Genomic DNA, 54,227 nt, shown 5'->3' with positions numbered 1-54,227 from the left:
ATTGCCCAATTATCTAGTCAGTCTAACGCCAGTTAATCTTAATTGACCATTACGTTTTGGAGCACACTTGTACATGGCCGATTGTTCCCTACCTAAATAACGATAGACCATTGGTCAGGTTTCAAGTGTGCCCTGGTAAATGTTTGGTTAAGATGAGGTAATTTTACAGATAATTATGTAATTATTACCAAGTTTATACTACATATTCGGTCAAATAACAAATTCAACACGAAAATAGTTTGAAAAACGATATTTTATGATGTAACAATGTCCAAGCATTCCTCATTCAATACCAAAAAGTTAACCATATCAGTCCTTAAAAAAAAAAGTTGGCATCATAAATAAAAAAAAAGATCAAACCAATATTTCACTAACTTAAAAGTAGACTAAAATTTTAAGCACGTTTGGTTCTCCACAAAAAAACGTGATAAAGGTACTCATTGATTACCGGAACTTAAACATGCAAAAACACTGACATAAATAAATAAACAAAATCATCACACAATGTTACTGGTCTTTACAATTTTATTTCAGTTCTATACCACAACAAGACATCTAAATACAGACGTTCTATAATATCAGATATGAACCCATATTTTTATATTAGTTTCTAACTAAAAGATCACACGTACCAGACCCTGTTGTGAAAATTTACTTTGAGAAATAACTAGAGACTACATGTGTAGCGCTTGATAGTATTTTATAGATATCTGTACATAATATATATTGTAATCGATTGTGATTGGTTCCCTTGAAATGATGCATTTGAATTGTGCAATCAAATATACTTCCTGGAATGATTAATCAATTTTGATACATTTCAGCACATTTCCTTAATTGATTATGTGATAATATCAGTATTACATATCAGGGAGTTGATTTTATGTGATAGGTAACTGAAATAAACAATTGTTTTCTCATGAAAAACAAGTATATAACTTTATTCATACCATATTTTTTTTAATATATTTTCATTGTTCCGAGTTTTAACGAATGAATTATCCTGAAGACTGCGAGAATCTTCCCACATTCTTTTTACTAGTTCCTGCAGTCTTGATGATGCTTTTATCTAGGTCAGAATTTCTTCAATCTTAATACATAGTAGCCACATGTACGAATAAAACAAAACGATATAGTCATTGTAATCACATAGATAAACACCGGAAGTTCAATTCCTAATCCATCCAGTACATCACGTGATGTTATCGTCAAGTTTCCGTTATCAATGCATTGTGGGTAAATACCGACGCTGGTCTCGTAACACCTATGGAAAGGGTGACAATTCAAATTTTAATTATGTAACGAATGTGTGGGAAAAGAGATCATGTAGATGGATTTCTAAATACAAAAAAAAAAACAAACAACATTTTGACCAACAGATGGAGTCGATAACATACATCTGTCGTTCGGAAGTGAGAAAAATACCAGGATTTCAAAATACTCATCTCATCTAAATGCACGTCTCTTTGTACTCATTACAAATAGTTTGTTGGAATAACGACTATTTCATAATAACAAACCAGTAAGTTTTCATCAGCTGATTCAAAGAATTAGATTTAATTATTTCGCATGTTTAAAGAATGTGAAAAATCTATTGCTTTCTTTTTTTAGATAACTCTAATGTATTACCTCATAGGGTCTATGTCCACCAACAGGTACGTCATTGTAGCTGCGGAGGGGTAGTGAAAGAAAGCCAAATATTTACCCCAAACTAGCCATTCTGGAGGATTGACTGTATAAACCCCTCCTACATAAAAGAAATATCGAGTCAATAAGTGTGTGACCTCCACGGCTGGAAATTGATAAGTCAAAAAACAACAAGGAAATACTAACATGTCCAGATAAGTATAATGAAAACTCAAATTCAATAAAACTAGGACAAGATATTGACAAAAGAAAGATTTACAAGGGGGCTGCTGAAGACCAGGTGTTCCGAACGAAGATGTCAACTAAAAACTATCCTCCGTATATTTCCTCTTTGATTTGGACGTATTATTCATGAAATATATCCTTCTTGGAAAAGAAAGTTTCCATAATAAGAGATTGAAAGCATTCTTTCAGTTTAGAATAGGGCATGGTATTGTACGGTGTTGAAAAGTCAAATGTTTTTATAGAAGAATTTATTTAGAATAATGCCCAGGAAAATCATCATAATCCACGATAGTCGCATGGTCGCAGACAGTGGTATTGAGTTTTAGGTTAACCTCTGCAAAAGATTTTGTCAAAGACACAGAAAAAAATACTGCCCAGTTTCATCAAAGTTAGAAGCCAAGAGGATGATTTAGGAAAATCAAATGTGATCAAAAAACTGTCAAAAGATTAATGGGGCGGTCCACTGGCTCCAAGTTTCCTTATATCCGAAGAACGCAAGGTACATGTGTTTATTCTGAACCGTGTCACTGTTAGAATACATTATGTTCAGTAGAGATAAAACATTAATTTGTGAACATCATTCAGCTGTCTGGGTTCCGTAGATGAAGCTGAAAGTCTATATTTTGAAGCCTACAATGCTAGTTAATGATTGCACAAAGGTCCATGAACCATGGAGAACAAAACATTCCTTGATGAAATTTCAACCAAGATATGACATCTATGACACTAAACGACTGTCAATGTGAAAATAACTATCAGTATTATTTTCCTTAATCTTCATTCTGATTCGTACCTAGGTTTAGAGACACATTCAAGCACATGAATACGACGACCGTATTGAAGCGCAGGTCAGAACTACAAAATCCGATCACAAGGGCCACACTCTGGAATAAAACATAAAGAATTGTTAGGGTTCATGCATTAACATGGACGTCTGAAAATAAACAATAATCCCCTATCAGTGTGATACTTATCATTATATCAAATGATGTTTTTCACATTTTCTAATTGTTATTTATAACTACGTTCTACTGTGTGGTATTACCTTTAGATGACGTTCGGATGTTGATATATATGAGATTTGAAGGGAATTGACTACCTGCATCATTAGAGTGTAAAGTATTCCGATACTCAGGAACACAAAATAACCATCCACCTCTCCCAGTCCGACGACCCAGTAGATCATTGTTATCATTAACACAGGACTTATCAGCACAAGTGGTAGTTCACTGGTCATCTTAGACAGGTAGTAGGCGGACAATCGGTAAACTCCTGCTGACCGTTCCTTTCTCACCACACCTCTCTCAGTATCAACTACAACAACACTTGTAATAAGATATATTTATTGCAAAAACATGTGTCAAATCCCATCTTATTCCCCCAAAAAGCCATTGTATACATGGCAATGATTACATTTACAAACACATATAATTCTTTCGCACCAAGCATTCAATGAGCTTGATATTTTTTGTAATCTATTACATTTGTCACTGAGACAGTAGTGTCATATGCCCCAATTTATTGTTAAGTCACTTCAACTATTGCTTCTTAATTCCGTAATCCACTAAGTCGAAAATAAGATGGTGTTTCTACTTTCAATTCTTTTGTATTATCTGTAACATCTTCTAAACTTCCTGTAGTCCATTTTCCAGCTGGGAAACAAAATAATCAAGAGTTTTAATTGTTATAATTTCACAGCAGCAACATTAAGCTTTTTTAGAACGACAATAATTCCTCGTGATATCACGTCTTTATACTTACAATGTCTAACTGTAGTTAAACACGTACTATATCCCAGGAAAACGAAGGTGAAGAACACCTGTTAAGATAAAAAAAGAGTTTTTTTATGAGTTTGCTCAGTTATGATTATGTTTCAACTAATTTTATGCCAAGAAATGCTAACACTGTTGTCATCAACTATGACCATATTATGTCCGTGGAATGTACTTAAAATTTTCACAGAATGTAAGCCAAACTGCAAACGAGAAAAGATGAAACAAGCCAGACAAATCTTGTAAAATTTGTTTCACCACAATAGGTGTGTGTTCCGAAGGCCTAAATTTAGCATTTCAACTGTTGCATATCAGAGATATATCTACGATATGTGCTATTACATTTAATTATGTTTTTACTGGCTGACAAGATGAACTTTGATCGAAATGGCACTTCACGCTTTCACGGAGATTAAAACGCACAAATTCCTTTGAAAATAATAAACCAGTTACATTATAGTTATGAGTACATGGTTTCCATATTTTCTAAAATTGACAGTTATGCATTGTTAGGATACTCCTAAATATTTTGTCACAATGTTTACAATTGTGTTACTATAAGTTTATTGTGGAGGTTACTTAACCGTAACATTTTACTCACATACCTGTTATGCATGTGCTTCAGGTAACTAGGAACTTGTCAGGCCAGTGTGGGCCAGCGTAGGCACCAGGAAGTTCTCAGGTAAGTTGGGAACTTGTGCTTAACATGCACTTACAAAGTATTTTGTGGGAAACCCTAGGTCGGACTGGGCAGTACCAGACAGAACTTAGAAAGTGGAGGTTGTGGAGCTCGTCACCATGAATATTGGGAGTTCTGTCGAGAGGGCCTAATTCCAGGAATTAATATGTTGGGAGTCTAGAACTGGTACCTGTCGATATGACATTTTATTACCTGGGTACTAATGGTGACTGTGTGTCATTCTTCCCATTAGGAAATATTCTATTTGCTTATGCAGTATGAAGTTGGGCATGTTTAATGCTCGAACTTATGTTGTTCTTTGTTCTTATTTGGGAATGTTGCCATATTCTATGATAGTTACTCATTCTGGAACGTAACATTACTGATGGGGATTGACTACGATTAACATGGCCTGTGTAGTGATGAAGCAAAAAACGTTTGCCCTTTTGAAACATCTGGTCTTATTATCCATGTACTTTTGCTATTTGGGAGTATCCGTGTAAATTCCGTTTCTACATATTTTGCCCCAGTTTAATTGAGTTTCAATTAAGATTCTGCTGACATGTGGCATCCTGACATTAATTTACTTTGTTGATTTATATTTACTGTTAAAAGTTACCAATTACTAGTATCAGTATGTTATGTTTCTTGTGAAACACGTGGGTGTGCCATCAGATCTAATATCTAGGTAAACATTTTCTACCTCATCTGACCTCTATCCAGTATCATTACTCAACGCCATGGATATGTTTATAACTACATTAAATTTGTAAATGAAAAATGAATTGTGCCTTGTTTCTCAAAACCACTACGAATCATTAACACTTGAACCCCAAGAACATTAATTAGTAGTTCTAATCTGATGTCACATGATACCCAATTTAAAATAATTTCAAACCAGAGTGATGAAAGCGAATAACTTAGTTGTACTACTTTTTCAAGTCCAGAATTGATATTTCAAATTTATCAAAATACAAACCAAACCGAATTTGTCTCTTGCTGTCGTTTCTTCATTCCCTATTTGGAAGAAAATGAGTGATGCTGTAACAGCCAGTACACCAGGAACGAGGACATCCAGTACAGAAAGGTTTCCTTTTACTTGTTTGAATGATCTCCAGTTTAGTATTGCAAACTGAGTCCAGAACGAAGAAGGCCATCGATGTGTTTCTCCATCATCAACAATATCAAGAACAGTACAGCCAGATGTTTCTATCAATGGAAACAGCAATGTACATTATAAAGATCTATTTATAGGAAAAACGTCAGACTTATATTACTGAAGCACAGTTGCAATCAGACATAGTTAAAATCAGTTCTTTGTCTTTTTTAAATATCATCTTTAAAAAGCCAGAAAGCGTACCTTCATTCCCCCGAGGTTCCACGCCGTTTGTGTGATAGCTATAAAGAGTCTTTCCATCTGGTACAGTGTTGTTATATCTGTAACTTAATTAAATGCTATCAAATAACATTACAAATGCCTATATGACGAAGTCTGAGTAATGAAAGAGAACAAATGAAATGAAGTCACTATTAAGGTGTTATACTACCTTTTCTGTATAGCCCCTTCATTGATTGTACAAACGGTGTCGCAGTCTGACGTAATTACATCCACTATATCAAAAAATATTAAATAAGATATATTAGGCAGGTATCATACACGGGACACAGTAGATACCAATTCTATTTTTGATACAAATAATAAACAAATTAATTACAATTTTTTTAAATAAAAATTTAGAATAAGAATAAATTTCTCTGCCAACTGATAAAGCACAGTGCACCAAATAGCTGTTGCATTATAGGAGACGACTTAAGGAAATGAAATTTGACAATGTTAAAAAGCAGATATTGGATGCATTAAGCGGATAATAAATATGATTGTTAATTTTCAATATTGGGTGTTTTGAATATGTCAGTCCGTGTGAAATGGTACCATTATTCATGTATATTAAAAACATGACAAGAATAAAAAAAATATCTCGGCCTCTTTAAATTGTCAGTCTCAAATTGTTGTTAAACATGTCTGTTTTGTCTAGGTAGGTATCAATAAAACATCGTATTCCTGTTACTATGAAATATGGTAACAGAATAGGTTTAGATTTTAATTGTTGTTAAAAATTCCGTCCTTTACTTACACAAAATATCGGCAGGATTATATTCGTCTAGAAATGATATTCCGAGACTAGTCAGATAGTTTAGTGCAGAGTCCGCAGGGCCAAAGTATACTACCTGGATTGAAACGGATTATGATGACACAACACCACCGTATTATCTTTTAATAGGGGTTACATGCTCCGTAGATCAAATTAGAGTAAACGTGAGTTTAATTTTGCTAACATGAAGTTTATATCTTTTGAAAGACTAAGATGAATTGAAATTGTACAAGTATCATAATGAAAGTTATAACTATGATTGATATCAATAAAACAACACAGAAAAAACTTTTATCGTGAAAGTGCAGATTATATGGACATATTAATCCATATCAAAATAGAAGTTTTTAATCCAATCCTTGTACACAATGATACCTAACACCTTGTGTAAAGGGGAAGACGTGGATGTGTGCTTTACAGACAAATTATCCGACACTCATACATATGTGTATATTCTTTACTTTAATAGATGATGTAGCAAAATACAAACATATAACGTAGTAGGACCGTTAGAACTTTGTATCTTATCACATAGCTATTACAATATAGGAGACGACTTGAGGAAATTTGGCCGAAGTCAATGATACATTATAGATGGGGAGATGTATTAAGCGGATAATTTAATACGTTTAATAATTTTCAATATTGGGTGATTTGAAATATGAAGCTGTGAAACATTTGTATCTTACACGAGTGGTTGTTAAAAAGAAATTTACCTGTCCCTCAAGTAAAAGCAGTAGGTTGGAGAACATGTGGAAGGCTTGACTAGAAGGCTGGTGAATGGTTGTTACTAATGTCTTGTTGTAATTCGTAGCATAGTCTCTCAGCTGTACCATCAAGTCATGTGCAATGCTCGAGTCTAACCCAGAGGTAGGTTCCTGATTAACACAAGGAAAATTCCGTAGCAATAAACAGAACTATTATGTTGTAAGTGTTTTCCATAATATGAAATTTCTCTGTATTGGGATATCAAGGGAAATGGGATTATACGTGATTTGAAATAGCGATTTTCGTCATATTCGGGCTAAAATTGAATAAGATATAAGGTAATATTGCACTTTTAAACAGATCAAACAACTAAATGCGCAATAATTTCTAAAAAAAATCAGATATCCGCCTTAAAAATCAACATGTTCAATTTAAAAATGATTCAACTTCCTGCCACCGTTCATTATGGAAAGATAGATTTTGTATTTTACAAAGGAAAAATTGTATAAGAAGAGAGCAAAACCATATCAGAATATTTTTGACGTTCGTGCAGAGTTACCTCCCCGCACGGAGCTTTCCTACTTGATTTTATTTTTATGTAAGCATGGCGGGTATTACGCGCACCTCACGGAAAGAAATTGCTTACAGGGGAACTGTGGTGAGTTCTTATGCGTAAGTAATAGTTCTTTTTGTATTATATTAATATTATTTAATTGATGAAATGGTGCTTGAGCTGTAGTTTTTAGAGATCGCGTAGTATCGTTGTAGAATTTTATGGAAGCGCACTGCAACCGGTGCAAGGGAAATTTTAACCCATTTAAACATGCCAAGAGAATCATTTAGCAAAAGTAATTTTAAATGTTAATTATTAACAGGGATAATATCAATTTTATTTTTATTTATTTATATTTATTTGTTTATTTTTTATTTATCGAAAAACACATGAGGAATAAATAGATTCATATATACTATCAGTCTATAACTCCCATCGTCACACACTTACAGAGTATAGTCATGCATCATTTTCACCACTAAACACACAGCATTTTGAGTTGCACACTATATCTTAACTATCATAGACACTATGTAACACAATCACTCTAAACATATATTTATAACTTGCAGCCATACTAGCACTCCAGCATTGTTTCATATACAAACAACATCAGCATCTGACATCAACGTCATCATATACAATCATCATCCTCGTCACACATTAGTATCATCACATACCATCAGCATCATTATGGTCACCTATCAACATTAGCATCATCACACTTCAGCAGCATTACACATCCGCATTATCACATACCAAATCAGCATCGTCACACCTCAACATCATCATATATACCAACATCAGCAGCATCACACAGCAGCATCACACATCCTCATTATCAGCTTCTTCACACACTTTAACTTCCATGCATAAGGATGCTGCAGATTCTTAGACACAGTCAACATCATTATCTTCATCATCAAGCACACATAGACATGCTAATTTCAGTAATTTCTCCATAAACTAGTATGGACTCATAATAAGTGAGCAACTGACAGCTGTCACTATATCACTATAAGATAAATGTTCCTAGATATAATGAAATAGACAAATAAAAAACAAAACATGTGATGATTTTTTTTATAATTCTTTAAACAGCAGACAACTATTAGCTGTTAATAATAAATGTAAATCAATATCAGAAATACTGTCAGTTCTTACCATTGCTTGTGAAGTGATTGATTCTAAGGTGACCGATAAGGCCCATAGGCCTCTTGTTTCTAATCTTAAATTAATTTTTCAATGTATTTTTATGCACAATATGCGTACCTCAAGTGATTTTGCTTATTATTTTAGATTTATGATCTTTACATTTATTTACTTCTTTTTTTTGTTTGATATTTATGTATTTTATACATCCGTCAAATGACAGGACATATTATGGTATTCTCGTCTTCCATCCGTCCATCTTCCGTCCGTATGTCCCTCTGTTCGTAAACATTTATGTCCCAGCGATTTTGGAATTTATTAAGCCTTAACAGATTTCTTTTAACTTTCATTGCAAGCTTAAGTACAATCAAAGCTAGATTGAGTTTGATTTCCATGATTTTTGATCCACAACTTTTAGAGTTACGGCCCATTAATGTCTGTAACCTTTTCAATGTCGGTGCAATAACTTTGCAAAGTATTACGCAATTACCATTGAAACAAATGCAATATATTATATACAGCATAAATAGTGTAGGTAATAGTCAGACAAAATCACAGGCGTATTTCGTGACCTGAAACAGGCTCTTGTTTTTTTTTTTTTTTTTTCGTGTGACAAATTAAAATGATTGTTCAATATATGAATATTGTCAGCATTCCATTATACCTTCATAGATCCCTATTAGGATAAACTGACGGGACAGAGCTTGTTTGTTACACTATCAGAATAATGTAAATCACTCATACTGGTGGAGGAATTACAGTGATTCTAGCATTAAGTTGTATGGTTGCCAATTTATTTGCAGATAAGTCAATACCATTATTACTATTGCAGCCATGGTCTTTTGATGGCGTCGTTAACTTCACCTTGTCAGAATATCCTAATGGGGCAATATTTTGTACATCATGTGAGAAAAAAAAGCATATTTACAAAATTAATAACCAGAAGTAGCAAAATCACAGGGACTTTTCGAAATTATTTTTATTATCTTAATTATCTAGACAAGCCATTGTGGCTACATATAAATATGCAAGTGTTTCTGACTTCGTTTTGAACAAAAAAATAGTTGTGGAGTGATGGCTTTTGATAATGGATGTATGTATATCTAGTTTTGATATATGCTTTATTTGACAAGGAATGTCAATTTATTGTTGTTAATAAAGTTACTGTTTCAATTTTGTTGTCATTGGTCCGTTTTTCCTTGGGCCGGAACTATTTCGGAAGGCGTCTATTTGCATCAACACTGCATCGTCATGCCGGTAATTACGGGCTTAAAATAGATTTTCTGTTGACCAATTTCATTTGACAGATGGGATTAAATCCCTAATGCGTCATATCGAGCGTAATAGCTTATTGGATAAATATTTATAGCAACCTATATTGAACTTGGGGAAACCCGTTCGTCCGCCATGGTGTTTCACGTTGTAATAGCAGCAAGCTGCAAGATGAACTCGAGTAATTTTACGGATGTTTCCTTTGATTGCTTTTCATTATAACTACTGGAGCATGCATAAAACATCCTTGTGTCGTTGTCACGAAATGTAATAGATGTAGCAACAACCATTTGTACCTTAACTTTAATAAAAACATGCCAAATGTCGTATCTTTCTAATGGGAAGCCTGTTACGACGGAGATGTGAAGGGGACGTAACTCTTGGCGAACGACTACTATGTTCTGATATGATCTAACCGTTGTTTTCTCATGCGTGCCTGATGTTCTCTTGTATGACGTAAGCAAACAAAACAGACGTAACGCGACACGGTTTTATCTTGTAATCTCCCTTAGAAAGAATTATCAGAGAAAACACGAAAGCGAAACTCTGGCTGTGAAAAACTGCTAATTCTTTTCAGTATACTGAATGGAAACACTAATGGTTGAATTTATAACTATACACTACTAAATCAAAAAGGCAAACAGAAAGAAAATGCATATGTGCGCCAACCATTCTGTAAATTAAAAAAAGTAATGAGAATATAATTGATGTGTGGGTCTGGGTATTGTTATATCGGTGTTAACTCACATCTATCAGAAGTAGGTCAGTGTCTCGGTATTGTTATATCGGTGTTAACTCACATCTATCAGAAGTAGGTCAGTGTCTCGATATTGTTATATCGGTGTTAACTCACATCTATCAGAAGTAGGTCAGTGTCTCGGTATTGTTATATCGGTGTTAACTCACGTCTATCAGAAGTAGGTCTGGGTCTCGGTATAGTTATATCGGTGTTAACTCACGTCTATCAGAAGTAGGTCAGTGTCTCGATATTGTTATAACGGTGTTAACTCACGTCTATCAGAAGTAGGTCTGGGTCTCGGAGAAGTTCACATGCAATGCTTGTCCTTTTCCTTTCTCCACCAGATAAACCACTATTAAAGATGTCACCAACAACTGAAAAATCACCAATATGAAAAATGCAATCAGTAGAATGCATAACTTGTCACTTCTTTTGTTACATTTCTTTGAGTGCAAATTTTTCATTATTAACTACACAGAAGTTATGCATTTTGAATCGGTGTCTCCAAACTAGTTGGTGACTACCCAACTGAACAAAATACGAGAGGCTATACAGATACATATGTATGCGTATCATACAGAGCAATTAGTGTGTAGTTCTTCCCAAGGACACAACAGTGACAACAAAGAAATTGACGTTTCTTAGCTTTATGAGACGAATTCATGAGTCAAGGTCCCGGATCTCAGAATTTTAGATTCGAAAAATAGATTGGAATAAAGTGCTGATAAGGAAGGAGTTAATCCTCAGTGCAGGTAAGTATGTACATCTTTGATTTTAAAAGGTTGGGTTGTACATGACAAAATGAATTAAACAATCATGTAAATGTTCTGCGATCGGGATAAAGATTCGGTTCGATGTGTCTTTAAACTGTTTGAATTTGACAGCAAACCTAATCCCACAAGGATTCAAAGAAATCCCTTTCAATACATTGGAAGTAGAAATGTATAGACTTAACCTGCTCTCTTTTACGAAACGCAGTCACTAGGACTGTTTTGGTATGAGCCTTGACTCCAGAAATTAACCTTAATGATTGGTCAATGCAATTGTTTTCGTGAGTCAGTAACAAAGAACAGGTCAGTAACAATGAAATACACCCAGGAAAAAATGTAACAATCGAATGTTATCCCGGAACGTACAATAACACCGGAATACATCCCAGACAAACCAGTAACAATGGAACATTATCCCGGAAAAACCAGTTACAATGGAACATTATCACAGACAAACCAGTTACAATGGAAATTATCACAGACAAACCAGTTACAATGGAACACTGTCACAGACAAACCAGTTACAATGGAACGTTATCACAGACAAACCAGTTACAATGGAACATTGTCCCGGAAAAACCAGTTACAATGGAACATTATCACAGACAAACCAGTTACAATGGAACATTATCACAGACAAACCAGTTACAATGGAACACTATCACAGACAAACCAGTTACAATGGAACGTTATCACAGACAAACCAGTTACAATGGAACACTATCACAGACAAACCAGTTACAATGGAACGTTATCCCAGACAAACCAGTAACAATGGAACAGTATCACAGACAAACCAGTTACAATGGAACAGTATCACGGACAAACCAGTAACAATGGAACATTATCACAGACAAACCAGTAACAATGGAACACTATCCCGGACAAACCAGTAACAATGGAACATTATCACAGACAAACCAGTAACAATGGAACATTATCACGGACAAACCAGTTACAATGGAACATTATCACAGACAAACCAGTAGCAATGGAGCATTATCACAGACAAACCAGTAACAATGGAACATTATCACAGACAAACCAGTTACAATGGAACAGTATCACAGACAAACCAGTAACAATGGAACATTATCACAGTCAAACCAGTTACAATGGAACAGTATCACAGACAAACCAGTTACAATGGAACATTATCACAGACAAACCAGTTACAATGGAACAGTATCACAGATAAACCAGTAACAATGGAACATTATCACAGACAAACCAGTTACAATGGAACATTATCCCGGACAAACCAGTAACAATGGAACATTATTTCGTACTACCTAGTTACAATGGGACAACCAGTAACAACATACATTACCTGTTCCAATCTTTTTTATCAAGAAGTAGCTTCGAGGTTTCCTTGAAAACGGTTTGAAGAAGCTTTATAATATTACGGACATTAAATTGTCATGAAAAACACGATTAAAAAAAAATCATTTCTTGTGTTGTGATGAAAGACATTCCACGATTTGATTTTGTATGACTTTTGACGATAGAAACAATACTAGGCCCTGATGTGTTTGTGCATTTGTCTTTATTTTCGTTTTTCCACCAAACAATACCTACCTGTATGAAGACACTTTTCAAGTCCTAGGGATTTCACGATGCTGTCTATTTGTTGCAATTTCTGTTCTTGTGAAGTTGTTTCTGGCATACTTAGAATCGCTGTAAACTTAATAATAAACTGAGTAGTTAGATCACCGATCTACAGGACGGACCGAACAATGATATTGAATTGTTAATTTCATCATGGGTATAACAATTATATACATCAATATCTGAGTATTCTAAGGTATGTAATACATCATCAAAGTCCATCTCGAAATCTTACATATAATGTCTCCCATAACGTCAGGTTGGACAGGAAGACTTCATCCTGGAGAACGTAACCAAGACGACGTCGCTGTTGTTTGCCAAATGAAGATCCATCAAGAGTTATCTTCCCGGAGGTGACGTGAACACTTCCTGCTAAAGCATTCAGCAAAGTTGTTTTTCCAGAACCTTTAATAAATTTTTTATGATATAGCGATACTTTCGGTAATATTACTTTATCAGCAACCTTAAAGGATATGTCGTTGATAATTGTATAACGCAAGACTTTACTAAACCTTAGGGCTTCGTCAGATACGAAAGTTGCAGTCGCCGCAGTATCTCAATAAGTAAAAAAGCGAAATGGAACGGGTAAGTTCTTATTATAGTATAGTATACTTGCGAACTTCGTTCATAATATCAACTCGTTTCCCTTAATGAGATGGTGATATTACACAGATAAAACAATATTTTACATGGCAGATGTCGATTTCATAATGGTAAATGGACTTCACTGAACAAAACCTCATTTCCGTTGCAACCACATTTGTAAGCATCATACATTCCATCTTTCCAGGCCCGCTCATTTTGTACTTATTATGCTGAAATGGTCTTGAGGTCATACATGCAGGCAGCCTGGACAGATTGGGCCTATCATGCATATTTTCACATAGATTCTTAAGATTGGTAAAACGTATATATATTTAAGATAAATAGATACATGAACATGTATTCATGCAGTGCATTTTAATATTATGGGTAACGTTTCGGTGACTACACGCTGCCTTATTCATAAACAACAGATGACATGTTCAGTATCCGTGAATTTTTAAATCTTAATTTATCCGTGGTTTGTACCTTATATTTTGCGTTTACATCTCTCATTAAACCTTTTCAACTTTAAAATGCTCAATAAAGTTGTTTTTACTTATCAAACTTGTTTATCAAACTTATTAACTTTAAATTGCTCAACAAAACTGTTAACATTAAAATGCTTAAACACCCGTTAGAGTTTTCTGCCCTTGGACTATGCCAATATGTGCTATATATCGATTAATACTTTTTCTGATGGAAAATGTCTCTTGCACCACTCTCGCGTGGAATTCGTAAAAGTGCGCTAAATGTTTAATGAACCTAAAATGTATTTTATTTGATATCAGGAAGTAGCTCTTTCATCTACAAAACTGTGAAAAAGGAAAAGATGAAAAATCGCCAACTACAGACAATGATAAGCTTAACATGAAAACAGAACATATATCCTTTTCTTGGGAATTCTCACTTTGTGAGTAATGTGAACATATTTGTATACATTAACACGTTTTTTATTGGTGCACATTTTATCAGCTTGCACACTAGACACGGAATAATTTGGATTTAACTTGTTCCTTGATCATGATTCCGTTTTGACCATGTCAAGTTGTAGTTAAACCTGTTTTTCTGATACAGTGCTGTCTACTAAATTGTTCTTTTTGTATCTAGATTAGGACAATAGAGAGCCTAAACAATCCCTTATCTTTAGATTTTTATAAGTAACTTTGCAATAGGTGAGCCACTTTTAAGACAGCCACATGTAACATACAAGGTAATTCCAGGCAGCATGCTCCATAGTGGTACAAAAAGAACAATGAACGACATCACAACTTGTATTTTCAGTACCCCCTGATACCATCGTATTAAGTGGGCGACAATATCTAGACAGTGCAAATATAAGACCTTACAAAAATGACGAAATAAGAACATGCCAGCGAATAATAAAGTGCTCCATCGTGACTTGAATAGAAGTAAATTTTATCGAAATTTATTTGAAGAGACTCATACCTGAATTGTACTCACGTACTACTTTTTAGAACATTTTTTTACCTGTAATAAATTCTTACCTGTAATGAAAATTATTCATTCGATTTGTCCATTAACATATACACTACAGGTTTTTTTTCTTCATACTGGCCATCAAAATTACCATAAAATGGATTTAAATGAAAGGAGGCACGTATATGTGAGACCGTATGTAAATGAACCTCAGGTGGGGACTTCATTTGGTAAGACATATGCTATTGAAAGACTTTACTGAACTAAAACAGTTTTATGTGAATTAATCTGACAATGACATGAATCATATCAACCCACGTCCCTGAACGATTTAGGAAGATTTCAGTAGGTCTTCTCAGCCATACCATTTCATCAGCTTTCAGTACGCAGATTAGGCTTCAACATCCTATTTTATATAACAGTTCACTAAAGCCTATCGTGTCGATGATTTAGACGGGTTGGTGTTTCAGGGATCGAGGTAAAATTTTGCTATGGATATTTGAGAAAATCAACAACCAATTCCGTAACTTCGTCAAGTTCTCTCATGAATCCATTTCTTAGTGAATTGTGATCACATTTCGCACAGAATACTGTCAATGTGTAACAATGGAGAGGAAATATCTCATCTGAATTTGACAATTATTCTTATGTTCATGGTAGTGCGTGCGTTCTTGTGTTAAAGGCATTTTCTAGTTGTATGTCTATGAAAGTGTTTTAAACTTCTGTTATATCAGAAGAAAACGCAAATGTCTGACAAATACCACATCTATTAATGTATTTAGGACTGGATGTACCATTACCAGAAGTCTATTCAGGAGATTCTGTGTGAACTGTATACACCATGCATTACTTACCACTAGGACCCATAACAGCCAAAATGTTTCCCATTGTCGCTACTCCAGAAACATGTTTCAGTATTTCTTTGGGGTGATTAACACATAAATCAGTGAAAACCAGACCAGTTCGTTTATACTCCATCTTTGTTAAAGCAGGTGTAGATGTGTGGTAATGATGCCTCTTTGTATTTCCCTCAAAATATCACGATACTGCTAGACTCAGTCATTGAGTCAATAACACAACTTCTCATTCCTTACAGTGTTAATCAAAGTACTGAAAGTCCTACTTCACGATATCAAAGACGATTTGATTCAGAAGCATGCACCTGTAAAGGTTTGCTTTAACAATAAATTTCACATACTAGTTGTACAGTCATTGAGTTATATATCACAAAATTACAAAGGTGTGTCCCTCTCTTGATGGTGAGGGCGAAATACTTCGGTATAGAGTCGACAACCACATTAAAATTCCGACGAGTTACATTGTCAGCAGTACAAATGTGAAATTTCCTTTCACTCAAATGAAAGTCGCCGATTAAAAGGTCACGAGATTTCGTTGTTTACGACTATGAATCCTACAAAATAAGGTTAAAAAGTTAGCTAGTGGGATCACACAATGTTACACGATGTCTGCGCGATGTGTGCACGATGTCTGCGCGATGTGCGATTTTGTCGCATATGTGTATGATTGTACCGTGATGATATGAAGTGTATAATTTCAGCGCCATTAAAAAATATTAAATAAAACATGAAAGCTATCTATGGCAAATCTAAAATATAAGGCCAGTTTCTAAATGAGAACGAAGTGAAGACCAATCGAACCATCAGGCATACAACAAAATACAAAATACGTCGAACGGGAAAAGTAACGTTACAAAAGATTATACGTGTGCATGTAATTTTATTTCAGGAATATTGATCTGATAGTTGAAATACTCTTAAAAAGAATTGAATTTTACACTTTTAATTTAATTAGATTAAATTCAATTTTATTCCAAGGGACTTGCGGTCTATTGGCACACACACACACACACACACACACACACACACACACACACACACACACACACACACACACACACACACACACACACACACACACACACACACACACACACACACACACACACACACACACACACACACACACACACACACACACACACATGCTTATTCACATATTTATCAGTTTTGATTATAGCTTTAACACACCTAATTACAGCTTCAGCGTGACCTTAGCACATTTTCCTCAGATTAAAACACAGCTTTATCAGATTTAAAACACAACTTCATCACGCTTTACCATAGCTTCATCAAAGCTTTATCAAAATCAGCTTATTCAGATTTAATCCAGACTTCATCAGACTTATACATAGTTTCATCAGACTTAAGTACAACTTCATCAGACTTAGGTACGCTTCATCAGACTTATGTACAACTTCATCAAACTAACGCACAGCTTCATCACACGTAAATACAGCTTCCTGAAACTTTATCACAGCTCAACAGAGTTAAAATCTTCAACAATAAAACACAGTTTATCCCGTCTAAACACAGCTTCATCAGCCTTATCATAACTTCATCAATACCTAATACTTCGACTTAGAAAACAGCTTTATAAGACGACTGAAACACAAATTCATCAGATACAGTCAAAGTTTTATCGGACTTAATCACAACTTCATTTCGCCTAAACACAGCTTCATCAGACTAAGATAAAACTACATCAGAAAAAATCTTCATCAGATTTAAGCACAACTTCATCAGACTTAAACACAGCTTCATCACACCTGAACATAGTTTCATCAGAATAAACACATCTTCATCAGTCTCAAACACACCTTCATCTCCCCTAAACGCAGAATTATGAGACTTAAATACAGTTTCATCATTACTAAAATTCAGCTTCATCAGACTGAAAAAAAACAGTTTCACTCTGTTCCATTAATTGCCCCAATAGAACGGATTAATAAAATGGCATGCCTGCCCTATCTGAGTGTACAAAACATAAGGCATGTGAACAATCATATCTAAGTGTCACACTCAAACTATTTTCAAGTATAGGCAACACGATGGACATTAAATGTCCTAAACGGAAACATGAAGAATTCATTGTGTGTAAGGGTTATTATCATGATAATATCTAAACAGATCTTCTGAAAGAATCTGCTTTCAACCTTAATGAACAATATGCAGGATACCCATCACAAGATGTCGAAAGTATTTCGCATTGATTGCTTGCTCAAAGACATAACCGTGGCAGTACACGACAGTACACAAGGCATTGCTTGATATGAACTTCCGGTGAATTACAAACGTTTGCGACTAGGGATCGACCTACACACTTCAGATTTTCCCTAAGTATTGTAAGTGTCAATACTCAACAGCAAAACACCACTATGACCTTCTATCAATAGGTGCATTAACGATTCATAGTTATCGACTATTGCGACGTATGTGTGAAAAAAATCAGGCCGCAGCAAAGACTATTTTCTGTTGGTCAGGAGGAAACAAGCACATCACACTTGTTTCCAGTGGTTGTTGTTTTTCCTTTTTTGTTTTAATTTTTTGTTGTTATTTCCTTTTTTTTTTTTTTTGTTATTTTTTTGGGAGGGTGTTTGTTTGATTGTTTTTTCCATTATAATGTTAGTAAAATGGTTAATGTTTTTTTATGGTTTACGTCAGATTTAATGCCTCTGAAACCAGGAAGTTTTTCTCTGTGCTGCTGAATGAAACTTACTTGCTAAAATTTAGAATATGAAACTTGACCAAGCAATCAATTAAAATGACATTGGTATGCTCACGTGCACACGATAACTTCTGATAGCTATCTATACGGTTGGTTTCAGTGGTTTTAATGACTATTTGATATAGAAACAGGCCATATATATATGGAAATGATATGACATAGTGACATATTATTTCACTTAACTTTATTGCAGGTCGAATGGAATTTTATATAAGGTCGGTATATTTATCAGAAACATGTACGAAAACGAAAGCTTGAACATCAATAAACTAAAAAAAAAAACTGAATTAAAAACTTCTGGCTTTCATGAATTGTGCCTGTCCGGTAGATCATTTGATGCTGAAGTGCCAATTGTATAGGTACCAATGAACAGTGAACCACGTAAGAGGTTAGTGTACAATACTTATCACACACTTAAAAGCTAGACGAGTGTGTTCCGGATTTATATATATAAGTTAAACCTAGAATGCTTAATCTTCCTCTTCTGCTATCTAGGCACGTCAAAGTTCAGATAAGTGTGTTGTATCTATGCGGAAATAAAGACACGCAATTATAGTGAGGTGATATATTTTAGTATTGCGCTACTTAGTTATTGTATGCGAATATATTTGAATTTTATATTTTTGTTTTGTGTATGTGTGTTTGTTTTCTCTAACATGATATTTTTTTTATATCTACCTAAGGTACTATCTCTACTGACAAGTCTAGATGATTGGTATATAAGTAATTAGCTCGTAATATTAAAAGAAAATAGGTCATGAAAACGACAATGGACTGGTGTCATATCAATGATATTACGCATTTAGGTGTATATATATTACCTATTATTGTGGGGGTGGGGCACCGTTTAACAATTAAAGAAATGATTTTCAATTGAAAATGAATCATAAAACTTTCGCTAAAGCCATCTATAAACTGGAAATTAGAAACCATTAGAAACAGGAAAAGCTGTATGACATGTGAAATTATTTTCGGAAATAAGTATTTGATATGATACTTAAAAATAATTAATGTTCGTGCGTATTTGCCACTGTATTGAAACTCTCTGTCCACCGGTTATAAATAATTAATGTCCGTGCGTATTTGCCACTGTATTGAAACTCTCTGTCCACCGGTTATAATAAATTAATGTTCGTGCGTATTTGTCACTGTATTGAAACTCTCTGTCCACCGGTTAATTTGTCTCTTGCTTTAACATACTTTTACTGCAAATATTGTGATTTTTACTATTTTTGCCATGTTTTAATTCTTTCGAAAATGTGGCACATTTCAGAATATACATTGTAGATATGTATTTGACGTTCTTCTCAGATATATAAGATTTACCTCTCCATCCACATTTTTGACATTTTTTTTTTCGATCACATTAAATTTTCTCAGTCGCCTCCTAGGCTCCAAAATATAGGCCCTCAGCATCACTGATAAATCCTCGAAGGACGCAACAGTTATAATATGCAGTTTAACTCTTTGTTTGGCTCTGCAACGTCCTATTAATTTTTTATTGAAAATTTATATTCACGTTCGGGTCTTTTGTGCAATCTGTTCACTAGATATATTAAAAAACATATGAAATCCAAATATTATTTTTCAACTGAAGCAATAATGTATTCGCCTGAAAAATCTTCATCGATTTATGCTTTTGAAAACCTCCATTCAGGAATGTTCTTTCCGTTTTTTAAAGTTAGATGTAACTGATTAATTACATAATGTATCACTGATAGCATTACACTTTGACAGATTCATCGTTTTGTATCTTTCAACACCAGTAAACAATGTAACAAGATATCAGTCATGGGTTGAATACAACAGGTTGATTTTAGCTAACCCCCTCAGTTAAATGACGAAATAATTCCAACAGAAAATATGATTTTGTTGAATTCAATTAAAGATAACTAAAACAACGAAAAAAGTTATCGACATGAAATCAAAATCTGAATTCTAATTCAATTGTGATAAAATGAGGGCAAACTATAGACAAAAATGTACACGGAGGCCATTGAAAAAATTAAGAAAAGACTATTTTAATTCAATATTGATGAAATGAGGGCAAACTATAGACAAAAATGTACACGGAGGCCATTGAAAAAATTAAGAAAAGACTATTTTAATTCAATATTGATGGAATGAGGGCAAACTATAGACAAAAATGTACACGGAGGCCATTGAAAAAATTAAGAAAAGACTATTTTAATTCAATATTGATGAAATGAGGGCAAACTATAGACAAAAATGTACATGGAGACCATTGAAAAGATTAAGAAAAGACTATTTTAATTCAATATTGATGAAATGAGGGCAAACTATAGAAAAAAAAAATTCATGGAGATCATTGAAAATTAGAAGAAAAGCGAGGTCCGGTATTAGATAATAGTTAGCATCTTTTATTACACCCGACGTGGAACTGTCGGTTAATCAAGAGTTACGGCACTTTATCAGATGACAGCAAAGATAATACCAACGGATCTACGAGGCGTAGTGGATAGCATCAAAACACGATGACCGTATCAAACTCTTCAATAGCTCTTATCCACGTATTTAAGTAACAAATGACTTCGATAACGCAACAGCAAAGAAAATATATCGAAAAAAATGGTAACGATACTTAAGCTGGACTTTACCCAGTGCATAGCGACTTGTGTTGTCAGTGCAATGAAACACGAACATGACATGGATACTGTGACAGTGACTGAACTCTTCATCAATATTGATTGAAAAAAGGCTCATGCGTTTGGTTTCCGTTAAAATATAAGGTATGTTGTAATCTTTTGATAATTGTTAATGCCATCAGTGTTTGTCATGTTTATTTGTTTTTTAATATTTACATTTCTGATGTGTATCCTCTGTTTGGTCTTACCAACAAAATTGATGTTAACACTTCTACTAAAAATGTAAGTACATGTATTTTTTCCACTATGATCATCACGCTTTTCCATGTAATATCCCAAGGAAATTGTTAGGCTTTTTGAAATAAACTATATACTGATACCAACAAGAAATAAAAAGACAAAACTATAAATCATTTTAAAATTGAATTTAAATCAAAGTAAGAAAAGTATGTACTTATGACAAGATAAATTCACTTGCAAATAAATTCACATTTGTCTATCAACCTCTCATTTCATAGGGAGAGAATGGGGAACCTAAATACTATCCTGTCCAGTTGCATTGCGGTGTCAAAATGTTCTTGACGGCCGTTGTGTGGTTTAACTGTTGCTGTAAATATAGAAAAAATAACGAAGTATACTCTGAGAATATCTATAGTCGATATAACAGCCGAAGATGACGTTTGGGCAAATCTCAAATAATGTGATTAAAATAATAATAAAAATGACTTGCCACGATATACATGATACAAAGTGCAGTAAGCAAATCTGTTGTATGTTGACAACATGATATCATCAGCAAAAACATACCCCAAAAATATACATTGTAGATAATAATGTTCTATATAATGATTTAGATATATCTATATGTGTATTGCACATGTAAAGGATATTTTAATGTATATGTTCGTTATACACTATGAGTATATTTTGTATACAATTAGTGAAAAATTGAAATTTTATATACTATTTAAGTTCACTGATTTCTGATTTGACTGAAATTAGATCACATGTCTTATTCCAGGAATTCGGGTTTTGTTTTCATGTATCCTATCGTGGTAACATCTGGGAAACGTTTTCATACCTTATTTGTTTTCAAATCATTCTTTCTTTCTCTAAAGCAAGCCTCAATCAATCTCCGGCAAACTATAGTTTTGTGTATTATATCAACCAGTGTTTCAGATTTTGTGTTATACGTCAGTTGCATGAAGTATCTATCTATAATTTGTCATTATTTTTTTTATCTAATTGTCCTTGATGTAATTCAGATAATATTCGTGCTTCTTGTGGTTATAATACGACAAGATATTTCAAAACATATTTTTTTTCACAAAATGAGAAACTCGCCGTCTGAATGTTGAAACACTTTTGCAGCACTTCGGCTTAGTGTATTAGAATACAGCCTATAAGGAGGCCATACAGAATATGAAGTGTCTTCTCGTGTTACTTCCGTTCATGATATTGTCATCTGGTATGTATACAAATATCTGTAAAACAAATATTTACAATCACCACAATCATTTATGATCTAAATGTGTCTTTGAAAGACTGTTCGATATAAAATCATGTATATGATAATTCCATAGTCTATACAAATTGGACGCAAACATTAGGCAGTTAAGCTTACTTTGTTAAGAAAGACACGACGGTCGAGTACACTGGGTTAAAATCTGTATATCTGATGTTTTTTCTCTTAATTACACTATTATACACAAAGTCACAAAAACACACTAGAGACCGCGAAACATATGTTTATTTATCGACATGTTTCAAAATGGGCTCCATTCTGTTTCAAGTTTTAAAATTTCATTTATACTTGATCAAACAATGTTTTCGTCTCAACAGCATTCATAAGCGATATATTTGTCTTGTTCAGATAATATCCTGATTTGTTTAGGTACCAGAGTGCGTCTTCGTGGTACCGACAGCACTTCATATCAAGGAAGAGTAGAGATTTACTACAATGGTACATGGGGTACTGTCTGTGACGATTTCTTTGACAACGATGAAGCAAAAGTGATATGTCGAATGTTGGGTTTCCGGTATGATACGCATGCGCATTATTTTTACTTTATTATTCTGATAAAATCGTCATTGAAAAATTAGGAATAATTCCATTAGCAATTTTCTTTATTACAAGCACGTTGCTACATTTTCATAAATAGCAAAACCTTAATCTTAATATTTCAACATTCGTATGACTTAAGGAAAGCTATGGTAAAACGTTCCTTTCATCTCACAAATCGTTTACATTCACTCAAATGTTTTTATTCGGGAATGTTTCAATTTAATTTTGATATCATTCGATTTGTGTTGAATTTCAGAATAGACGTTTTCCAAATTAATTAACAAAAGTAATGCATCACAGAATTCTTAACTCATAATTAGTTACAACGAGTACTTAATACTAATTACGATAGGCAACGTGCTCTATGACACCATACCGATCTGAGAAAAACAACCGGTCTTTGTTGACCTGGTTGTGTCCCTTGGGTAAGATATTTAACTCTGGTTGATATGAATAGCATGCGATGGGCCTCCCATGTATTGGTAATGGTATTTCGAACAAGGTTATCCTGACGTGATAATCTAGGCAAATTATAGGTGAAGTGATCATATATATTCAAAAACACAATCATTTATATCAGAACTGTCTTAATAGGTACCCACATCAGAACTTTATTAGTTAAAATATTTGTTTAAACTTGAGCTTTGTTTCATGTTCATTGCGATGTAATGGAAAATATGCACAAGTACCAACAGTCCCAGACACACAATTGCCTTCTTTGCATGCAAAGGATTTACCAATGTTATACCGATGAAGTAAAGATTATTTTACAAAAGAGACACAAGTGAATAGCACATTTTAATAATTTAGAGTTAGAAGCAATAAAGCCAAACATTGAATAAAATTGCTTCCTACAGCTGTTTCGTCCATGTAGGACTCGTCAGTGGTGCTAAGGGCCTAGATTTTGATGCCTTGTAAGCGTCTGAAGAAAATCCAAGGAAAAGGTCAAATCTAGACAGGGAGGCGCTGCCGACCAATAATTAAATGAATTTCGTGTTCATCATATATCAGATAATTCTGAAATGAAATGAACTACTATTTGAATGAAATAAACGTGGTATGCAAGAAACAGCAAAAAGTTGTGCTACTCAGTCTCATTTTGATATACAAATGTATTTTATAATATCTTGTGTAAAATGCACGATGTTTAGTGCAATTTCTGATGAATTATTATGTATTTGAGAGACGGTATTGCTCCCGTTTGAATATGAATTACGATAAAATGACAGACGTACTTCGATAATAGTCTATAAATAACGAACATAAATAATGATTCCTAAATAAAGAATTTTAATTTACGTTGCTTCAGATTTTCTTGATATATTGTACTTTTGTAAGTTTAAAGATTTTTTTCTTAATTTTTTTTTCTTGAGAAGGAAAGGCGGGAAGGCATTCAGGAGCGCACGTTTTGGCAAAGGGAGTGGGCAAATATGGCTAGATAATGTCAATTGTTCCCTACACAGTATACAACGTGACATATCGGAGTGTACACATGACGGCTGGGGAATTCATAACTGTAATCACGGTGAAGACGCTGGAGTTTCGTGTAATTTCCTGGGTAGATAACAAAAAAGCTCATATATATATTCAGGGAGATCATAGAAGTAGTAGCTTAACGTTGGTGAAATGCGAATATTTAAGTATTCTTTGCAGGTCTGTTTTATAATTCCAATGACAAATCATTCCATATAGCATGTTATGTTATTTTCATTCATTTACATATTTAGATACATACATTTCAATACATTGTGTCTTTTACATTAGATATTCGTCTTACAAATGGAACAAGTGATAACAACGGGCGAGTGGAGGTCTATCATGGCGAGTCCTGGGGCACAATATGTGACGATGGCTGGAATACTGATGCTTCGAGGGTTGTTTGTCGTCAGCTTGGATACAGGTAAAGTAGTAGTTGTATGACGTAACAATGTGACTCACTCTGTCAATTGATTTCATCTTTCAAGACGGGATTCCACTCTGTTAATAACACCTTTCAGTATAAATTAAGTCATTGATTTACATACTGTCATGGCTATCCGACACATTCTAGTATCAGTAAGATCATTAAATTTGAAAATTATGATTACATGATAAGTTTTTAACGAAGTCTACAAGATATTCATACTTTTGTTACAAATTTAAACATGGTATAAATGTTCTAGAGTTTTACCCAGCACTCACACAGTGAACATTATCTTCCGATACAACGAATACATACAATAACGTAAAGATGAAATACCAAATATTTTTCTATTTAGACAAACCGTTATGTCTTCCTTTGTTTGTATTTTCATTGCTATTGTTTACCTGGCATATTTAATGGATAAATAAAATGTTAAAAGGTGAATACCTGCTATTTCATATTTTTCTTCATTTACAAGTAGCAAATTTTGTAATTCAATCATATAAATTACATTATATTATTCTGTTACTACATAACTGATCTTTGTGAGGATGTGAACCTTTCCAAAATCAGGCAATCGGCAAATATATATAAAAAACAAAACAAATAAATAAAGAAAATATATAAATAAATAGATAAATAAAATAGAAAATGCCAATATGTCGACATGACAGTAATCCAAACTCAAATGTAACAAGCAAATTCGTGAAATTTCTATTTTCCGCTTTCGAAACATATTGTAAGTAAACATTTTAGTGGTTAGGAGTAAACATGTCATAGTGATATGTAGAATGATATATTCTTTTGAGCTATGATGTATTGCTTTAAAGCCAAAGAAAGATGTAAAGGACTATAGAGAGTAGATTTTGATATTGGACATATTAAATATTAACCAATAAAGTGAAAGTGAACTAATTGAAGAAAACTTGCATACTAGTAACTATAAGAGTGCCAAGCAGATCCATGGTCTTCAGCAGGTATAGTAGTCCACACAATATGATCAGTATAGGGGACTGGATAATATTTGTGGGACTTCAAGTTACATCTTAATCAGATTATATTTAGGAAAGTTAGAGAACAAAATCTGACCGACCAATGAAATGAAAGGATACCTAATTAGTATGTATAGATATTAATAGATGATGCTGATCTCAGTCTTATGTACCCTAATATGCATCTGCTGTCCAAGTTTCATCTAAATCGGATTATATTTAGGGACGTTAGAGCACGGAAATGAACCAACCAATGAAATCAAAGGATACCTCATTAGTATGCATAATTATTAACAGACGACACTGATAGTTAAATGCAGTCTTAATGGCCCCAAGATGCATCTGCTTACAAAGTTTCACCCAAATTGGATGACATTTATGGAAGTTAGAACACGGAAACGAAAGTGTGACTGACAGACGGACGGCGAGACGGACGCCTAGACTGACAGACGGACTAACCCAAATTAATATCCAAAAGCAAAATTCGTAAACAAATTACATTGCGACTCCTGAAAAAAAGAAAGTAGAATAAGACGAGGTGGCATGAAAGACAACCACTTTTCAAATCTTGTTCAGTCCATGTAAGCAATGTCGCGTTCTAGACGCAACAAATAATGATGTTAAGTGCATGGATGACGGTCAGAAATGATGTCATAAGCTGTTTTTAGTTGTTTTTTTTTGTCTAATTAGGGACCAGTTATATTATAACAGAAGTGGGACTTATGGAAATGGGAAAGGACGTATCTTAATGGATGATGTTAACTGTTCCCTTGGGTACATACCAGAAAAGATATGGAACTGCAGCTTTAGAGGCTGGGGTGTGGAAAATTGTAAACACAATGAAGATGTTGGAGTGAAATGCGTTGAAAACTGTGCGTCATCATTTTCTTTCATTTAAGACTGGAAATGAAATAGAATATTGATATAGTCAACCCTATATATGGAAGACTGTGTATCTCATCTCAGACGGTATCAAATTTCGGACTTTTAAACATCCGTGCGGGAAAGAGTTATTTGAAATGGGCGACTCAGTATATTCAGTAAAAATGAAAAGTGTCACAGCTTTAAGTTCCAATCATACTAAAATGTTGTCTGTCATCGGTCAACGTTAAAGGATTAAATGCCACATTATATCGCACTCAAGGTAGATAAATTAAGGTGTCATATATACTGAACAAAATAAGTTAAGGATCATAAACTTGAAACAGTGCAGTTTTACATACAAATAATAATATGATTATATTTTAAATTTTAATGACAGAACATTCATTTTAGTCTTTAATTACACAAAACAAATTCATTTGTGGTAATTGCTACCAAGAGCAGATAACCCTGAGTAACAGCACCCTTGAAATCAAAGTGTAAGAGGAAGTAGAGCAAGTTAATCATGGAGACAAGGAAAACTCATCAAACTGCAATTGGCAGTTTAATAGGCAGTATGACCTCCGTTGACATCAATAACTGCCCTGCAACGTCTAGCTCCTTATTAGTCGTCGGTGGCTGATCTGTGGGATGCGCTGCCATTCCTCTTGCAGAGCAATCATAAGCTGTTGGCGGTTCTGTGGCGGATTAGGTCAAGCTGAAACCCGGCGTTGCAAGGTGTCCCAAGCATGCTCGATAGGGTTCAGATCAGGAGAACGACTTGGCCAGTCCATGCGAACGATTGCTTCACGTTGAAGATGTCGTTGACCACACGAGCACGGTGAGGACGAGCATTATCATCCATCAGAATAAAATCATGGCCAACAACTCCTGCAATGGGCCTTACTATAGGGTGTAGAATCTCGTCCCTGTATCGAACAGCTGTTAAAGATCCATTGCCTATGATGTATATAAACTGAAACCCTAAACCATCACTGACCCACCACCAAAGCGATACAACACAGCAGTCTGCATAATATCCTCCTACCGTCATGGAAGTCTAGACTCATCTGTGAACATAACATTTCTCCAATGACGTAATTGCCAATTCAAATGATGTCTGGATTGTCGATGACCTCTGGATAAAATTGGTCGGACTGCTGGTCTTCTAGCTCGTAAATTAGAGGCATGGAGTCTGTTTCTGATTGTCTGGGATGAAATCCTTAGATTTGTAGCACGCTGAAACTGAAATTCAAGAGTTATTTGATGCAAATGAATCTGGCAGCGTGGTCTCCAGTCTGGGGCGTTGACGGACGTTATTTGTCTGTTGATAGCGATAAAAATCACGCTCTGAAAAGTGTCACACATTTCGTTTTTGACCAGCTCCAATCATACTAAAATGTTGTCTGTCATCGGTCAACGTTAAAGGATTAAATGCCACATTATATCGCACTCAAGGTAGATAAATTAAGGTGTCATATATATACCGGCCTTGCTCATTTTCTTTATATTTTCCACGTGTGTGGTACATGATACATTTGTGTCAATGGAATGTTAAGTAGCTGGAATTGTTCAACCAAGTGTTCTTCAAACAGGCAAATATCTAGCGTTACTTTAAAGCATTGGTTTGGTATTGACATCCTATAAAAATAAATACTAAAAATGACTACACATTGATTGCATGAAACGGACATCGCAATTTAATACGAATTGGAATCAGCGATTTCGAAATTATAGGAAATTCAATATAATTTCACTAAAAAAAAAAATAATAAAATAAATAAATAAATAAAATAAAATAAAAAAAATATGGTATATTGCCATATCTTTGAATATCAGATTACTGAACTCGATTTAACGATTTAATATTTATAATTGCCAGCTTTGCAAGACAACTATATGTCATATGTTTGGTAGCTGCAGTGTTAACGTCGCATTTTGTTTTTTCTTCCATGTTCCCAGCTGTAAGACTGATAGGTGGGAGAACATCTAATAGAGGACGAGTGGAGATTCTTCAAAATGGCGAATGGGGAACAATTTGTGATAACGGTTTTGGAATGGAAGAAGCACAGATTGTTTGTAACATGCTCCGATACAAGTATGTTTAATATCACTGTGTTTATCGTTCGTGATATAACGTGTTATTGTGGAAACAAAAGTATCAATTGTTATCACTATCAATGAACACAAACTAAGAAGAAACTCCATATCGATCAAGTATCTTACTTACGGTAGGTAATGAAAGACAAACAACAGCATTATTCCCGTTATTTTATGTTTTGTGATTGAAGCTAATGATTCTTCGCCGAGTAGGAACCACCACTCAATTGATAAAATATATACATGCATGTAACTAGGAAATGTCGATAAACTATTTATGGAAATGACTAAGTGGGCTGTCACAATTTTTATATTGTTTCATTTTTCAGGAAGTATGAACATAAAATTCTTCCTTAAGTCAGCCTACAGCTGAAAATTGGGAGTGTGCTTACTAGCAGAGTCTGTAATATAATAGTTCACTTTCACAACGTATTCTTTCAAGCAGGGATGGTGTAGCCATTGATACATAGACTTGTTGATGATATACAAACAAATAAAATTGTACTTTGATAAGAATATCTATCAACTGATATAGACAACAATTTCAAAAGAGGAAATGCAGAATATTGTCTTATGATGATATATCGTCCCCGAATAGTCAGTGTTGTTAATTATTCAATCAATCCTTGTCTAGAGAGACGATGTGATTGTGATTTTTCCATTACAATATGTAATATATTATAACCGAATCATGAAGATTGAATAAGCATGTAACAACTTGAAACTCCAAAGTAAATTGTAATATCGTGATCAATGACCTCTTTGAATCAAAATATATATTTAATGAGTGCAACTTTCTCTATGTTTGGAAACTGAATTGCGAAAAAGAGACATATTGAAAATCACACTTATTGTAAGTCCGCATCTTTTTCCTGTGAAAGAAATTTTAATCTCTACATTAGAATTTAGCAAAATGTTAAAAGAAAATGGAACCGAATATTTTTCAGTTATATATACTGATATTTTCTTTTATTCATAATCTTTGTTTCTTATTATCGTTGTCATAGTTAAAATCTCTGACGGCGTTTTCTTAGTGTTTTGATATTTGTAAAAAAGACGTTACGTCGAAAGAAAAAAAATGACGTTAGGCAGAAAGCACTTGAAGTATGTTATTATGTTTAAGGAACGGACATCCGTATTCATTTTTCGACCCAAGTAATGGATCAATTTACGTCGACAACCTTGAATGTCCAGCAAGGCACTATAGATCTAGACAGCCTTTAAAACTTGGAGATATGATATGCGCCTTTGATGGATGGGGTCTTCACAGTTGTAGCCATCAAGAAGATGTCGGTGTTTGGTGTGGCTCACGAAGTAATACTGTTTAAAATCACATTTATTTGCAAAAAAGTCTTAAGTTACGTAATTGAATCGTTGCTAAAGGTTAATATTCTACATTATGGACTTGTGGTTTCGACATTACACTGATTTCTTTTCTGATACAACCTGATTCAGCATTTGACGTGTGTTATATTTGTAAGTTAATTACAAATGAAACATACTATTAAATGATCGGTCTTTTGATATGGTTAAATGCTGCTGGTAGACAAATATTGCCGTAACTCTGTTTTAAATGTTTTTATGAACAATGTCACTACTCATGTTGGAACAAATCTACGCAATTGACCTTCGTACATATATAGCAAACATTCAGTATTCGAAAATGTACCTTATATATTAGATTATTGAACCGCTCCTACACAAATACACTTTGACATTTGTTTCGTCTGCTTTATGGAGCCTCCTGCATCTTGAAAAGACGAAAGAGATATGCAAATATGATGTAGTTTTATTTATCCTTTTGCTAAACTGCACATAATGCATCTAAATCTCACAAGCGTTTCTTTGTTTTAAATGGACTACTGCATCATGTTCTGATATGCAATCTGTTCTTTGAAATCATAATTATTATCTTATTTTATGTTCTTTTTCTTTCGACATTCTTATGAGAAAAGAAAATTATTTTTTACTTTTAGGAAAGGAAATTGGCATCGTTGAAGGGAAAGCAAATTCGGGCAGAATCAAAGTCTATGATGGTAATGCGTTCGGAACACTTTGTAAAGCATCTCAAGATCCCTCTACCGCTGACACCCTCTGTAGATTCCTTGGATATGTGTATGTATAAAGGTTTCATATTTGTTTTTTTCTCGATAAAAGGTCTTTCCGTGCGTATCGTTATCGAGTTTGACTTGGGGGTGATTTTCTTGAGAAGGTGTTTTTTTTCTGAGGGGGAATGTTATGTTACAGTGTTTTGTTTTCTTAAGACGTGGTGATAGAATCTAGCATGACTGACATCAAAAATATTTCAGAAGTTGCAACAATGAGAATTGATAAAAGGAGTTATACAAACACACACCACCACCAACACCAACAACAACAACAACAACAACACACACACACACACATATTCATATATATAATTTATGGGGCGTGTTGACGATTTTGGTGACTATTTGACCATATTCAAAATTATATTCTTTAAGTAGACATATTTTTTGCATTTAACTAGTATCTTTTCTATCAAATTCCTTTTTATTGTAACTACACATACATTTAACATTTTTTACTATAAATTTTGTTATTTTTAATCAATCAATTCCTCATTAGAATGTGGCCGAGGAGTACCGGTAGACTTCTTTCCTCGGAGTGTGACGTGCAATTGTTTTCGTTGCGATCACATGTGCGCTCAGTATCTAGAGTGCAAAACATACTTAGATTTCTGTAAAACACTTTTGATATTTTAATCACCACTATTACTTAATTGATCATATATCTATCCCAGTCATACGCATCCAACGAACATTTGTTTGTTAGGATCCAGAGCCAATATTGGACCATGACGTCGATACCACTTACCAGATTTTATATTTTTACTTGTTTATTGGAGGGAGGTATTGTAATGTGGACGTCTTAATCGATCTTTTAGTTTGATTGTTTACAATAAGGAACAATTATTTTTCAAAAGCTTGTCAGTATAGATAAGTTCAAAATGATTGTATAAGTGTGTTTCAAAACTTTGTAAATGAGCTTGCGTTCATAGTAATATATATTGCCATTATAGTAAAGGAAAGTTAAAGATATTCTTTTCTCAAGATATGGTGGCGTCCTGATCTCGAATCCTGATCCAACATCATCTAGTATGTCAGTTGTCATGGACTTAAGTTGTGAGGGACACGAGAGTTATATTTCCCGTTGTAACGGAACATGGGTATCCCAGCGATGTCCAGAAGGGCAGGACACTTGGATAAACTGCATCAATTGTAAGATTTTAAAGTGTTGTTTGTTTTGTTTGCTTTTTTTTTCTTTTTTTTTTTTGGGGGGGGGGGTGGGTGGGGGGGGGTGGGGGGGGATCAGTAGTGTTATTTATTGTTGTTTATTTGTACTTTAAATCAATACTGCATGATTTACGCAAATACAAAATTGATTGCTTTACGTTTATACAAAACTACTTTCTCAAAGAAAATTTTCTGCTGTACATTTAAGCAAAACCGCTGAATTTAACCACCAATTCAAATTCCACCTGCTTTACACTTGGTTTAAGACTACAAAACTTGACGTGAAACAAAAGTTTGATGCTTTTTCGAAGTATATATTATCTATCCTGACGAACTGCTTAAATAAAGTAAGTATTGAATTACAACTACGGTAAGCTAGTACAGAAACATGTTAAGTATTTGGGAGTTATATGAACAAAATCTTGCATATATAACCTATTTGGACCATCAAGCTTAGAGAATGAATGCGTTCATATGGGTTGGCGGAAACGCTTTGTAATATATTTATCACATTTTTTCTATACTCTATATATATATGTTTATATAAATGTCAACCCTGTTCTTCTAAGTATTGTTTTCATTTATTTCACTTTTCAGTTCCATAATACAATTGTAATCATGAATAGATTGTATTGGTCACGGTTATAGGAAATATTACAGGCTTATTTATTTTGATTTGTTTCGATTTTGTTTGCGTTTTGTATCTGAAGCCTTATTCAACATGTTCGCAAGTCATTTAACTTATCAGCCAATGTGCTCGAAGGTACACAATTGAAAAAGGATAGAAGTTTTAAGAATATCTATTAAAACATATCGAATTATGTTAGTTGAACCGATTTAACGTGATTAAATTTGACCAGCAGATAGCAAGATTTAAAGGTATATTTCCGCAAAATAGATTGATCCAATAAGAAATTCAGTTATACCAACTGCTGAGGACCTCATGGCAAAAATTTGAATCCCATAGTGCGGCATGTTTGTGCTTGCTTGTATGCATGTTTGGGATGGCGGGGAATGAATGAATAAACAAGTTTTGCGTCAACCCAACTAACGCTTTTTTCTGCTTTTGTCCATAGCATGCGAAGACGGTAGATACGGTCATCAGTGTTCTGAGTTATGTCACTGTGCGCTACCCGGATGTGACATTGGTTCAGGAAATTGCAGGAATGAGGGATGTTTACCGGGATGGCAGGGCCTATCTTGTTCAGATGGTAATGACCGTAACCTACATTAATCCTATATCTTGATTGTTTCTTCAACCCTTAAACCATTCAACCTAGGAACAGCCTACAAGCTAACCATTATAAAATCCCAAGCATGTTATAAGATGTTTAAAACTGTCCTACCAAAGAAATATCGATATTGATATATAAGACGTCACTCGATGATGTCCAATATTCACGATAATTGTCTTTTTTTTAGATATATGCGTTGGAATATATACTGTTGGTGAAAAAGATGTTCATTATTATGTATTTTTTTTAATATCGTCTCATTTTGATGGTTGAGACTGGGAACCACTCTAGTTCAGTCTCTACTTACGATCCCGTCTTTTTATTCTAATCCATGATGGTTAGCCATTTGTTGACCATTTCTCAAAACGATAATCATTAATCTCTGATTACTTTTTTCTTTAACATATCCTGTTATGCGGCGTTATGACAAAAATAATGAAACATATCTTATGGTTGTTTGCATCAGTAGCAGTAAAGTCATGGTTCTGCATTAGATCTATAGTGACGAATGCCCTCCTTATCGGGTCAAAAGATATTTTTTACATGTAAGCCGCCATCTGCATTATTTCCATTGCTATTAGTTTTGATTTAGATGTTCTTCAAGGGAAATTTGAAACACCTTGGTTTTTATCAGGAAAATAAATGTATTGTATAAAAACAATTTGAATTAATTTTTTCCAAGGGAAATTTGATATGCCTTGATTTTATCAGGACAAGACATGTGTCCTGAAATATCGTTGTAAAGTCAAAGACTCTGACACATTTTTGGGGTAAGATAAACTTGATTATCTTATACGACAGAATGCAGAAATGGGACGTTTGGAAAAGATTGTTTTGAAATATGCCACTGCAGTGTTCCTGGTTGCCATCACGTTACTGGTGTCTGTAACCATCAGGATGCAGGATGTCAAGACGGTTGGACGGGTACATCATGTGACAACTGTAAAGGTAATATACGAGTCTTACATGTATATATACACCATAATAAATATACCAGTTAATATTGATAGTTTACAAATTCACATATAATATCACATGTTCGTTTGTATTTAAGTGATATCACACCACTTTTCCGCATTATAAACGTTATGATCTTTATGAAATCAAAAGAAACTTAGACAAAAACCATCAAGAAAATACCAACATGTCAACATAATGATATAAAACAAAATGACCGTCACTATGTCTTATACATAGATACGTCATTCTTCAACCCAGAGATATAGTTTCGATTATATTGACGGAGAAATATAAAAACCCATCGGACTTGCCAATTTTAATTAATTTCGTTATGACTCTCATCTTTGATAATTGGCTCTGGTATAGAATAAACCTCGTAATGGGTAATGTCACTACATATTCATTCAATCAAAAGAATTATAACATTTCTTAATTTCGAATACACGACGTTATATAAGTAAGTCTTAGATGCGATATTTTCTTCTTAAAATCAGAATATTTACATGTCCACTATTACTGAACTCAATGAACCTACCAAAATTATTTTTTGATGTATTCTTAATTTGGCGTATGAATACATTTTTCATTCTAAAGATGAGGTTGCCACCCTTGCCTTTCTTTATACAGATGAGATTTTGTTTAAAAAATATTACATCAAAATACTCTCTAATTATTGAAAAAATGTATATAAGACAAATGAACTGATAAAGTGCTCTATCCAACGCCGTAGGCCGCCATGTTGTTTTTAAAAACGACCTTTTTACCGTCACTTACCTGAAATTGCTCCGCGGAGTATCGAACTATACATTTTACTCGTTCGCAAAGTCGATACTATTAGATGAAATAAAATTCATTTGTACTTATTTTTGCTTACAACGACTCAATTTTGTTTTTTGTGTTATCATTCTGAATATAACAACTATATTTATACAAAGGGTAACGACGTACATTTCGGTTCCATGGTAGACTTGCACAAGTCCCTATCCATCCAAATCTTGCAGGAATGGATAAACTATACAAAATTTATAAATACAAATATAAGGATTTAAGAATGTTATGTTAATTGACTATACATATTCATGATGTGCTTAAAATGGATGAATTCAGTATCTAAATCACTAATAGAAAAATTAGAATAATATAGGCGCAAATTTTCTACTTGAAATGTTACCCCTTTTGAGAATGCATATATTCGTAGTTTTTAAATTTGATTAATATTAAATACAACAACAATATCGAACTGATACTTTGTATTTGAAGCTGATGATTTGATGTACATTGTCATCATTGTATGCATGGGTGTACTGCTGGTCGTCTCTATCGCAACAAACATTGGATTCTGCATCGCAAGAAGTGGATGAATGATAATTGTATTAACTAAATATATACCTATATAGAGTTGTTGACGACAAGAAATAGAAAATCAATTGTTCTAGAAAATGTAAAGTACAAAAGCAAGGTTCTCTGTTTTTCTCTACTTTAAACAAAAAATAATTAACACATGAATATTTATGAAATCTGGTACATGTGTACAGTGTATGATATTCCATGTATACTAATTCGACATAACTGACTTTTATCCTTCAGTTAATTTCTGAAAAAAACCCACTTATATTGGTCAGGGGAGGAGAATAAAAACATGTCAGTACAACTTTGTCTGTGTCACTTACTTTAGGAAGGGACTTGCTATGATTTAGTTATCAAAAGCTCGATGACATTTTCCTACAAAGTTTCTGTTTCGTTTCTACTACCCGATTTTTGACAAAGTAATGAATTGTCAAAGTATATATTTTTTAGTTATGATGTTTCAGTAATATCATAATTTGTATCATATGTATGTGTACAATTTTGTCTTATATGACTTTCAGATTTAAAACGTAAATAGTACTTTTTTATTGCTCTTAATGGTCATCAGCTGTGCACACCACACAAATCTGATGTTTGCTGTTAAGTGTTTATCCATATGACTGATTTGAGTTGTCATCGGAGAATACACATACCTGATAGATATTCGAACCAAGAATGAGAATTTCATCAAGCTTTGAGAAATATCTCGGAATACAAACATACAATATTCTCATAAGGAATGTTGTATAATGTCAATCAGTTTATGGATCGAACAAACGCAAAATGCACCCTGCCAGTTGATACAACAAAAGACACAAAATTAGCCCTGTCGTTATAAGTAGCAAATGACTCAACATCTGCTTTATCTGTTTCAAAAACATAGAACTATTGATAACCCCTGTCAGTGTGAATAACGGAGGTCAAAACATCTGTTCTACCAGTTAAAACAACAAAGGAGTATTAATCACATCCGTCAGAGTGAATAACAGAGGACTCAACATCAGACCCATCAGTTTAAACGACGAAGTATACAACATCAGCAATGTCATCATAACGAAGAGAGGAAACGATATCAATCCTGTCAACAATAAGCACAATATCAGCCCTGTCACTATAAACAACAGAGAACACATCAGCTTACTTGTGTTTTAATCTATCGTGGTGTCCTTTAAAGTTTCTTATTATCGAGGAACGCCTTCCTAGCTAGCGCAATTTCCACAAGCCATAGATAGAACGGGAAAGGAAAGAGAAAAAGTCCACATGAACAGAAAAGAACAAGAGTTCAGCTAAGCAGTATATTATGAGCCCTTTTTAAATGTAGGTCGCGTGATAATTTCACAAAAGGAACGGGAAGGACTAATTGGTAACGAACTTCCCTGTGACGTTTGAAGTTGATCCGTTGAAAAAATGATCAAGATATCGTGCAGATATTGTTTTGATAGTTAAATAAAGGGTTATAACTCCTTGGACTAAAGTCGGGAAGATTCGGTAATTGATTCTGACTCCAGACCGTCTCCGTAACTCCACACGTTTATTTCAGGACGGAATCAACTACCCAAAAATCAATGACGTCACATATACAGTACACACAACATTTAGAGGAAATAACTCTTACGATCTTAGATATTTCTACATAATGTAATTAAGATTAGCAGTTACCAAATCCCAAAATTCGAATTTTAATACCGAGGTAAACGCGAATAAGCAAAATTAACACAGTTCAATTTCACTATTACTGTTAAACCAAAGAACATGCAAAGACACTGACTAGACATTTAGATTTGAAAGATTAAATCAAATCCAATGAGTCGAAATGACTTATTTTGGAACACAGTTCATGTAAACGAAGTCCTACGATTAATAGTCGTACAATTTAACACTTGAATGTCCAAAAAATGTACCTCCAGTCAATAAGAAACACAAATAAATCGCTAAACGATTAACACAAATCAAAATCAGTTACTAGGTTACATAACCTTCAAGTCTCCTGGGTTTAAATCTAACCCGGCCACTTCTAGTGGATTTGTCGGAATTGGTTAATGGACTGTCCAGTGGTTTGTTCACCGGATCACTGGATACCACTGGCGAATTTGTAAGTATGACGTCATGATCCGCCTGATGGTCAACAGTGGATGTTTTGTCGATGCGTTGTTGAAATCGACGATTCCTTCGGAAAATGTTCCCTTTTGGCATATCTACAACGTAAAACCGGTTTTCGAGATTACAACGACTGACAGTTCCGGTATCAGTCCAGACTTTGTATTTGTCTGTTTTCAATCTAACCAAATCCCCTGGTTTGAGCTCTGGCAACGGTGTGGCGCTATGACATATATCATAATACATATTGGCTCGTTCTTTATAGTTCGAATCATTGCGCTGAACTTCGTCACTATTAGGCCATTCTGCTGTATGCGCATTAGGTATTAACGGAACACATGTACGGATTTCCTACCCATCAGAAGTTACTCCTGTAGCTTCGATCGGTGTTGACCGATAAGCCATCAAAGCAATGAATACATCGCCCTGCTTGAGAATTCGTTTCGCTATTTTGACTGCGCACTTTGCAGCCCCGTTTGATTGCGGATAATGCGGACTAGAGAACGTGTGCTTGAACTGGTATTTTTCCCGAAAATGCCCTGAACTCTTCAGAGGCAAATTGAGAGCAGATTGAGTCCCGTTGTCGGATACTATATCTTCCGGAATTCCCCATCGGGAAATGTTTTTGATGACAAAAGCACTAGTCGTTGTTTCAAGGTAAGCAAGTTCAATGAAACGTGAGTAGTAGTCTGTGACAACGAAATACTGTTTCCCTTGCGATGTACACAAGTCCATGCCCAGCTTTTGCCACGGCCGGAGAGGCAAAAGTGTGAACTTCATCGCTTCCCGGTGCTGTGACGGCTTTTTCACTTGACAAAATTTACACGTATCAATCTTGTGTTGAATGTCCTTGGTTATACCGGGTCACCATACAGTCGAATGGGATTTTGCGTGAATTTTAGACAATCCCAAATGACAATCATGGAGACTTTCAAGGATTTCCTCGCGAATATCCTCCGGAATAACGATTCTATCTCTGTATAGTAACAAGCCATGGTCGGCCATTCATACCGGGTATGGTTCATAGCTTCCTGTAGTGTTCCATCATTAGCAGTAGCTTTGTTGACCTGTTGTAATTGTTTGTCGGCAATGGGACGTGGCATTTCTACAGTCTACCTAACTCTCTCTGGAAATCGCTACGCACTTTATCGATCTGACATCGAGATATGTGTCAGGCACTACCAAGTGTCTACCTGGCACATGTTCAGATTTCAGATTGCAACCTCTGAGGCGCATAAGCATACGTTGGCAACGAATCGGAACTTTTTGTAAGTCCTGAGTGTTCATAAGTGGCACTGGCGGCTTGTGATCTGTAAGTAAGCGAAATGAGCCTAGGCCAATGAGATAACGAGAAAACCCACAGTGAGGCGAGACACTCTTTCTCGATTTGGGCATACTTCATTTCGGTGTTGGTAAGTTTTCGTGAACAGAATGCTATCGGTTTCAACATATCCACTTCCTGTTGAAATAATGCGGCTCCTAAATCGTAGCTACTGGCATCAGCACTGACGACACTATGATATTTCATTTGTTGTTTTACTTGCTCATACTGTCTAGCTTTCTCAATAGCTTGCTCCAGGGTAAGATCAGATATCAGTGGAAGTTTCTCTGACAGTCCCGTATCCAGAATTCTAATGACAACACGATCTCTAATGTGGTCATTCTTGTCAGTAAAATCATTATGTTCCGCTATTTCACACAAACTTCTCACAAAAGTTTCTACCGATTCACCTGGATTCTGTACTGGCTGATGAAATTTCGCTCGTTCATGAATAATGTCACCTGCCTCTTGAAACTGCAGTGATGTAAATACATGCTCGGCTTCCTTCCCCATAGCATAAATAAGGGCGCTAATCTGGACTTCGTCACCGTCCTTATACAGTTTCGACACCATTCTAAAACGTGTGAACCGTTCCTTCCAACCCTGCCACTCGGACGGATTGTTGAAGTGAAAGCTCTCCGGGGTTTAAATCGAGACATACCTGTCATGCCTGAGCGAGCGTTCTTCGTCCTTTTTACCTTCCTCTGGCGATAGGTGCGACTAATCTGACACCATGTTGTCATTGTTTCTGACATACGACTCCAGACAGTTTCCATAACTTCACACGTGTCAATTTCAGGACGGAATCAACTACTCCAAAATCAATGACGTCACATAACATATTTCTACATAAAATAACAGTCATTAAACTTGTCTGAGTGATCATGGTGATAAACATTGCTGTCAAGTTTGAAGTTGATCTGTTAATAACAACTTATATGATATCAAGATGATACTGTTGGTAATTATTAAGGGGCTATAACGCCATGTACTACTGCCCGAAAATTACAATGACCAAATGTTTCCGGACTATCGTGGTATTGAACCTTTCTATAATATTGATCTGTTGAAAACTACTTCCGAAATAGAGCGGGCACTGTTTTGGTAGTTAAATAAGGATCCACAACTCCATGGATTATGGGTAAAAAATTACGATTATCGAATTTGTCTATGATATCATGGTGATGAACCTTCCCATAAAGTTTGAAGTTGAACTGTTAAAAGCGAATAGAAATATTGAGTGGACACCGTCTCGGTAAGGAAATAAAAAGGCCATAACTGCATGAATTACAGTACGAAAATAACGGGGATTTTTCTTGTCCGAGCTATCATTGAATCTTTCTATGAAGTTTAAAGCTGATCGGTTAAAAAACTACTCAAGTTATCGAGCGGACATTGCGTGTGCAGGCCAACTCTCCTGCCTTTTCACATAATATCCTTCGATGGACGTATATAAAGAAAAACGACAACTTGAGAAAAAATCCAAAACAAGCTAAAAAGGACGAGAGTTTTACTTCAGACAAGCTATGCACTAAAAACCGGGAACGGATGTATTCTGGATTCTACAAAGGCATGCACCTGAGAAACTGAGGAAAATGTGCTTAAACAGTTGGGACAAAGTGCTCGAATTTATTCTTGTATGAAAAATCAGTATGAACCGTGTAATTCCTTGCTTTAATATCATTTAATCCGCTTATATCATAAACTGACACTGGCAAATGTATTCCACTTGTTTCAACATCATCTAATTCTCACATATTCTTTTGTGTATATCGATATATATTTTGCTATGTTACATCTTTAGTCCTATGGATACATGATAACACCTACCTCTGGTGTATGTCAATAGATGTTTCCATATTTTCACGTTAATGAAAGCCTCATATATGGTAACCGTCCTCTTATGTATATAGATATTTCTCTTCTTTTAACATCAATTTATTCTCATTCGAAATGTCGGATACTTGTTTTGAACAAAATTCAGGTCATGTGTTTATTCTGGACAGTGCCACTATTCCAATGAATTAAAATATGGCATAAATATTATGACAAACTTCGAGGACTTAATCGTCCGCTTGCAAAGCCTAGCATCTGCAATTTGGAAAAGTGAATAGTACTTTTCTGTACAAATTAAGAGTATGTTAGAGTAGAGTCAAACACGGAACTTTATTATACAGATGTTTCGTTCTTAAGAACTCGTCAGCGACATTAAGGAATTAACTTCAACCATCAACATTAAAAAAACCCACAAATCCTTCAAGTGATTTAGTTTGTATGCTTAATCATCACTGGAATAAATATCTTCTTTTGACTAGTCCTGTTTATGTTACGATAACTTACACATATACAGTACACATTACATGGAACGTGTGCCATCGCGTGTAAATACATTATGTACCTATGTTACAAAACAATTTGAGGGATTTTAGCGCTATTTTGATTATAATGATTACCACAGAATCAAGCAATATGTCGTCGTTGCCAAAATCCCTTGATATCAATAGTTCAAAACTGTAGATCGGGGAGTGCCTACGAGCGCTATTCAATTATAAATGTGAATTTAAATCATGTTTTGAAATACTCACCTTTGTCAATGAGACAATATGTCCCTAGCACAAAGAAATCGGATAATTATACTTACATTGCCGCATATTAAGTCATTTAGAATACACTGACGATTAAATAAAGTTATTCAGGTGATATGAGCTAGGCTGTTTGTAGTTGTGTACAATAGAATAGCATGCTTTCTGTACGTAATTACCCACTAATTCGCGAATTTGACCTTGCGCAACTGTTCCGTTTGAAACACACAGCACCGTACATGTTTATATCGGTGAAGAATTTCACTCAAAAATAAGACTCGTGTTGTTTATCCAGTTGTTTGGACAATGAAATCTCATTAAAAACCAGTCTAGTTTAAGGTAACTGATTTGTCATTCGTGTTTAATATCAAATCAAAGTGTTGAATATAAGGTGTTAATGGATAGGGGAAGTGCGAATCCTAAATCTAGAATATTAATGGAAACCGAAAGAGTTGTGCTTACATCAGAAGATAAATGTCTTACTAACATAAAAATACGTGAAGAATATTGTTTTGTAAGTGTATCACTTATCATGAAAAAGACTCTAAGACGAGATTCTGGCGCAAACCATAGATTAACAGATAACTTTGTAGGCTTAAGTTGACTATACTTATCATAGGATTTCTCTACTTAGTAAAGGTACAGTATCTATTCAGAGTTGGTGTATCGTGCAATAGTTTCAAAGGATAGTAATGTGAATGTATCGCATATATCGCAGTAATTACACTTGACTTTGCAGACTGCACTCCACGATATTTCACATACGTTCCATCGTTAATGTTCATGATATATATCCCACCAGCAAAGATAAAGGAGCTTTCCACTAACTCACTGACAAATGGAAAGTAGAAATGAATAGATTTAACGTAAAAACTAGCGATGTGGCCGTTCTGTTGATTATAAAGAACATTTTGAAAAGCTGCATCATATACCATACGGTAACATCAATAGAAGGCAATGTGTTACGTACTAAACCATGTCAATTTTTTATCGTGTGTGTATTCCTCTTTTCATTCACGTGAAATATATATTTAGTTGCAGAAGGTTGCTATCTCAACTGTTTCAATGACATGGTCCCTAATGGTTTGGGATGCCCCTAGGGCAAATGCTTAAATCATGTGTGTTTTCGTCTCTCTATTCCCAACCAATTGACTTCTGGTTGTTTAGTGGGAATTTCCATTTTTTTCAACTTTTCATGACCAAGGCCCCTAGGGAATATGGATGACCCCAAGGTCAATTTTTAAATCTTTTGTGTGGTCATCACTTCACTTTAAATAGATGCATATATACCGGGTTTTTAAAAGACCCCGGAGTTAATTCATTAGTTTATTTATAAAGTCTAATTATTTTACAACAATTGTGAAACAAGCTGTCAGTTAATACTAATCCTCTTCTTGACTCGGATGGAGGTGTAAAACCCGGGCAAAACACACGTGGTAAGGCAGGTGACGCAATATCTGTCCACACCTGTTCCGGGAATTGAACCCCGGACGGCTTGGTGAAAGGCAAGTGCGCTACCACTGCGCCACTCGATTACCCTCGTGAGTTTTCGAGAAATATATATATGAGGATAAAGGTTGGTAATATTAGTAGTTTCCACGGTTTAACCTACGGGCTAAAATCCCAGTGGCTTGGGAGGACCTCAAGGGCAATGCTTAGGTTTTTTGTGCGTGTTCATGTTTCCAATCCAAATAAATGTTTTCATGCATGTAATTATAGGGTTAGAATCCCCGCTGTTTCTACTCTTCGAAACCCGGGCTAAGCATTACTTCACTGTGGATGATATGGAGTCTTTCCTCGAGTCATTTGTTTATCCGTAATCCTAGCAGGGTGTATATGGAGTTATGTGTTTAAATCTGTTTACGCGGGCCCTGGAGTGAAACCCCAAGGAATTGGGATGACCCACTCTCCACTCTATTCTTATCAAATACCTTTATAGTTATAAATTGAGAATCTGCAATGTTTCCACTATTTACTCAATGGAAACAGACTGTGAGGGTTTTGGATGTCCCCTTGGTTAATTTCGTTTTCCCTGGCCTGGTATTCTTATTCTTAAATCATTTGATGTTGACAAAGGTAATATTAGTTATAGTTTGTGGATCTTTACTGTTTCTATGATTTTCTCTCGGGTAGAGACCCTGGTGACTAGGAATTAAACCAAGACGGATTCTTAACTTATGTTTGTATTCGTCATTGCGTTCCCAACAAATATAAATGTAGTTATAAAGAAGGGATCTCTATTGATTCCATTCTTTGACGTGCTAAGCTCCATGGACCGGGGATCACCCTGGGGCCAACTCTTCAGTAGCAGGTGTAGTCTTTACTTAATTCCAAATATATTCATATGTAGTTTAAGGATGGTATTATCAAAGACTCAAGGGACTTGGGATGACCCCGGTTCAATTCTTAGCTAATGCATGTATTCGTCTCTCCATATTCAACATTTTTACTCCGTTTAAGAACGTTATGAGCGTTTTATCTAACTGAAACTCGATGTTTCTATTTAAAACAAATGAATGTGTGTATTCTTCTCTCCTCTCTAACAAATGTAAATACAGCTAAAGGGTGAGAATCAACTGTTTCTCCGTTTTTCACGATCAATTCTTAATTAATGACTGTTTTAGTTCCCGAGTTTCCAGCAAATGTACATATACAATGTTGTTATATTTCGGGATCTCTACTTTTGTCCACACTATGACCCCTTACTATGTCCACAAGGACAAGGGATGATTCCGAGGTCAATTCTTTGGTCTTGTGTATATTCTTCATTCCATTCATAATGCATGGATATGTAGTTACGGGGTGGGGATCTCAGTTGTTGCATTACGCTTTGGTCTACCTAGAGATGAACCTGCTGTCAATACTTAAGTTATGTCTGTGTTCATCACTCCATCCCTAACAAATGAATATGTAGTTCTATGAAGAGCTGTTTCCACGCTTTGGCTCCAACGACTAACGGTTACCCTGGAGTCAGTTATTAAGTGATGCGGGTAATCGTCATATGTAGCTACAGGGTGGGGATCGCAGCAGTGTCCATGCGTGTATCCCCAGGATAAGATTCTTCGAGCTAGTGATGATCGTCGGATTTACCAGGGAAGCACCAAGAATCAATTTCGGATGTATGTCGTAATTGCTTCTTAATGAATAGCAATACTGTTTACATCCCAAAAGTGATATGATTGGAAGTTCCATGTTATGTTCTACCTCATCGTACAGACAATGGATTAAATTCTATTCTAAACTAAAAAAAAGGTAAAACATGTTCAAATTAGGTTCCACTTTTCACGACCAGCTGTGTCAGTTTCCAACGCTTTACCATTACGCTGGAGGACTCAGTTTCCTACGATCCTCAGTATACAATTAACGAAAATAATACATTTCCATTCCGAGATTCCAATTCTGTTGTTGGAATTACTACTTAAAACATGTTGTCTCTGACGCATCCTGTAGTGTTTTCTTATGTAGAAGACGTATAGAAAATGTTTTATATTGAAAACAACTAATAACTTATAAAAGGTCATATCCACATTTCTTTCTTTTGAAGATTCCCATTAAAAATAATGGCATGTTTGATGGCCGACACACACGAAGCACGGTAAGTGCATTATGATTACAATTATGATTGTTGGGTGTTTTAAACATTGAATAGAAAATATTTAAAATTGTCTGATGTGTTACCAAATATATTCTACGTTTGTGTCTAGTATTTCACTCTTGCAAGACACCCAAATATCAGATACACGATTGAAATATATTTGTTACAACAGAAATCACTGCTAGATATTCTACAAGCAAAATAGTTCAAAGCTGGCACGTTAAGGACACAAATAAAAGGGTGAAGCTGATTATGCTTATTACTCACTCATTTAAACTTAATGGTATGCTACAAAATATAGTAATCAGTAAACATAAACACAAACTTTCTTTTTCAAAGTAAGTTCATTTTTATATTAACACGGAAAAATATATAATCACAAAAATAACACTTTTATAAAGTGATATGATCATACATATTTTAGGAATAATCTTAGTATAATTGTCATGGTTAAATACATACAAAATGTAATCGCAAATATTAAAGAGAAACTGATATGAACTGTTTCATAATATATCCCTTACTACGAAAGCCTATAAGAGTCACTATTCACAGCAATACCTGTTTCACTTTTCCTTTATTGCTTGTTTTACCTTCACTTAATTAATTATTTAACGTTATTGCGTGGGTTTATATTTTTGTTTTCATATCTAACAACAAATACAAACGAATCAGTTTTTGCTTTATTTAGAATTGGTCAGTTGGAAAATTGGAGTAGACGGTAAGCTCATTCAGATATTCACGGCGGAAGGAAGATATTCTAATAACTGTGTGATTGTTTTATAAAAAAGACAGATTTCACTTAAATTCATTAACGGAATTAATGAGATTTAAGATAATCAAATATACACTTTTAAAGTTCAGAAATGAACATTAAAATTTATATGTTATTCTCACTTTAACGTTTCCTTACGATAACACGATCGTTACAATTTATTTTACATTGAAATCGCTATTCTATGTTTTTATATCTTAATTATCATACAGTAGTCAGTCGAGTTTTGTTTCTTCTCTTTCCAGACTGGAGGATCTCAAGGAGGGAAAGAAAAGGTCTGTAAAATTACGATGCATCTGCTCGTTTAACCTTAGTAAATCTTTTAGAGCATGCTGGGTATTTAATTACATTTAATTGGAATAAATGCTTCACAATAGAGTCCGTGATATCATTAAAGGGGTATACATTCCAACTGAAAGGTCTCTCAAACGGATAATGAATTAAACTACGATTAGAAAATTATTGAAAGAGAATATTCATTAATATCAAAAACAATTAAAGAAACTCTAAGACATCTATTTACGCGATTTCAAAATCTGCTGAAGAACTGTCAATCAAAACCGATCGCGGGATTTGGCACGAGGGACATGCGCAGTCACAACAGTTGTTGCGCCACCTGCGGCAGAAAATGGCTGAACGCGACAGTGAGAGTGAGGTTAGTAAACACTGAAACATGTGCTTTCATTATCTCAATGTGTATACAAAAGAGGGTTTAAGTGCAAGTGGTTGGTATTGCGCCTCTTGTATTGTATATACATTGTTGATATCCTACTAAGATTCCGCTGACGATCCGTCTCCAGTTTTCGTCGTTTCTTCGTTGATGTGGTTATAGATGACCTTCCCTTCTTTCGTTTTGTTGCGGATGTGGTATCTGTCAATGAGAATACCAGTTAGGTAAAGGGACATAACTCTCTATATGAATTGTTGAACTCTTCAGTTTTTGGAAGTCAATAAAGTTGTTGAGTGTAATGGAACACATGTGTTAACTGGTGATTTTACGACAAGACTAAATCAGGTTCAATCCGGGGATGAGCCAGTCATCCACACATGTAAAGCACGATAGATGCTACAATTGGCGACGAGGATAAAAACTGTATTCATTGGAAATTGGAGGTGTTCCAAATTTTGATTGCCACGGGGATTCGTCCGCCATTTCTCAAAGATGGAGAAAGTGGAAAAGGGCATTCGAACTGTTTGTTTTGGGCAAGGGTATTACAGGTCCTACACAGAAAAGGGCGTTGTTACTCCATTGTGCCGGGATGAGAGTGCAGGAAATATTTGACACACTCGCGGACACTGGAGAAGACAAATATTACGACAAGGCTGTACAGAAGCTGGGAGATTATTTTGCACCACAGGGAAACATTTCATTCGAGAGACACCAGTTTCGGCAACTCAAACAGGAGTCTGGTGAGTCAGTTGAACAATTTATAACGAGGTTACGCGATAAAGCCATGATTTGTGAATTCGGAGATGATAAAGACGACCAGATCCGTGATCAGGTTATCGACAAGTGTAAGTCGACACAGTTACGGAAGAAATTGCTGGAAAAGGGAGGAACATTGACACTCACGAAAATGCTGGAAATGGGCAGAGCGCATGAAGCAGCAGAGAGACAAGCAGCAGTAATGCATGAAGAAACTGTACACGATGTTTATGACAAAAGGAAAGGACACAAATCGGATAACCAGGGGGCTGACAGTTTCAATACAAGTAATCAAGGTAATAAATCCCAAGCATGCTTCCGATGTGGGAGACAGGGACACTATTCAAAAGATAACGAATGTCCAGCCAGGAATAAGAAATGCAATAAATGTCATAAAATGGGACATTTCCAGAAGTGTTGTAAGACAAACGGAGGTAATCCAGGGAATGGCCGAGCAAAGGAACGTACTGTGAAACATGTACAAGAGCAGGACTAGGTTGAGTCAACTAACTACGTATTTAGTGTACTTAAAGAACCAGTAGGAGAACAGGATAGTGTGACAGTTGGAGGTGTGCCAATATCATTTACCGTTGATTCAGGTGCATGTGTTAATATAAAAGACCGAAAACTCTGGAAAAGTCTGAAAAAGTCAAAGATAAACTGTGTTAGTAACAATACTGACAAGAAATTGTTTACTTATGGAGGTACAAAGTCACTGCTTTTAGCAGGATGTTTTGAGGCTGATGTCATACTTGGAAATAAGATGGTACCTAGGGTGATGTTTTATGTTTTGAAGGGAACAGGCAAAATGACGACGATAGAATTAGGAGTTCTACATGTGGGTACTGGGCACATTAATTTCGTTGAACATGATATCAGTAAGGCTGAACTTATGAAGAAATACCCTGAATGTTTCACAGGAATCGGGAAATTGAAAGAGTATCAAATGACTATAGCATTGGACGACACCAATTATTCAACAAATGCGGCGTATACCCTACCATTTACGCGACCGACTCGAGAGTAAAATACACGAATTGGAGTCATTAGACATTATTGAGAAAGTAGAGGAACCCAGTGCATGGGTAGGTCCAGTTGTTATAATTCCCAAGTCAAATGGGGATATTAGACTTTGTGTTGACATGCGAAGGGCCAATGAAGTTGTAATTCGTTAACGGTATCCGATACCAACTGTAGATGAAATACTACAGGACCTAAATCAGAGTAAGGTTTTTTCAAAACTTGATATTCGCTTGGCGTATCACCAAGTTGAGCTAGCACCAGAGTCACGTGGTATTACAACATTCCAAATTCACCTAGGCATGTATCGGTATAAACGGTTAATGTTCGGGCTCAGCTGTGCCCCTGAGCTATACAACAAAATCATACAACAGGTTCTGAGAGATTGTCCAGGTGTCAACAGTATATTTGACGACATTGTTGTTCACGGAGCAACACAGGGTGAACACAACAAAAACTGTTCCAAACCTTACATGAAAAGGGCTTGACATTGAACTTGGACAAATGCCAGTTTAATATGTCGCATATTACATTCATGGGACATGTACTTTCAGAGCATGGAATCAGTCTATACAAGGACAAAGTCAAAGCGGTCGTGAACGAAGTTTCCTAGGCCTAGCCAATTTCAGCTCAATGTTTTTACCCAACCTGGCAACCGTATCTGAAACCCTTACGACAGTTAACCCGAAAGGATGCACCATTTATTTGGGGTCCAGCTCAGGAACAGTCATTTAAGAAACTTAAGGAGATGTTGTCAAATTCATGTGTTTTGAGATTTTTCGACCCAAAAGCCAAGACGCAGGTTATTGCTGATGCGTCACCTGTGGGATTAGGAGGAGTTTTAGTACAGGAACAGGATATTCACACGCGTGTATTCTGTTACGCGAGCCATAGTCTGAAAGACATTGAATGGAGATATTCACAAACCGAGAAGGAGGCATTAGGACTGGTCTGGGCATGCGAAAGGTTCCATATGTACCTATATGGACAGGAATTTGAACTTGTTACAGATCACAAACCTCTACAGTTCATCTTCTCTAAGAAATCCAAACCCTGTGCTCGTGTAGAACGCTGGACTTTGCGGCTACAGTCCTATACCTATTCTGTCAAATACATACCGGGATCTCAAAACATCGCTGATTGTTTGTCTAGATTGATCTCAAAGTCTGCTGATTGCAGAGTACTCAACTCCAGTTGCTATGACAACACGCGAAATCGAACGCGCCTAAGATAATGACCCGGAACTAGAAGCTGTTAAAAACTGTATTGTAAACGGGAAGTGGTCAGGGATTCCCTACAAAGAGTATCTACCTGTAAGGTCTGAACTGTGTGCTATTGGAAAACTTGTGTTACGTGGGACGCGGATTGTGATTCCGAAGTCACTGCGTGAAAGTGTACTGAAGGTAGGTCATGAAGGACACCCTGGCAAAGTTGCAATGAAACAACGAATACGATCAAAGGTATGATGGCCTAAAATGGATATACACATTGAAAAACATTGTCAATCATGTTATGGATGTCAATTGATGGCTAAACCATCAAACCCTGAACCTCTGGTTAGGACCGAGCTAGTCTGAAAACTACATTTGCTACACATGGGATGCCAACCTCGATCCGTACCGACAATGGTCCACAATTTATCAGTGAGGAATTCAAGCAATTTTAACAAGAATATGGTATAATCCATAAACGTAAAACACCCCTATGGCCAATTGAAGGACAAAATCGATCGCTGTTGAAGAGACTCAAAATTGCACAACAGAAACAGAAGGATTGGAAAACCGAGTTACAAACCTATTTGATCATGTACAGGTCCACACCCCATTCAACCACAGGAGCGAGTCCAGCTCAGCTGTTGTTTGGACGAGAAATGCGGACCAAGTTACCAAATCTTCATTATTACACAAGTACCAGAGATGTTGAAATCAGAGATCGCGACCGTGAACGGAAAGAAAAAGGAAAAATGTATGTGGATGAAAGGAGAAATGCTACAGAATCTGATTTGAACCCAGGTGACCTTGTGTTGATGAAACAAAAACATGTAGACAAAATGTCGACAAACTTCAACCCGAAACCATTACAAGTACTTAGGAAACATGGTAATAGTGTTTTGGTAGAATCAGATGGAGACCAGAAATACAGAAATGTAACACATCTGAAAAAGTTCATCATGCCAGAATCTAGTGTGTCTAGAAACAGTGATAGAACCAATGAAAATGTGTCATACAAAACTGTATCAAATTCTGAAGTTCCTAAGTTGGAAATGTCCCATGAAATTGAGGATACTAATTGTGGTCTAGATGTGGAGGATAAGATTGATCAGAAGTCAACAGAGGAAATTGTACAGAAACCCATATGCGAATCGGGGCAACAAACTTTTCCTATGCGGCAACATAGGCGAAAGCGACCAGTGAAATTTCACGATTTTGTCTTGACATAGACTTGGATCACAAAATTATATTTGAACAAAGTGCTTTATATACATGTTTATTTAGTAAAGTTTTGACCAGAAAAGTTTTGTTTAATTACCAGTAAACACTGGGCGTGAATTTTAGTTTAGCGTTGAACATTGAACACTTGAACAGTTGAATAGTGTGCATTGAACACAATTTAATACAGTTCATGCCAGGAGTAGTTTGAAGTACTTTTAGTTAATTGGTTATGTATTAATTACTACAGAATATTTCATGTTATAATGAATCAGTTCAAAAAAAGGGTAAATTTTCTATAAGTATTTCATTTAGTAACTGTCAATGAGAATACCAGTTAGGTAAAGGGACATAACTCTCTATATGAATTGTTGAACTCTTCAGTTTTTGGAAGTCAATAAAGTTGTTGAGTGTAATGGAACACATGTGTTAACTGGTGATTTTACAACAAGACTAAATCAGGTTCAATCCGGGGATGAGCCAGTCATCCACACATTTAGTATAAATTAGGTAGTGTTGATTGTCACCATAGTCTAGAATAAGTAATTCTCATTTACACCGGCGCTGACAAAGCCAGTTGTTATAATTATAGTACAACACATCACAAGTATATCCTTAGGACGAACCCAGGGTTATATGTTGGTAATTGCGGAAAGTTCATGAATCCCGGGATACAGGAAAAATAAAGTGTTGAGCAAAGTTGTTTTATAACGTAAATTAGAACCAAAAGTTCGTATGTGTGCCCCTTTAAAATACTATCTAAAGCACGATAGATGCTACAACGGGATCATCCGTGTTTTCTTTTTTTAGCATGTGCGCGATATGCGCATGCCCGATATCTGGTTGCAACTTCGCCGCCCACAACTTTACAGAATAGATCGCGTCCCGGCGCTTAATCTTAAATCAAACTAAACAAATTGATAGTGTAACTTGTAAATTTTGACACTGTGATTGGTAATTGACCCAGGAAAATACAGAACAATACCTAAAACACAGCGATAAGGCACTTGTACAGTGCGCAGAGAAGTTGCTCCTAACCGAGCACTTGTTCGTAGCGTGTACCGGCACTTATGCAGTGCCAAACACTTGCACACGTTCAGTGTTTTATTAAACATTATTAGATAGAAACTGATAACTAAATAAATTAACGTTCACGTACATTTTTATTTACATTATATAACAAACATGCCAGTATAATGCTTAGTCCTTAAAATCATTTATAATATTTAATATCATTAAAACTTGTTCATTCAAAATACAAAATATTTGCTTGTTCTCTCATAGAACATCATATCTGAAATTTTAAAAACAATCTCGATTCAGATAAAAAGTTTTAAACCTTTGTTAATTGTACACAAAGTGTGTGAAAATGTTATTGTGTATTTACAAGCCAACGATAGAATATAACTCAAATTACCCAGCTCCAGAAATACAAACAATATCTTTTATATTATTTATTTTTAAGTATTGGATTAAGTTGTGATGCCTGCTCTATGTCTTCAAAGTGTTGTGGGGTCACAAAAGAAAGAGGTGTGAGAGTATTATTTTTATTTGTCACATGTAGTGAACAAGAATTACTCATTTGTGAAATATGATTTTTGTAAATGTTTTAGACTTGTTATATTGACAGCTATTTTAGATTTTGGAACTTTCGTAAGAACTATATACATAGCCTTCCTTGATGCTGAATGGGTTGAAAATGAAAAAAAATCGTTAAATATTATAAACTAAAACAGGCAGCAAGTGTGTAATGAGAAACATACTATTTTCTGTATACCATGAGTGATTTTTGTTCGGTTTACTTTGTTTCTATTAATATTTGCATGGTAAATTGGAAACTAATTTACCTTTTAAAGACATTAGTATATATCAGTTGATAAAGATGATGTATATTTATCAAATCGGAATTCGTAATAGATCTATCGTTGTGATTTCGATATAATGACATTTCATTATCTACTCCATAATATGTCATGTTATATTGTTTTATAGACTGCAGAAAAGGTGAGCAAATTATGTTCATAAGTTTCTTATTTAATATCTTACCTTTTATATCATCTGCAGTGAACTAATTTCTTAACATCAAAATATTGCTTAACAACAGTGTAATGTTTTAAAGATTATGTCAATACGATTTAGACGAAAGGGAAGCGAATGCTTCATTTCATTATTTGATATTTTAATAATGCAATATTTCTTTCAAATATATGCTTGCATGCTTATAATATAATTTAGTGGCAAACATGATGTTATTAGCGATGAGAATATCTAATCTACCGCATTTGATATTGAGGATATCCTGTCGTGTTGTATCTTACACTTAGGGAATAAAAAATTGGTTTGTCTTCAAAGGGGCTTTTTTTGCAAAGCAATTTATCATATCTATTGTTCAGTGTCTAGACATTGTTAGCAAAAAATAACTCAGATGTTTCTTGTATACAGTAAGCACTTTAAGAAAGATAAATATCGATTAAGCATGTTCTCTTATGTAAACTATTGTAACAAATTATTGATAAACTTTAAATGAAAATATTTATTCGAACATTAATGAAACGTGTCTATTTAATTGTTGCCAGTCGGCTTGTTAAAACATATGTAAATATATTTTTTCTGGATCTCATATCCCAGATGTTAAACACTACAGAATAGATAAATAAAGACAGTTGTTAAAATACATTACATCTATTCATAAACACTACCTACAGATATATACAATATAGAAATATCTCTAACGCTTTATCTTTAAGATATAT

At 35.0% G+C, this 54,227-nt stretch overlaps 4 protein-coding genes and 1 long non-coding RNA gene across 5 annotated transcripts; 3 read left to right on the top strand and 2 right to left on the bottom strand.

Moving 5' to 3' along the window:
* Positions 1–1,629: 1,629 nt before the first annotated feature.
* LOC132564208 (uncharacterized) lies at positions 1,630–16,278 on the bottom strand (the record flags this gene model as incomplete). Its single annotated transcript, XM_060228884.1, has 13 exons — positions 16,155–16,278; positions 13,514–13,683; positions 13,249–13,354; positions 11,174–11,274; positions 7,193–7,354; positions 6,459–6,552; positions 5,871–5,934; positions 5,684–5,760; positions 5,303–5,532; positions 3,634–3,691; positions 2,972–3,186; positions 2,666–2,756; positions 1,630–1,747 (listed from the first exon to the last, which is right to left on the bottom strand). Coding segments are annotated over exons 1-13 (1,610 nt in total), but the record flags the coding sequence as incomplete, so codon positions are not given.
* A 5,934-nt stretch (positions 16,279–22,212) lies between these two features.
* On the top strand, positions 22,213–31,537 carry LOC132564207 (deleted in malignant brain tumors 1 protein-like). Its single transcript, XM_060228883.1, has 8 exons — positions 22,213–22,246; positions 23,386–23,530; positions 24,933–25,114; positions 25,321–25,456; positions 27,142–27,323; positions 29,275–29,410; positions 30,536–30,726; positions 31,389–31,537. Exons 1-8 carry the CDS (start codon positions 22,213–22,215, stop codon positions 31,535–31,537), a joined length of 1,155 nt encoding a protein of 384 aa, XP_060084866.1.
* Positions 31,538–33,812: 2,275 nt separating this feature from the next.
* LOC132564204 (uncharacterized) lies at positions 33,813–36,209 on the top strand. The gene is made up of 3 exons (XR_009554873.1): positions 33,813–33,898; positions 34,724–34,870; positions 36,143–36,209. It is a non-coding gene; the product is annotated as an uncharacterized LOC132564204 (long non-coding RNA).
* Positions 36,210–38,677: 2,468 nt separating this feature from the next.
* Positions 38,678–39,106, bottom strand: LOC132564206 (uncharacterized protein K02A2.6-like). The gene has a single exon (XM_060228882.1). It carries the CDS (start codon positions 39,104–39,106, stop codon positions 38,678–38,680), a length of 429 nt encoding a protein of 142 aa, XP_060084865.1.
* An 8,752-nt stretch (positions 39,107–47,858) lies between these two features.
* Positions 47,859–48,521, top strand: LOC132564205 (uncharacterized). The gene has a single exon (XM_060228881.1). It carries the CDS (start codon positions 47,859–47,861, stop codon positions 48,519–48,521), a length of 663 nt encoding a protein of 220 aa, XP_060084864.1.
* Positions 48,522–54,227: the final 5,706 nt, after the last annotated feature.

The sequence above is a fragment of the Ylistrum balloti genome, unplaced genomic scaffold (assembly GCF_031769215.1).
Source record: "Ylistrum balloti isolate Yb309-2 unplaced genomic scaffold, AGI_CSIRO_Ybal_v1 Utg372060, whole genome shotgun sequence".
Lineage (NCBI taxonomy): Eukaryota > Metazoa > Mollusca > Bivalvia > Pectinida > Pectinidae > Ylistrum > Ylistrum balloti.
This window is presented reverse-complemented; position numbering and strand designations above follow the sequence as displayed.

Excerpts from the sequence above, each read along its gene's own strand:
- LOC132564205 (XM_060228881.1), top strand. The coding sequence starts at position 47,859 with ATGAGAGTGCAGGAAATATTTGACACACTCGCGGACACTGGAGAAGAC.
- LOC132564206 (XM_060228882.1), bottom strand. The coding sequence starts at position 39,106 with ATGAAGTTCACACTTTTGCCTCTCCGGCCGTGGCAAAAGCTGGGCATG.
- LOC132564207 (XM_060228883.1), top strand. The coding sequence starts at position 22,213 with ATGACTTGCCACGATATACATGATACAAAGTGCA. Across the intron at positions 23,531-24,932 it reads TGTCGAATGTTGGGTTTCCG|GAAAGGCGGGAAGGCATTCA; the intron begins GTATGATACGCA and ends TTTCTTGAGAAG. Across the intron at positions 30,727-31,388 it reads TGTTTGGTGTGGCTCACGAA|GAAAGGAAATTGGCATCGTT; the intron begins GTAATACTGTTT and ends TTTTACTTTTAG.